Genomic DNA, 69,023 nt, shown 5'->3' on the forward strand with positions numbered 1-69,023 from the left:
CAGCTCCTCAAGTGCTTCCTGTCAGATGTGCTGGGGCTGCCCCCGGGCCAGCTCTGGCACTGGACACGGGAGGCTGCTCCTCTGGATCCTGCGTGGGGCCTGGTGACCACTGCGTTGCCGGGTGCTGGCATTGTGACATGGGGGTGACACAGCCGCATATGTGCTGCCCTTTGGAGGAAGCCTTTGGGGTGCTGGCTCCAAATCAGTCCCTGTACCTACAAAATAGGGGAGTAAGAAACCTAATAGAGTCCCTTTTTTGCAAAAAGACAGTGTGGATTTGTTGCCAGTGCAGCCTTCCTTCCAGTAGCAATACTGCCTGTAGTATCATGTATGGAGGCCTCAGGGCTCGCTCAGGGCTTGTCACGCAGAACTGCAGGCCTGACAGAGCAGAACTGCTCTCCTCTCCTCTCCTCTCCTCTCCTCTCCTCTCCTCTCCTCTCCTCTCCTCTTCTCTCCTGTCCGCCAGTCCAATATCTAAGAGATTATTTGCCTGAAAGGACAGAGGGTTTTCAGTTCCAAAATCAATTTCAAGAACACAGAACACAATGAATTTGATTTTATTTTGTTGTTAATTTATTAATTTTCTTGATTTTATGTTAATTCATGTTATTTCATGTCATTTTTTTTCCCTTTGTGACTCTGTTTCAGAACCCAGGCTCACAAGCATTAGCTCAAGCCCAAGTGTAGCCAGGAGTAGGCTGAGGCATTCTTCAGTTTAGCAGGAGAAAAAATCCCTTGCAGGCTGGCAAAGGCAAGTCCCAGAGCTGCAGAGAGCAGCAGCAGGAATAGAGGCCAAGCTGTCCGCGGTTCCTGCAGAGGGAGAACCCTGACAAGGAGTTGTGGGACTGACCATGCACAAAAGAGGAAGAAGAAGAAGAAGAAGAAGAAGAAGAAGTAGAAGAGGAAGAATAGGAAGAAGAGGTGAGTGGTACCGTGGCATCTCTTCCAAAGCGTGACATGTAGCGATGACGAGCAGACCTTTTGCCTTCCACAACTTGTTTGGCTGCTGTGCTTCTTGGGCAGGGATGCATGAGAAGCGCTCTGGTCCCTGCCAGGCGCTTGTGTTAGCTGCAGGGAGAGCTGAGAAGTGGCAGCTGCGGCTGCCAGCATGGTGGAGCATGAGCAGCCGGCTCCCAGGCCAAATGGCCCAAAGAAATGGTGGCAAGGGGCCGTGCTGAGAACTGCAGAGGAAGGCAAAAAACCGCCGGGGACCAGTGCCAATGTGCCCCAGGGGAAAAAGTTCCTTGCTGAGCCCAGTGCTGGCCATGGGCTGTTCCCTGAGCATGTGAGCCAGGCCTGGCTCCTTGTCCCACAGGCTGCTCATGCTTCCCAGGAGCTGCCCAAGCCCTATCCTCCCTTGAGCTGGAGCTATCTGGCGGACTTGCCAGAGTGCCCAAGTGCCTCTGAGCTGATAGACCTTGTGGGCAAGAATCCTTGCTGTCCCTGTGTAGGACACCAGTGGGTGTTCCAAAGCACTGCAAGCCCTTGCAAGCCCTTGCAAGCCCTCGACATCCTATCTCTTAGGGCTCCTGAGCGTTGCTCTGTAGGAGATGAGGATGGTGAGCTGTGCAGTGCTCCTCAAGAAGGAATTGCCTTGGTCTTGCCACTGCTATCCAGTTGAAAAGGATTTGCATCCATGAGCCGAGCTTGGAAGGTGGCCCTGCCAGCAGATTGTCTTGCAGCGGAGAACCTCCAGCAGCCTCATGCAAGGTTTTCTTCCCTCAGCCCCTGGCCTGTGATTCCAGCAGCTCCTCAAGTGCTTCCTGTCAGATGTGCTGGGGCTGCCCCCGGGCCAGCTCTGGCAGTGGACACGGGAGGCTGCTCCTCTGGATCCTGCGTGGGGCCTGGTGACCACTGCGTTGCCGGGTGCTGGCATTGTGACATGGGGGTGACACAGCCGCATATGTGCAGCCCTTTGGAGGAAGCCTTTGGGGTGCTGGCTCCAAATCAGTCCCTGTACCTACAAAATAGGGGAGTAAGCAACCTAATAGAGTCCCTTTTTTGCAAAAAGACAGTGTGGATTTGTTGCCAGTGCAGCCTTCCTTCCAGTAGCAATACTGCCTGTAGTATCATGCATGGAGGCCTCAGGGCTCGCTCAGGGCTTGTCACGCAGAACTGCAGGCCTGACAGAGCAGAACTGCTCTCCTCTCCTCTCCTCTCCTCTCCTCTCCTCTCCTCTCCTCTCCTCTCCTCTCCTCTCCTCTCCTCTCCTCTCCTCTCCTGTCCGCCAGTACAATATCTAAGAGACTGTTTGCCTGAAAGGACAGAGGGTTTTCAGTTCCAAAATCAATGTCAAGGACACATAACACAATGAATTTTATTTTATTTTGTTGTTAATTTATTAATTTTCTTGATTTTATGTTAATTCATGTTATGTTATTTCATGTCATTTTTTTTCCCTTTGTGACTCTGTTTCAGAACCCAGGCTCACAAGCACTAGCTCAAGCCCAAGTGTAGCCAGGAGTAGGCTGAGGCATTCTTCAGTTTAGCAGGAGAAAAGATCCCTTGCAGGCTGGCAAAGGCAAGTCCCAGAGCTGCAGAGAGCAGCAGCAGGAATAGAGGCCAAGCTGTCCGCGGTTCCTGCAGAGGGAGAACCCTGACAAGGAGTTGTGGGACTGACCATGCACAAAAGAGGAAGAAGAAGAAGAAGAAGAAGAAGAAGAAGTAGAAGAGGAAGAATAGGAAGAAGAGGTGAGTGGTACCGTGGCATCTCTTCCAAAGCGTGACATGTAGCGATGACGAGCAGACCTTTTGCCTTGCACAACTTGTTTGGCTGCTGTGCTTCTTGGGCAGGGATGCATGAGAAGCGCTCTGGTCCCTGCCAGGCGCTTGTGTTAGCTGCAGGGAGAGCTGAGAAGTGGCAGCTGCGGCTGCCAGCATGGTGGAGCATGAGCAGCCGGCTCCCAGGCCAAATGGCCCAAAGAAATGGTGGCAAGGGGCCGTGCTGAGAACTGCAGAGGAAGGCAAAAAACCGCCGGGGACCAGTGCCAATGTGCCCCAGGGGAAAAAGTTCCTTGCTGAGCCCAGTGCTGGCCATGGGCTGTTCCCTGAGCATGTGAGCCAGGCCTGGCTCCTTGTCCCACAGGCTGCTCATGCTTCCCAGGAGCTGCCCAAGCCCTATCCTCCCTTGAGCTGGAGCTATCTGGCGGACTTGCCAGAGTGCCCAAGTGCCTCTGAGCTGATAGACCTTGTGGGCAAGAATCCTTGCTGTCCCTGTGTAGGACACCAGTGGGTGTTCCAAAGCACTGCAAGCCCTTGCAAGCCCTTGCAAGCCCTCGACATCCTATCTCTTACGGCTCCTGAGCGTTGCTCTGTAGGAGATGAGGATGGTGAGCTGTGCAGTGCTCCTCAAGAAGGAATTGCCTTGGTCTTGCCACTGCTATCCAGTTGAAAAGGATTTGCATCCATGAGCCGAGCTTGGAAGGTGGCCCTGCCAGCAGATTGTCTTGCAGCGGAGAACCTCCAGCAGCCTCATGCAAGGATTTCTTCCCTCAGCCCCTGGCCTGTGATTCCAGCAGCTCCTCAAGTGCTTCCTGTCAGATGTGCTGGGGCTGCCCCCGGGCCAGCTCTGGCACTGGACACGGGAGGCTGCTCCTCTGGATCCTGCGTGGGGCCTGGTGACCACTGCGTTGCCGGGTGCTGGCATTGTGACATGGGGGTGACACAGCCGCATATGTGCTGCCCTTTGGAGGAAGCCTTTGGGGTGCTGGCTCCAAATCAGTCCCTGTACCTACAAAATAGGGGAGTAAGAAACCTAATAGAGTCCCTTTTTTGCAAAAAGACAGTGTGGATTTGTTGCCAGTGCAGCCTTCCTTCCAGTAGCAATACTGCCTGTAGTATCATGTATGGAGGCCTCAGGGCTCGCTCAGGGCTTGTCACGCAGAACTGCAGGCCTGACAGAGCAGAACTGCTCTCCTCTCCTCTCCTCTCCTCTCCTCTCCTCTCCTCTCCTCTCCTCTCCTCTTCTCTCCTGTCCGCCAGTCCAATATCTAAGAGATTATTTGCCTGAAAGGACAGAGGGTTTTCAGTTCCAAAATCAATTTCAAGAACACAGAACACAATGAATTTGATTTTATTTTGTTGTTAATTTATTAATTTTCTTGATTTTATGTTAATTCATGTTATTTCATGTCATTTTTTTTCCCTTTGTGACTCTGTTTCAGAACCCAGGCTCACAAGCATTAGCTCAAGCCCAAGTGTAGCCAGGAGTAGGCTGAGGCATTCTTCAGTTTAGCAGGAGAAAAAATCCCTTGCAGGCTGGCAAAGGCAAGTCCCAGAGCTGCAGAGAGCAGCAGCAGGAATAGAGGCCAAGCTGTCCGCGGTTCCTGCAGAGGGAGAACCCTGACAAGGAGTTGTGGGACTGACCATGCACAAAAGAGGAAGAAGAAGAAGAAGAAGAAGAAGAAGAAGTAGAAGAGGAAGAATAGGAAGAAGAGGTGAGTGGTACCGTGGCATCTCTTCCAAAGCGTGACATGTAGCGATGACGAGCAGACCTTTTGCCTTCCACAACTTGTTTGGCTGCTGTGCTTCTTGGGCAGGGATGCATGAGAAGCGCTCTGGTCCCTGCCAGGCGCTTGTGTTAGCTGCAGGGAGAGCTGAGAAGTGGCAGCTGCGGCTGCCAGCATGGTGGAGCATGAGCAGCCGGCTCCCAGGCCAAATGGCCCAAAGAAATGGTGGCAAGGGGCCGTGCTGAGAACTGCAGAGGAAGGCAAAAAACCGCCGGGGACCAGTGCCAATGTGCCCCAGGGGAAAAAGTTCCTTGCTGAGCCCAGTGCTGGCCATGGGCTGTTCCCTGAGCATGTGAGCCAGGCCTGGCTCCTTGTCCCACAGGCTGCTCATGCTTCCCAGGAGCTGCCCAAGCCCTATCCTCCCTTGAGCTGGAGCTATCTGGCGGACTTGCCAGAGTGCCCAAGTGCCTCTGAGCTGATAGACCTTGTGGGCAAGAATCCTTGCTGTCCCTGTGTAGGACACCAGTGGGTGTTCCAAAGCACTGCAAGCCCTTGCAAGCCCTTGCAAGCCCTCGACATCCTATCTCTTAGGGCTCCTGAGCGTTGCTCTGTAGGAGATGAGGATGGTGAGCTGTGCAGTGCTCCTCAAGAAGGAATTGCCTTGGTCTTGCCACTGCTATCCAGTTGAAAAGGATTTGCATCCATGAGCCGAGCTTGGAAGGTGGCCCTGCCAGCAGATTGTCTTGCAGCGGAGAACCTCCAGCAGCCTCATGCAAGGTTTTCTTCCCTCAGCCCCTGGCCTGTGATTCCAGCAGCTCCTCAAGTGCTTCCTGTCAGATGTGCTGGGGCTGCCCCCGGGCCAGCTCTGGCAGTGGACACGGGAGGCTGCTCCTCTGGATCCTGCGTGGGGCCTGGTGACCACTGCGTTGCCGGGTGCTGGCATTGTGACATGGGGGTGACACAGCCGCATATGTGCAGGCCTTTGGAGGAAGCCTTTGGGGTGCTGGCTCCAAATCAGTCCCTGTACCTACAAAATAGGGGAGTAAGCAACCTAATAGAGTCCCTTTTTTGCAAAAAGACAGTGTGGATTTGTTGCCAGTGCAGCCTTCCTTCCAGTAGCAATACTGCCTGTAGTATCATGCATGGAGGCCTCAGGGCTCGCTCAGGGCTTGTCACGCAGAACTGCAGGCCTGACAGAGCAGAACTGCTCTCCTCTCCTCTCCTCTCCTCTCCTCTCCTCTCCTCTCCTCTCCTCTCCTCTCCTCTCCTCTCCTCTCCTCTCCTCTCCTCTCCTCTCCTCTCCTTTCCACTTCTCTCCTGTCCGCCAGTCCAATATCTAAGAGACTGTTTGCCTGAAAGGACAGAGGGTTTTCAGTTCCAAAATCAATGTCAAGGACACATAACACAATGAATTTTATTTTATTTTGTTGTTAATTTATTAATTTTCTTGATTTTATGTTAATTCATGTTATGTTATTTCATGTCATTTTTTTTCCCTTTGTGACTCTGTTTCAGAACCCAGGCTCACAAGCATTAGCTCAAGCCCAAGTGTAGCCAGGAGTAGGCTGAGGCATTCTTCAGTTTAGCAGGAGAAAAGATCCCTTGCAGGCTGGCAAAGGCAAGTCCCAGAGCTGCAGAGAGCAGCAGCAGGAATAGAGGCCAAGCTGTCCGCGGTTCCTGCAGAGGGAGAACCCTGACAAGGAGTTGTGGGACTGACCATGCACAAAAGAGGAAGAAGAAGAAGAAGAAGAAGAAGAAGAAGTAGAAGAGGAAGAATAGGAAGAAGAGGTGAGTGGTACCGTGGCATCTCTTCCAAAGCGTGACATGTAGCGATGACGAGCAGACCTTTTGCCTTCCACAACTTGTTTGGCTGCTGTGCTTCTTGGGCAGGGATGCATGAGAAGCGCTCTGGTCCCTGCCAGGCGCTTGTGTTAGCTGCAGGGAGAGCTGAGAAGTGGCAGCTGCGGCTGCCAGCATGGTGGAGCATGAGCAGCCGGCTCCCAGGCCAAATGGCCCAAAGAAATGGTGGCAAGGGGCCGTGCTGAGAACTGCAGAGGAAGGCAAAAAACCGCCGGGGACCAGTGCCAATGTGCCCCAGGGGAAAAAGTTCCTTGCTGAAGCCCAGTGCTGGCCATGGGCTGTTCCCTGAGCATGTGAGCCAGACCTGGCTCCTTGTCCCACAGGCTGCTCATGCTTCCCAGGAGCTGCCCAAGCCCTATCCTCCCTTGAGCTGGAGCTATCTGGCGGACTTGCCAGAGTGCCCAGCTGCCTCTGAGCTGATAGACCTTGTGGGCAAGAATCCTTGCTGTCCCTGTGTAGGACACCAGTGGGTGTTCCAAAGCACTGCAAGCCCTTGCAAGACCTTGCAAGCCCTCGCAAGCCCTTGCAAGCCCTCGACATCCTATCTCTTACGGCTCCTGAGCGTTGCTCTGTAGGAGATGAGGATGGTGAGCTGTGCAGTGCTCCTCAAGAAGGAATTGCCTTGGTCTTGCCACTGTTACCCAGTTGAAAAGGATTTGCATCCATGAGCCGAGCTTGGAAGGTGGCCCCGCCAGCAGATTGTCTTGCAGCGGAGAACCTCCAGCAGCCTCATGCAAGGTTTTCTTCCCTCAGCCCCTGGCCTGTGATTCCAGCAGCTCCTCAAGTGCTTCCTGTCAGATGTGCTGGGGCTGCCCCCGGGCCAGCTCTGGCAGTGGACACGGGAGGCTGCTCCTCTGGATCCTGCGTGGGGCCTGGTGACCACTGCGTTGCCAGGTGCTGGCATTGTGACATGGGGGTGACACAGCCGCATATGTGCAGCCCTTTGGAGGAAGCCTTTGGGGTGCTGGCTCCAAATCTGTCCCTGTACCTACAAAATAGGGGAGTAAGCAACCTAATAGAGTCCCTTTTTTGCAAAAAGACAGTGTGGATTTGTTGCCAGTGCAGCCTTCCTTCCAGTAGCAATACTGCCTGTAGATTCATGTATGGAGGCCTCAGGGCTCGCTCAGGGCTTGTCACGCAGAACTACAGGCCTGACAGAGCAGAACTGCTCTCCTCTCCTCTCCTCTCCTCTCCTCTCCTCTCCTCTCCTCTCCTCTCCTCTCCTCTCCTCTCCTCTCCTCTCCTCTCCTCTCCTCTTCTCTCCTGTCCGCCAGTCCAATATCTAAGAGACTGTTTGCCTGAAAGGACAGAGGGTTTTCAGTTCCAAAATCAATGTCAAGGACACATAACACAATGAATTTTATTTTATTTTGTTGTTAATTTATTGATTTTCTTGATTTTATGTTAATTCATGTTATGTTATTTCATGTCATTTTTTTTCCCTTTGTGACTCTGTTTCAGAACCCAGGCTCACAAGCATTAGCTCAAGCCCAAGTGTAGCCAGGAGTAGGCTGAGGCATTCTTCAGTTTAGCAGGAGAAAAGATCCCTTACAGGCTGGCAAAGGCAAGTCCCAGAGCTGCAGAGAGCAGCAGCAGGAATAGAGGCCAAGCTGTCCGCGGTTCCTGCAGAGGGAGAACCTTGACAAGGAGTTGTGGGACTGACCATGCACAAAAGAGGAAGAAGAAGAGGAAGAAGAGGAAGAAGAGGAAGAAGAGGTGAGTGGTACCGTGGCATCTCTTCCAAAGCGTGACATGTAGCGATGACGAGCAGACTTTTTGCCTTCCACAACTTGTTTGGCTGCTGTGCTTCTTGGCCAGGGATGCATGAGAAGCGCTCTGGTCCCTGCCAGGCGCTTGTGTTAGCTGCAGGGAGAGCTGAGAAGTGGCAGCTGCGGCTGCCAGCATGGTGGAGCATGAGCAGCCGGCTCCCAGGCCAAATGGCCCAAAGAAATGGTGGCAAGGGGCCGTGCTGAGAACTGCAGAGGAAGGCAAAAAACCGCCGGGGACCAGTGCCAATGTGCCCCGGGGGAAAAAGTTCCTTGCTGAGCCCAGTGCTGGCCATGGGCTGTTCCCTGAGCATGTGAGCCAGACCTGGCTCCTTGTCCCACAGGCTGCTCATGCCTCCCAGAAGCTGCCCAAGCCCTATCCTCCCTTGAGCTGGAGCTATCTGGCGGACTTGCCAGAGTGCCCAGCTGCCTCTGAGCTGATAGACATTGTGGGCAAGAATCCTTGCTGTCCCTGTGTAGGACACCAGTGGGTGTTCCAAAGCACTGCAAGCCCTTGCAAGCCCTTGCAAGCCCTCGACATCCTATCTCTTAGGGCTCCTGAGCGTTGCTCTGTAGGAGATGAGGATGGTGAGCTGTGCAGTGCTCCTCAAGAAGGAATTGCCTTGGTCTTGCCACTGCTATCCAGTTGAAAAGCATTTGCATCCATGAGCTGAGCTTGGAAGGTGGCCCTGCCAGCAGATTGTCTTGCAGCGGAGAACCTCCAGCAGCCTCATGCAAGGTTTTCTTCCCTCAGCCCCTGGCCTGTGATTCCAGCAGCTCCTCAAGTGCTTCCTGTCAGATGTGCTGGGGCTGCCCCCGGGCCAGCTCTGGCAGTGGACACGGGAGGCTGCTCCTCTGGATCCTGCGTGGGGCCTGGTGACCACTGCGTTGCCGGGTGCTGGCATTGTGACATGGGGGTGACACAGCCGCATATGTGCAGCCCTTTGGAGGAAGCCTTTGGGGTGCTGGCTCCAAATCAGTCCCTGTACCTACAAAATAGGGGAGTAAGCAACCTAATAGAGTCCCTTTTTTGCAAAAAGACAGTGTGGATTTGTTGCCAGTGCAGCCTTCTTTCCAGTAGCAATACTGCCTGTAGTATCACGTATGGAGGCCTCAGGGCTCGCTCAGGGCTTGTCACGCAGAACTGCAGGCCTGACAGAGCAGAACTGCTCTCCTCTCCTCTCCTCTCCTCTCCTCTCCTCTCCTCTCCTCTCCTCTCCTCTCCTCTCCTCTCCTCTCCTCTCCTCTTCTCTTCTCTCCTGTCCGCCAGTCCAATATCTAAGAGACTGTTTGCCTGAAAGGACAGAGGGTTTTCAGTTCCAAAATCAATGTCAAGGACACATAACACAATGAATTTTATTTTATTTTGTTGTTAATTTATTGATTTTCTTGATTTTATGTTAATTCATGTTATGTTATTTCATGTCATTTTTTTTCCCTTTGTGACTCTGTTTCAGAACCCAGGCTCACAAGCATTAGCTCAAGCCCAAGTGTAGCCAGGAGTAGGCTGAGGCATTCTTCAGTTTAGCCTGAGAAAAGATCCCTTGCAGGCTGGCAAAGGCAAGTCCCAGAGCTGCAGAGAGCAGCAGCAGGAATAGAGGCCAAGCTGTCCGCGGTTCCTGCAGAGGGAGAACCTTGACAAGGAGTTGTGGGACTGACCATGCACAAAAGAGGAAGAAGAAGAAGAAGAAGAAGAAGAAGAAGAAGAAGAAGAAGAAGAAGAAGAAGAAGAGGAAGAAGAGGAAGAAGAGGTGAGTGGTACCGTGGCATCTCTTCCAAAGCGTGACATGTAGCGATGACGAGCAGACTTTTTGCCTTCCACAACTTGTTTGGCTGCTGTGCTTCTTGGCCAGGGATGCATGAGAAGCGCTCTGGTCCCTGCCAGGCGCTTGTGTTAGCTGCAGGGAGAGCTGAGAAGTGGCAGCTGCGGCTGCCAGCATGGTGGAGCATGAGCAGCCGGCTCCCAGGCCAAATGGCCCAAAGAAATGGTGGCAAGGGGCCGTGCTGAGAACTGCAGAGGAAGGCAAAAAACCGCCGGGGACCAGTGCCAATGTGCCCCGGGGGAAAAAGTTCCTTGCTGAGCCCAGTGCTGGCCATGGGCTGTTCCCTGAGCATGTGAGCCAGACCTGGCTCCTTGTCCCACAGGCTGCTCATGCCTCCCAGAAGCTGCCCAAGCCCTATCCTCCCTTGAGCTGGAGCTATCTGGCGGACTTGCCAGAGTGCCCAGCTGCCTCTGAGCTGATAGACCTTGTGGGCAAGAATCCTTGCTGTCCCTGTGTAGGACACCAGTGGGTGTTCCAAAGCACTGCAAGCCCTTGCAAGCCCTTGCAAGCCCTCGACATCCTATCTCTTACGGCTCCTGAGCGTTGCTCTGTAGGAGATGAGGATGGTGAGCTGTGCAGTGCTCCTCAAGAAGGAATTGCCTTGGTCTTGCCACTGCTATCCAGTTGAAAAGGATTTGCATCCATGAGCTGAGCTTGGAAGGTGGCCCTGCCAGCAGATTGTCTTGCAGCGGAGAACCTCCAGCAGCCTCATGCAAGGTTTTCTTCCCTCAGCCCCTGGCCTGTGATTCCAGCAGCTCCTCAAGTGCTTCCTGTCAGATGTGCTGGGGCTGCCCCCGGGCCAGCTCTGGCAGTGGACACGGGAGGCTGCTCCTCTGGATCCTGCGTGGGGCCTGGTGACCACTGCGTTGCCGGGTGCTGGCATTGTGACATGGGGGTGACACAGCCGCATATGTGCAGCCCTTTGGAGGAAGCCTTTGGGGTGCTGGCTCCAAATCAGTCCCTGTACCTACAAAATAGGGGAGTAAGCAACCTAATAGAGTCCCTTTTTTGCAAAAAGACAGTGTGGATTTGTTGCCAGTGCAGCCTTCTTTCCAGTAGCAATACTGCCTGTAGTATCACGTATGGAGGCCTCAGGGCTCGCTCAGGGCTTGTCACGCAGAACTGCAGGCCTGACAGAGCAGAACTGCTCTCCTCTCCTCTCCTCTCCTCTCCTCTCCTCTCCTCTCCTCTCCTCTCCTCTCCTCTCCTCTCCTCTCCTCTCCTCTCCTCTCCTCTCCTCTCCTCTCCTCTTCTCTTCTCTCCTGTCCGCCAGTCCAATATCTAAGAGACTGTTTGCCTGAAAGGACAGAGGGTTTTCAGTTCCAAAATCAATGTCAAGGACACATAACACAATGAATTTTATTTTATTTTGTTGTTAATTTATTGATTTTCTTGATTTTATGTTAATTCATGTTATGTTATTTCATGTCATTTTTTTTCCCTTTGTGACTCTGTTTCAGAACCCAGGCTCACAAGCATTAGCTCAAGCCCAAGTGTAGCCAGGAGTAGGCTGAGGCATTCTTCAGTTTAGCCTGAGAAAAGATCCCTTACAGGCTGGCAAAGGCAAGTCCCAGAGCTGCAGAGAGCAGCAGCAGGAATAGAGGCCAAGCTGTCCGCGGTTCCTGCAGAGGGAGAACCTTGACAAGGAGTTGTGGGACTGACCATGCACAAAAGAGGAAGAAGAAGAAGAAGAAGAAGAAGAAGAGGTAGAAGAGGAAGAAGAGGAAGAAGAGGTGAGTGGTACCGTGGCATCTCTTCCAAAGCGTGACATGTAGCGATGACGAGCAGACTTTTTGCCTTCCACAACTTGTTTGGCTGCTGTGCTTCTTGGCCAGGGATGCATGAGAAGCGCTCTGGTCCCTGCCAGGCGCTTGTGTTAGCTGCAGGGAGAGCTGAGAAGTGGCAGCTGCGGCTGCCAGCATGGTGGAGCATGAGCAGCCGGCTCCCAGGCCAAATGGCCCAAAGAAATGGTGGCAAGGGGCCGTGCTGAGAACTGCAGAGGAAGGCAAAAAACCGCCGGGGACCAGTGCCAATGTGCCCCGGGGGAAAAAGTTCCTTGCTGAGCCCAGTGCTGGCCATGGGCTGTTCCCTGAGCATGTGAGCCAGACCTGGCTCCTTGTCCCACAGGCTGCTCATGCTTCCCAGGAGCTGCCCAAGCCCTATACTCCCTTGAGCTGGAGCTATCTGGCGGACTTGCCAGAGTGCCCAGCTGCCTCTGAGCTGATAGACCTTGTGGGCAAGAATCCTTGCTGTCCCTGTGTAGGACACCAGTGGGTGTTCCAAAGCACTGCAAGCCCTTGCAAGCCCTTGCAAGCCCTCGACATCCTATCTCTTACGGCTCCTGAGCGTTGCTCTGTAGGAGATGAGGATGGTGAGCTGTGCAGTGCTCCTCAAGAAGGAATTGCCTTGGTCTTGCCACTGCTATCCAGTTGAAAAGGATTTGCATCCATGAGCCGAGCTTGGAAGGTGGCCCTGCCAGCAGATTGTCTTGCAGCGGAGAACCTCCAGCAGCCTCATGCAAGGTTTTCTTCCCTCAGCCCCTGGCCTGTGATTCCAGCAGCTCCTCAAGTGCTTCCTGTCAGATGTGCTGGGGCTGCCCCCGGGCCAGCTCTGGCAGTGGACACGGGAGGCTGCTCCTCTGGATCCTGCGTGGGGCCTGGTGACCACTGCGTTGCCGGGTGCTGGCATTGTGACATGGGGGTGACACAGCCGCATATGTGCAGCCCTTTGGAGGAAGCCTTTGGGGTGCTGGCTCCAAATCAGTCCCTGTACCTACAAAATAGGGGAGTAAGCAACCTAATAGAGTCCCTTTTTTGCAAAAAGACAGTGTGGATTTGTTGCCAGTGCAGCCTTCCTTCCAGTAGCAATACTGCCTGTAGTATCACGTATGGAGGCCTCAGGGCTCGCTCAGGGCTTGTCACGCAGAACTGCAGGCCTGACAGAGCAGAACTGCTCTCCTCTCCTCTCCTCTCCTCTCCTCTCCTCTCCTCTCCTCTCCTCTCCTCTCCTCTCCTCTCCTCTCCTCTCCTCTTCTCTTCTCTCCTGTCCGCCAGTCCAATATCTAAGAGACTGTTTGCCTGAAAGGACAGAGGGTTTTCAGTTCCAAAATCAATGTCAAGGACACATAACACAATGAATTTTATTTTATTTTGTTGTTAATTTATTGATTTTCTTGATTTTATGTTAATTCATGTTATGTTATTTCATGTCATTTTTTTTCCCTTTGTGACTCTGTTTCAGAACCCAGGCTCACAAGCATTAGCTCAAGCCCAAGTGTAGCCAGGAGTAGGCTGAGGCATTCTTCAGTTTAGCAGGAGAAAAGATCCCTTACAGGCTGGCAAAGGCAAGTCCCAGAGCTGCAGAGAGCAGCAGCAGGAATAGAGGCCAAGCTGTCCGCGGTTCCTGCAGAGGGAGAACCTTGACAAGGAGTTGTGGGACTGACCATGCACAAAAGAGGAAGAAGAAGAAGAAGAAGAAGAAGAAGAGGTAGAAGAGGTGAGTGGTACCGTGGCATCTCTTCCAAAGCGTGACATGTAGCGATGACGAGCAGACTTTTTGCCTTCCACAACTTGTTTGGCTGCTGTGCTTCTTGGCCAGGGATGCATGAGAAGCGCTCTGGTCCCTGCCAGGCGCTTGTGTTAGCTGCAGGGAGAGCTGAGAAGTGGCAGCTGCGGCTGCCAGCATGGTGGAGCATGAGCAGCCGGCTCCCAGGCCAAATGGCCCAAAGAAATGGTGGCAAGGGGCCGTGCTGAGAACTGCAGAGGAAGGCAAAAAACCGCCGGGGACCAGTGCCAATGTGCCCCGGGGGAAAAAGTTCCTTGCTGAGCCCAGTGCTGGCCATGGGCTGTTCCCTGAGCATGTGAGCCAGACCTGGCTCCTTGTCCCACAGGCTGCTCATGCCTCCCAGAAGCTGCCCAAGCCCTATCCTCCCTTGAGCTGGAGCTATCTGGCGGACTTGCCAGAGTGCCCAGGTGCCTCTGAGCTGATAGACCTTGTGGGCAAGAATCCTTGCTGTCCCTGTGTAGGACACCAGTGGGTGTTCCAAAGCACTGCAAGCCCTTGCAAGCCCTTGCAAGCCCTCGACATCCTATCTCTTACGGCTCCTGAGCGTTGCTCTGTAGGAGATGAGGATGGTGAGCTGTGCAGTGCTCCTCAAGAAGGAATTGCCTTGGTCTTGCCACTGCTATCCAGTTGAAAAGGATTTGCATCCATGAGCCGAGCTTGGAAGGTGGCCCTGCCAGCAGATTGTCTTGCAGCGGAGAACCTCCAGCAGCCTCATGCAAGGTTTTCTTCCCTCAGCCCCTGGCCTGTGATTCCAGCAGCTCCTCAAGTGCTTCCTGTCAGATGTGCTGGGGCTGCCCCCGGGCCAGCTCTGGCAGTGGACACGGGAGGCTGCTCCTCTGGATCCTGCGTGGGGCCTGGTGACTACTGCGTTGCCGGGTGCTGGCATTGTGACATGGGGGTGACACAGCCGCATATGTGCAGCCCTTTGGAGGAAGCCTTTGGGGTTCTGGCTCCAAATCAGTCCCTGTACCTACAAAATAGGGGAGTAAGCAACCTAATAGAGTCCCTTTTTTGCAAAAAGACAGTGTGGATTTGTTGCCAGTGCAGCCTTCTTTCCAGTAGCAATACTGCCTGTAGTATCACGTATGGAGGCCTCAGGGCTCGCTCAGGGCTTGTCACGCAGAACTGCAGGCCTGACAGAGCAGAACTGCTCTCCTCTCCTCTCCTCTCCTCTCCTCTCCTCTCCTCTCCTCTCCTCTCCTCTCCTCTCCTCTCCTCTCCTCTTCTCTTCTCTCCTGTCCGCCAGTCCAATATCTAAGAGACTGTTTGCCTGAAAGGACAGAGGGTTTTCAGTTCCAAAATCAATGTCAAGGACACATAACACAATGAATTTTATTTTATTTTGTTGTTAATTTATTAATTTTCTTGATTTTATGTTAATTCATGTTATGTTATTTCATGTCATTTTTTTTCCCTTTGTGACTCTGTTTCAGAACCCAGGCTCACAAGCATTAGCTCAAGCCCAAGTGTAGCCAGGAGTAGGCTGAGGCATTCTTCAGTTTAGCAGGAGAAAAGATCCCTTACAGGCTGGCAAAGGCAAGTCCCAGAGCTGCAGAGAGCAGCAGCAGGAATAGAGGCCAAGCTGTCCGCGGTTCCTGCAGAGGGAGAACCTTGACAAGGAGTTGTGGGACTGACCATGCACAAAAGAGGAAGAAGAAGAAGAAGAAGAAGAAGAAGAGGTAGAAGAGGAAGAAGAGGAAGAAGAGGTGAGTGGTACCGTGGCATCTCTTCCAAAGCGTGACATGTAGCGATGACGAGCAGACTTTTTGCCTTCCACAACTTGTTTGGCTGCTGTGCTTCTTGGCCAGGGATGCATGAGAAGCGCTCTGGTCCCTGCCAGGCGCTTGTGTTAGCTGCAGGGAGAGCTGAGAAGTGGCAGCTGCGGCTGCCAGCATGGTGGAGCATGAGCAGCCGGCTCCCAGGCCAAATGGCCCAAAGAAATGGTGGCAAGGGGCCGTGCTGAGAACTGCAGAGGAAGGCAAAAAACCGCCGGGGACCAGTGCCAATGTGCCCCGGGGGAAAAAGTTCCTTGCTGAGCCCAGTGCTGGCCATGGGCTGTTCCCTGAGCATGTGAGCCAGACCTGGCTCCTTGTCCCACAGGCTGCTCATGCTTCCCAGGAGCTGCCCAAGCCCTATACTCCCTTGAGCTGGAGCTATCTGGCGGACTTGCCAGAGTGCCCAGGTGCCTCTGAGCTGATAGACCTTGTGGGCAAGAATCCTTGCTGTCCCTGTGTAGGACACCAGTGGGTGTTCCAAAGCACTGCAAGCCCTTGCAAGCCCTTGCAAGCCCTCGACATCCTATCTCTTACGGCTCCTGAGCGTTGCTGTGTAGGAGATGAGGATGGTGAGCTGTGCAGTGCTCCTCAAGAAGGAATTGCCTTGGTCTTGCCACTGCTATCCAGTTGAAAAGGATTTGCATCCATGAGCCGAGCTTGGAAGGTGGCCCTGCCAGCAGATTGTCTTGCAGCGGAGAACCTCCAGCAGCCTCATGCAAGGTTTTCTTCCCTCAGCCCCTGGCCTGTGATTCCAGCAGCTCCTCAAGTGCTTCCTGTCAGATGTGCTGGGGCTGCCCCCGGGCCAGCTCTGGCAGTGGACACGGGAGGCTGCTCCTCTGGATCCTGCGTGGGGCCTGGTGACCACTGCGTTGCCGGGTGCTGGCATTGTGACATGGGGGTGACACAGCCGCATATGTGCAGCCCTTTGGAGGAAGCCTTTGGGGTGCTGGCTCCAAATCAGTCCCTGTACCTACAAAATAGGGGAGTAAGCAACCTAATAGAGTCCCTTTTTTGCAAAAAGACAGTGTGGATTTGTTGCCAGTGCAGCCTTCCTTCCAGTAGCAATACTGCCTGTAGTATCACGTATGGAGGCCTCAGGGCTCGCTCAGGGCTTGTCACGCAGAACTGCAGGCCTGACAGAGCAGAACTGCTCTCCTCTCCTCTCCTCTCCTCTCCTCTCCTCTCCTCTCCTCTCCTCTCCTCTCCTCTCCTCTCCTCTCCTCTCCTCTTCTCTTCTCTCCTGTCCGCCAGTCCAATATCTAAGAGACTGTTTGCCTGAAAGGACAGAGGGTTTTCAGTTCCAAAATCAATGTCAAGGACACATAACACAATGAATTTTATTTTATTTTGTTGTTAATTTATTGATTTTCTTGATTTTATGTTAATTCATGTTATGTTATTTCATGTCATTTTTTTTCCCTTTGTGACTCTGTTTCAGAACCCAGGCTCACAAGCATTAGCTCAAGCCCAAGTGTAGCCAGGAGTAGGCTGAGGCATTCTTCAGTTTAGCAGGAGAAAAGATCCCTTACAGGCTGGCAAAGGCAAGTCCCAGAGCTGCAGAGAGCAGCAGCAGGAATAGAGGCCAAGCTGTCCGCGGTTCCTGCAGAGGGAGAACCTTGACAAGGAGTTGTGGGACTGACCATGCACAAAAGAGGAAGAAGAAGAAGAAGAAGAAGAAGAAGAGGTAGAAGAGGTGAGTGGTACCGTGGCGTCTCTTCCAAAGCGTGACATGTAGCGATGACGAGCAGACTTTTTGCCTTCCACAACTTGTTTGGCTGCTGTGCTTCTTGGCCAGGGATGCATGAGAAGCGCTCTGGTCCCTGCCAGGCGCTTGTGTTAGCTGCAGGGAGAGCTGAGAAGTGGCAGCTGCGGCTGCCAGCATGGTGGAGCATGAGCAGCCGGCTCCCAGGCCAAATGGCCCAAAGAAATGGTGGCAAGGGGCCGTGCTGAGAACTGCAGAGGAAGGCAAAAAACCGCCGGGGACCAGTGCCAATGTGCCCCGGGGGAAAAAGTTCCTTGCTGAGCCCAGTGCTGGCCATGGGCTGTTCCCTGAGCATGTGAGCCAGAGCTGGCTCCTTGTCCCACAGGCTGCTCATGCTTCCCAGGAGCTGCCCAAGCCCTATCCTCCCTTGAGCTGGAGCTATCTGGCGGACTTGCCAGAGTGCCCAAGTGCCTCTGAGCTGATAGACCTTGTGGGCAAGAATCCTTGCTGTCCCTGTGTAGGACACCAGTGGGTGTTCCAAAGCACTGCAAGCCCTTGCAAGCCCTTGCAAGCCCTCGACATCCTATCTCTTACGGCTCCTGAGCGTTGCTCTGTAGGAGATGAGGATGGTGAGCTGTGCAGTGCTCCTCAAGAAGGAATTGCCTTGGTCTTGCCACTGCTATCCAGTTGAAAAGGATTTGCATCCATGAGCCGAGCTTGGAAGGTGGCCCTGCCAGCAGATTGTCTTGCAGCGGAGAACCTCCAGCAGCCTCATGCAAGGTTTTCTTCCCTCAGCCCCTGGCCTGTGATTCCAGCAGCTCCTCAAGTGCTTCCTGTCAGATGTGCTGGGGCTGCCCCCGGGCCAGCTCTGGCAGTGGACACGGGAGGCTGCTCCTCTGGATCCTGCGTGGGGCCTGGTGACCACTGCGTTGCCGGGTGCTGGCATTGTGACATGGGGGTGACACAGCCGCATATGTGCAGCCCTTTGGAGGAAGCCTTTGGGGTGCTGGCTCCAAATCAGTCCCTGTACCTACAAAATAGGGGAGTAAGCAACCTAATAGAGTCCCTTTTTTGCAAAAAGACAGTGTGGATTTGTTGCCAGTGCAGCCTTCCTTCCAGTAGCAATACTGCCTGTAGTATCACGTATGGAGGCCTCAGGGCTCGCTCAGGGCTTGTCACGCAGAACTGCAGGCCTGACAGAGCAGAACTGCTCTCCTCTCCTCTCCTCTCCTCTCCTCTCCTCTCCTGTCCTCTCCTCTCCTCTCCTCTCCTCTCCTCTCCTCTCCTCTCCTCTCCTCTTCTCTTCTCTCCTGTCCGCCAGTCCAATATCTAAGAGACTGTTTGCCTGAAAGGACAGAGGGTTTTCAGTTCCAAAATCAATGTCAAGGACACATAACACAATGAATTTTATTTTATTTTGTTGTTAATTTATTAATTTTCTTGATTTTATGTTAATTCATGTTATGTTATTTCATGTCATTTTTTTTCCCTTTGTGACTCTGTTTCAGAACCCAGGCTCACAAGCATTAGCTCAAGCCCAAGTGTAGCCAGGAGTAGGCTGAGGCATTCTTCAGTTTAGCAGGAGAAAAGATCCCTTACAGGCTGGCAAAGGCAAGTCCCAGAGCTGCAGAGAGCAGCAGCAGGAATAGAGGCCAAGCTGTCCGCGGTTCCTGCAGAGGGAGAACCTTGACAAGGAGTTGTGGGACTGACCATGCACAAAAGAGGAAGAAGAAGAAGAAGAAGAAGAAGAAGAGGTAGAAGAGGAAGAAGAGGAAGAAGAGGTGAGTGGTACCGTGGCATCTCTTCCAAAGCGTGACATGTAGCGATGACGAGCAGACTTTTTGCCTTCCACAACTTGTTTGGCTGCTGTGCTTCTTGGCCAGGGATGCATGAGAAGCGCTCTGGTCCCTGCCAGGCGCTTGTGTTAGCTGCAGGGAGAGCTGAGAAGTGGCAGCTGCGGCTGCCAGCATGGTGGAGCATGAGCAGCCGGCTCCCAGGCCAAATGGCCCAAAGAAATGGTGGCAAGGGGCCGTGCTGAGAACTGCAGAGGAAGGCAAAAAACCGCCGGGGACCAGTGCCAATGTGCCCCGGGGGAAAAAGTTCCTTGCTGAGCCCAGTGCTGGCCATGGGCTGTTCCCTGAGCATGTGAGCCAGACCTGGCTCCTTGTCCCACAGGCTGCTCATGCTTCCCAGGAGCTGCCCAAGCCCTATCCTCCCTTGAGCTGGAGCTATCTGGCGGACTTGCCAGAGTGCCCAGCTGCCTCTGAGCTGATAGACCTTGTGGGCAAGAATCCTTGCTGTCCCTGTGTAGGACACCAGTGGGTGTTCCAAAGCACTGCAAGCCCTTGCAAGCCCTTGCAAGCCCTCGACATCCTATCTCTTACGGCTCCTGAGCGTTGCTGTGTAGGAGATGAGGATGGTGAGCTGTGCAGTGCTCCTCAAGAAGGAATTGCCTTGGTCTTGCCACTGCTATCCAGTTGAAAAGGATTTGCATCCATGAGCCGAGCTTGGAAGGTGGCCCTGCCAGCAGATTGTCTTGCAGCGGAGAACCTCCAGCAGCCTCATGCAAGGTTTTCTTCCCTCAGCCCCTGGCCTGTGATTCCAGCAGCTCCTCAAGTGCTTCCTGTCAGATGTGCTGGGGCTGCCCCCGGGCCAGCTCTGGCAGTGGACACGGGAGGCTGCTCCTCTGGATTCTGCGTGGGGCCTGGTGACCACTGCGTTGCCGGGTGCTGGCATTGTGACATGGGGGTGACACAGCCGCATATGTGCAGCCCTTTGGAGGAAGCCTTTGGGGTGCTGGCTCCAAATCAGTCCCTGTACCTACAAAATAGGGGAGTAAGCAACCTAATAGAGTCCCTTTTTTGCAAAAAGACAGTGTGGATTTGTTGCCAGTGCAGCCTTCCTTCCAGTAGCAATACTGCCTGTAGTATCACGTATGGAGGCCTCAGGGCTCGCTCAGGGCTTGTCACGCAGAACTGCAGGCCTGACAGAGCAGAACTGCTCTCCTCTCCTCTCCTCTCCTCTCCTCTCCTCTCCTCTCCTCTCCTCTCCTCTCCTCTCCTCTCCTCTCCTCTTCTCTTCTCTCCTGTCCGCCAGTCCAATATCTAAGAGACTGTTTGCCTGAAAGGACAGAGGGTTTTCAGTTCCAAAATCAATGTCAAGGACACATAACACAATGAATTTTATTTTATTTTGTTGTTAATTTATTGATTTTCTTGATTTTATGTTAATTCATGTTATGTTATTTCATGTCATTTTTTTTCCCTTTGTGACTCTGTTTCAGAACCCAGGCTCACAAGCATTAGCTCAAGCCCAAGTGTAGCCAGGAGTAGGCTGAGGCATTCTTCAGTTTAGCAGGAGAAAAGATCCCTTACAGGCTGGCAAAGGCAAGTCCCAGAGCTGCAGAGAGCAGCAGCAGGAATAGAGGCCAAGCTGTCCGCGGTTCCTGCAGAGGGAGAACCTTGACAAGGAGTTGTGGGACTGACCATGCACAAAAGAGGAAGAAGAAGAGGAAGAAGAGGAAGAAGAGGAAGAAGAGGTGAGTGGTACCGTGGCATCTCTTCCAAAGCGTGACATGTAGCGATGACGAGCAGACTTTTTGCCTTCCACAACTTGTTTGGCTGCTGTGCTTCTTGGCCAGGGATGCATGAGAAGCGCTCTGGTCCCTGCCAGGCGCTTGTGTTAGCTGCAGGGAGAGCTGAGAAGTGGCAGCTGCGGCTGCCAGCATGGTGGAGCATGAGCAGCCGGCTCCCAGGCCAAATGGCCCAAAGAAATGGTGGCAAGGGGCCGTGCTGAGAACTGCAGAGGAAGGCAAAAAACCGCCGGGGACCAGTGCCAATGTGCCCCGGGGGAAAAAGTTCCTTGCTGAGCCCAGTGCTGGCCATGGGCTGTTCCCTGAGCATGTGAGCCAGACCTGGCTCCTTGTCCCACAGGCTGCTCATGCTTCCCAGGAGCTGCCCAAGCCCTATACTCCCTTGAGCTGGAGCTATCTGGCGGACTTGCCAGAGTGCCCAAGTGCCTCTGAGCTGATAGACCTTGTGGGCAAAAATCCTTGCTGTCCCTGTGTAGGACACCAGTGGGTGTTCCAAAGCACTGCAAGCCCTTGCAAGCCCTTGCAAGCCCTCGACATCCTATCTCTTACGGCTCCTGAGCGTTGCTCTGTAGGAGATGAGGATGGTGAGCTGTGCAGTGCTCCTCAAGAAGGAATTGCCTTGGTCTTGCCACTGCTATCCAGTTGAAAAGGATTTGCATCCATGAGCCGAGCTTGGAAGGTGGCCCTGCCAGCAGATTGTCTTGCAGCGGAGAACCTCCAGCAGCCTCATGCAAGGTTTTCTTCCCTCAGCCCCTGGCCTGTGATTCCAGCAGCTCCTCAAGTGCTTCCTGCCAGATGTGCTGGGGCTGCCCCCGGGCCAGCTCTGGCAGTGGACACGGGAGGCTGCTCCTCTGGATCCTGCGTGGGGCCTGGTGACCACTGCGTTGCCGGGTGCTGGCATTGTGACATGGGGGTGACACAGCCGCATATGTGCAGGCCTTTGGAGGAAGCCTTTGGGGTGCTGGCTCCAAATCAGTCCCTGTACCTACAAAATAGGGGAGTAAGCAACCTAATAGAGTCCCTTTTTTGCAAAAAGACAGTGTGGATTTGTTGCCAGTGCAGCCTTCCTTCCAGTAGCAATACTGCCTGTAGTATCACGTATGGAGGCCTCAGGGCTCGCTCAGGGCTTGTCACGCAGAACTGCAGGCCTGACAGAGCAGAACTGCTCTCCTCTCCTCTCCTCTCCTCTCCTCTCCTCTCCTGTCCTCTCCTCTCCTCTCCTCTCCTCTCCTCTCCTCTCCTCTCCTCTCCTCTCCTCTCCTCTTCTCTTCTCTCCTGTCCGCCAGTCCAATATCTAAGAGACTGTTTGCCTGAAAGGACAGAGGGTTTTCAGTTCCAAAATCAATGTCAAGGACACATAACACAATGAATTTTATTTTATTTTGTTGTTAATTTATTAATTTTCTTGATTTTATGTTAATTCATGTTATGTTATTTCATGTCATTTTTTTTCCCTTTGTGACTCTGTTTCAGAACCCAGGCTCACAAGCATTAGCTCAAGCCCAAGTGTAGCCAGGAGTAGGCTGAGGCATTCTTCAGTTTAGCAGGAGAAAAGATCCCTTACAGGCTGGCAAAGGCAAGTCCCAGAGCTGCAGAGAGCAGCAGCAGGAATAGAGGCCAAGCTGTCCGTGGTTCCTGCAGAGGGAGAACCTTGACAAGGAGTTGTGGGACTGACCATGCACAAAAGAGGAAGAAGAAGAAGAAGAAGAAGAAGAAGAGGTAGAAGAGGAAGAAGAGGAAGAAGAGGTGAGTGGTACCGTGGCATCTCTTCCAAAGCGTGACATGTAGCGATGACGAGCAGACTTTTTGCCTTCCACAACTTGTTTGGCTGCTGTGCTTCTTGGCCAGGGATGCATGAGAAGCGCTCTGGTCCCTGCCAGGCGCTTGTGTTAGCTGCAGGGAGAGCTGAGAAGTGGCAGCTGCGGCTGCCAGCATGGTGGAGCATGAGCAGCCGGCTCCCAGGCCAAATGGCCCAAAGAAATGGTGGCAAGGGGCCGTGCTGAGAACTGCAGAGGAAGGCAAAAAACCGCCGGGGACCAGTGCCAATGTGCCCCGGGGGAAAAAGTTCCTTGCTGAGCCCAGTGCTGGCCATGGGCTGTTCCCTGAGCATGTGAGCCAGACCTGGCTCCTTGTCCCACAGGCTGCTCATGCTTCCCAGGAGCTGCCCAAGCCCTATACTCCCTTGAGCTGGAGCTATCTGGCGGACTTGCCAGAGTGCCCAGGTGCCTCTGAGCTGATAGACCTTGTGGGCAAGAATCCTTGCTGTCCCTGTGTAGGACACCAGTGGGTGTTCCAAAGCACTGCAAGCCCTTGCAAGCCCTTGCAAGCCCTCGACATCCTATCTCTTACGGCTCCTGAGCGTTGCTGTGTAGGAGATGAGGATGGTGAGCTGTGCAGTGCTCCTCAAGAAGGAATTGCCTTGGTCTTGCCACTGCTATCCAGTTGAAAAGGATTTGCATCCATGAGCCGAGCTTGGAAGGTGGCCCTGCCAGCAGATTGTCTTGCAGCGGAGAACCTCCAGCAGCCTCATGCAAGGTTTTCTTCCCTCAGCCCCTGGCCTGTGATTCCAGCAGCTCCTCAAGTGCTTCCTGTCAGATGTGCTGGGGCTGCCCCCGGGCCAGCTCTGGCAGTGGACACGGGAGGCTGCTCCTCTGGATTCTGCGTGGGGCCTGGTGACCACTGCGTTGCCGGGTGCTGGCATTGTGACATGGGGGTGACACAGCCGCATATGTGCAGCCCTTTGGAGGAAGCCTTTGGGGTGCTGGCTCCAAATCAGTCCCTGTACCTACAAAATAGGGGAGTAAGCAACCTAATAGAGTCCCTTTTTTGCAAAAAGACAGTGTGGATTTGTTGCCAGTGCAGCCTTCCTTCCAGTAGCAATACTGCCTGTAGTATCACGTATGGAGGCCTCAGGGCTCGCTCAGGGCTTGTCACGCAGAACTGCAGGCCTGACAGAGCAGAACTGCTCTCCTCTCCTCTCCTCTCCTCTCCTCTCCTCTCCTCTCCTCTCCTCTCCTCTCCTCTCCTCTCCTCTCCTCTCCTCTTCTCTTCTCTCCTGTCCGCCAGTCCAATATCTAAGAGACTGTTTGCCTGAAAGGACAGAGGGTTTTCAGTTCCAAAATCAATGTCAAGGACACATAACACAATGAATTTTATTTTATTTTGTTGTTAATTTATTGATTTTCTTGATTTTATGTTAATTCATGTTATGTTATTTCATGTCATTTTTTTTCCCTTTGTGACTCTGTTTCAGAACCCAGGCTCACAAGCATTAGCTCAAGCCCAAGTGTAGCCAGGAGTAGGCTGAGGCATTCTTCAGTTTAGCAGGAGAAAAGATCCCTTACAGGCTGGCAAAGGCAAGTCCCAGAGCTGCAGAGAGCAGCAGCAGGAATAGAGGCCAAGCTGTCCGCGGTTCCTGCAGAGGGAGAACCTTGACAAGGAGTTGTGGGACTGACCATGCACAAAAGAGGAAGAAGAAGAGGAAGAAGAGGAAGAAGAGGAAGAAGAGGTGAGTGGTACCGTGGCATCTCTTCCAAAGCGTGACATGTAGCGATGACGAGCAGACTTTTTGCCTTCCACAACTTGTTTGGCTGCTGTGCTTCTTGGGCAGGGATGCATGAGAAGCGCTCTGGTCCCTGCCAGGCGCTTGTGTTAGCTGCAGGGAGAGCTGAGAAGTGGCAGCTGCGGCTGCCAGCATGGTGGAGCATGAGCAGCCGGCTCCCAGGCCAAATGGCCCAAAGAAATGGTGGCAAGGGGCCGTGCTGAGAACTGCAGAGGAAGGCAAAAAACCGCCGGGGACCAGTGCCAATGTGCCCCGGGGGAAAAAGTTCCTTGCTGAGCCCAGTGCTGGCCATGGGCTGTTCCCTGAGCATGTGAGCCAGACCTGGCTCCTTGTCCCACAGGCTGCTCATGCTTCCCAGGAGCTGCCCAAGCCCTATACTCCCTTGAGCTGGAGCTATCTGGCGGACTTGCCAGAGTGCCCAAGTGCCTCTGAGCTGATAGACCTTGTGGGCAAAAATCCTTGCTGTCCCTGTGTAGGACACCAGTGGGTGTTCCAAAGCACTGCAAGCCCTTGCAAGCCCTTGCAAGCCCTCGACATCCTATCTCTTACAGCTCCTGAGCGTTGCTCTGTAGGAGATGAGGATGGTGAGCTGTGCAGTGCTCCTCAAGAAGGAATTGCCTTGGTCTTGCCACTGCTATCCAGTTGAAAAGGATTTGCATCCATGAGCCGAGCTTGGAAGGTGGCCCTGCCAGCAGATTGTCTTGCAGCGGAGAACCTCCAGCAGCCTCATGCAAGGTTTTCTTCCCTCAGCCCCTGGCCTGTGATTCCAGCAGCTCCTCAAGTGCTTCCTGCCAGATGTGCTGGGGCTGCCCCCGGGCCAGCTCTGGCAGTGGACACGGGAGGCTGCTCCTCTGGATCCTGCGTGGGGCCTGGTGACCACTGCGTTGCCGGGTGCTGGCATTGTGACATGGGGGTGACACAGCCGCATATGTGCAGCCCTTTGGAGGAAGCCTTTGGGGTGCTGGCTCCAAATCAGTCCCTGTACCTACAAAATAGGGGAGTAAGCAACCTAATAGAGTCCCTTTTTTGCAAAAAGACAGTGTGGATTTGTTGCCAGTGCAGCCTTCCTTCCAGTAGCAATACTGCCTGTAGTATCACGTATGGAGGCCTCAGGGCTCGCTCAGGGCTTGTCACGCAGAACTGCAGGCCTGACAGAGCAGAACTGCTCTCCTCTCCTCTCCTCTCCTCTCCTCTCCTCTCCTCTCCTCTCCTCTCCTCTCCTCTCCTCTCCTCTTCTCTTCTCTCCTGTCCGCCAGTCCAATATCTAAGAGACTGTTTGCCTGAAAGGACAGAGGGTTTTCAGTTCCAAAATCAATGTCAAGGACACATAACACAATGAATTTTATTTTATTTTGTTGTTAATTTATTGATTTTCTTGATTTTATGTTAATTCATGTTATGTTATTTCATGTCATTTTTTTTCCCTTTGTGACTCTGTTTCAGAACCCAGGCTCACAAGCATTAGCTCAAGCCCAAGTGTAGCCAGGAGTAGGCTGAGGCATTCTTCAGTTTAGCAGGAGAAAAGATCCCTTGCAGGCTGGCAAAGGCAAGTCCCAGAGCTGCAGAGAGCAGCAGCAGGAATAGAGGCCAAGCTGTCCGCGGTTCCTGCAGAGGGAGAACCTTGACAAGGAGTTGTGGGACTGACCATGCACAAAAGAGGAAGAAGAAGAGGAAGAAGAGGAAGAAGAGGAAGAAGAGGTGAGTGGTACCGTGGCATCTCTTCCAAAGCGTGACATGTAGCGATGACGAGCAGACTTTTTGCCTTCCACAACTTGTTTGGCTGCTGTGCTTCTTGGCCAGGGATGCATGAGAAGCGCTCTGGTCCCTGCCAGGCGCTTGTGTTAGCTGCAGGGAGAGCTGAGAAGTGGCAGCTGTGGCTGCCAGCATGGTGGAGCATGAGCAGCCGGCTCCCAGGCCAAATGGCCCAAAGAAATGGTGGCAAGGGGCCGTGCTGAGAACTGCAGAGGAAGGCAAAAAACCGCCGGGGACCAGTGCCAATGTGCCCCGGGGGAAAAAGTTCCTTGCTGAGCCCAGTGCTGGCCATGGGCTGTTCCCTGAGCATGTGAGCCAGACCTGGCTCCTTGTCCCACAGGCTGCTCATGCCTCCCAGAAGCTGCCCAAGCCCTATCCTCCCTTGAGCTGCAGCTATCTGGCGGACTTGCCAGAGTGCCCAGCTGCCTCTGAGCTGATAGACCTTGTGGGCAAGAATCCTTGCTGTCCCTGTGTAGGACACCAGTGGGTGTTCCAAAGCACTGCAAGCCCTTGCAAGCCCTTGCAAGCCCTCGACATCCTATCTCTTACGGCTCCTGAGCGTTGCTCTATAGGAGATGAGGATGGTGAGCTGTGCAGTGCTCCTCAAGAAGGAATTGCCTTGGTCTTGCCACTGCTATCCAGTTGAAAAGGATTTGCATCCATGAGCCGAGCTTGGAAGGTGGCCCTGCCAGCAGATTGTCTTGCAGCGGAGAACCTCCAGCAGCCTCATGCAAGGTTTTCTTCCCTCAGCCCCTGGCCTGTGATTCCAGCAGCTCCTCAAGTGCTTCCTGTCAGATGTGCTGGGGCTGCCCCCGGGCCAGCTCTGGCAGTGGACACGGGAGGCTGCTCCTCTGGATCCTGCGTGGGGCCTGGTGACCACTGCGTTGCCGGGTGCTGGCATTGTGACATGGGGGTGACACAGCCGCATATGTGCAGCCCTTTGGAGGAAGCCTTTGGGGTGCTGGCTCCAAATCAGTCCCTGTACCTACAAAATAGGGGAGTAAGCAACCTAATAGAGTCCCTTTTTTGCAAAAAGACAGTGTGGATTTGTTGCCAGTGCAGCCTTCCTTCCAGTAGCAATACTGCCTGTAGTATCACGTATGGAGGCCTCAGGGCTCGCTCAGGGCTTGTCACGCAGAACTGCAGGCCTGACAGAGCAGAACTGCTCTCCTCTCCTCTCCTCTCCTCTCCTCTCCTCTCCTCTCCTCTCCTCTCCTCTCCTCTCCTCTCCTCTCCTCTCCTCTTCTCTTCTCTCCTCTCCTCTCCTCTCCTCTCCTCTTCTCTTCTGTCCGCCAGTCCAATATCTAAGAGACTGTTTGCCTGAAAGGACAGAGGGTTTTCAGTTCCAAAATCAATGTCAAGGACACATAACACAATGAATTTTATTTTATTTTGTTGTTAATTTATTAATTTTCTTGATTTTATGTTAATTCATGTTATGTTATTTCATGTCATTTTTTTTCCCTTTGTGACTCTGTTTCAGAACCCAGGCTCACAAGCATTAGCTCAAGCCCAAGTGTAGCCAGGAGTAGGCTAAGGCATTCTTCAGTTTAGCATGAGAAAAGATCCCTTACAGGCTGGCAAAGGCAAGTCCCAGAGCTGCAGAGAGCAGCAGCAGGAATAGAGGCCAAGCTGTCCGCGGTTCCTGCAGAGGGAGAACCTTGACAAGGAGTTGTGGGACTGACCATGCACAAAAGAGGAAGAAGAAGAGGAAGAAGAGGAAGAAGAGGAAGAAGAGGTGAGTGGTACCGTGGCATCTCTTCCAAAGCGTGACATGTAGCGATGACGAGCAGACTTTTTGCCTTCCACAACTTGTTTGGCTGCTGTGCTTCTTGGGCAGGGATACATGAGAAGCGCTCTGGTCCCTGCCAGGCGCTTGTGTTAGCTGCAGGGAGAGCTGAGAAGTGGCAGCTGTGGCTGCCAGCATGGTGGAGCATGAGCAGCTGGCTCCCAGGCCAAATGGCCCAAAGAAATGGTGGCAAGGGGCCGTGCTGAGAACTGCAGAGGAAGGCAAAAAACGGCCGGGGACCAGTGCCAATGTGCCGCAGGGGAAAAAGTTCCTTGCTGAGCCCAGTGCTGGCCATGGGCTGTTCCCTGAGCATGTGAGCCAGACCTGGCTCCTTGTCCCACACGCTGCTCATGCCTCCCAGAAGCTGCCCAAGCCCCATCCTCCCTTGAGCTGGAGCTATCTGGCGGACTTGCCAGAGTGCCCAAGTGCCTCTGAGCTGATAGACCTTGTGGGCAAGAATCCTTGCTGTCCCTGTGTAGGACACCAGTGGGTGTTCCAAAGCACTGCAAGCCCTTGCAAGCCCTTGCAAGCCCTCGACATCCTATCTCTTACGGCTCCTGAGCGTTGCTCTGTAGGAGATGAGGATGGTGAGCTGTGCAGTGCTCCTCAAGAAGGAATTGCCTTGGTCTTGCCACTGCTATCCAGTTGAAAAGGATTTGCATCCATGAGCCGAGCTTGGAAGGTGGCCCTGCCAGCAGGTTGTCTTGCAGCGGAGAACCTCCAGCAGCCTCATGCAAGGTTTTCTTCCCTCAGCCCCTGGCCTGTGATTCCAGCAGCTCCTCAAGTGCTTCCTGTCAGATGTGCTGGGGCTGCCCCCGGGCCAGCTCTGGCAGTGGACACAGGAGGCTGCTCCTCTGGATCCTGCGTGGGGCCTGGTGACCACTGCGTTGCCGGGTGCTGGCATTGTGACATGGGGGTGACACAGCCGCATATGTGCAGCCCTTTGGAGGAAGCCTTTGGGGTGCTGGCTCCAAATCAGTCCCTGTACCTACAAAATAGGGGAGTACGCAACCTAATAGAGTCCCTTTTTTGCAAAAAGACAGTGTGGATTTGTTGCCAGTGCAGCCTTCCTTCCAGTAGCAATACTGCCTGTAGTATCATGTATGGAGGCCTCAGGGCTCGCTCAGGGCTTGTCACGCAGAACTGCAGGCCTGACAGAGCAGAACTGCTCTCCTCTCCTCTCCTCTCCTCTCCTCTCCTCTCCTCTCCTCTCCTGTCCTCTCCTGTCCTCTCCTCTTCTCTTCTCTCCTGTCCGCCAGTCCAATATCTAAGAGACTGTTTGCCTGAAAGGACAGAGGGTTTTCAGTTCCAAAATCAATGTCAAGGACACATAACACAATGAATTTTATTTTATTTTGTTGTTAATGTATTAATTTTCTTGATTTTATGTTAATTCATGTTATGTTATTTCATGTCATTTTTTTTCCCTTTGTGACTCTGTTTCAGAACCCAGGCTCACAAGCATTAGCTCAAGCCCAAGTGTAGCCAGGAGTAGGCTGAGGCATTCTTCAGTTTAGCAGGAGAAAAGATCCCTTGCAGGCTGGCAAAGGCAAGTCCCAGAGCTGCAGAGAGCAGCAGCAGGAATAGAGGCCAAGCTGTCCGCGGTTCCTGCAGAGGGAGAACCTTGACAAGGAGTTGTGGGACTGACCATGCACAAAAGAGGAAGAAGAAGAAGAAGAAGAAGAAGAAGAGGAAGAAGAGGAAGAAGAGGTGAGTGGTACCGTGGCATCTCTTCCAAAGCGTGACATGTAGCGATGACGAGCAGACTTTTTGCCTTCCACAACTTGTTTGGCTGCTGTGCTTCTTGGCCAGGGATGCATGAGAAGCGCTCTGGTCCCTGCCAGGCGCTTGTGTTAGCTGCAGGGAGAGCTGAGAAGTGGCAGCTGCAGCTGCCAGCATGGTGGAGCATGAGCAGCCGGCTCCCAGGCCAAATGGCCCAAAGAAATGGTGGCAAGGGGCCGTGCTGAGAACTGCAGAGGAAGGCAAAAAACCGCCGGGGACCAGTGCCAATGTGCCCCAGGGGAAAAAGTTCCTTGCTGAGCCCAGTGCTGGCCATGGGCTGTTCCCTGAGCATGTGAGCCAGACCTGGCTCCTTGTCCCACAGGCTGCTCATGCTTCCCAGGAGCTGCCCAAGCCCTATCCTCCCTTGAGCTGGAGCTATCTGGCGGACTTGCCAGAGTGCCCAGCTGCCTCTGAGCTGATAGACCTTGTGGGCAAGAATCCTTGCTGTCCCTGTGTAGGACACCAGTGGGTGTTCCAAAGCACTGCAAGCCCTTGCAAGCCCTTGCAAGCCCTCGAAATCCTATCTCTTACGGCTCCTGAGCGTTGCTGTGTAGGAGATGAGGATGGTGAGCTGTGCAGTGCTCCTCAAGAAGGAATTGCCTTGGTCTTGCCACTGCTATCCAGTTGAAAAGGATTTGCATCCATGAGCCGAGCTTGGAAGGTGGCCCTGCCAGCAGGTTGTCTTGCAGCGGAGAACCTCCAGCAGCCTCATGCAAGGTTTTCTTCCCTCAGCCCCCGGCCTGTGATTCCAGCAGCTCCTCAAGTGCTTCCTGTCAGATGTGCTGGGGCTGCCCCCGGGCCAGCTCTGGCAGTGGACACGGGAGGCTGCTCCTCTGGATCCTGCGTGGGGCCTGGTGACCACTGCGTTGCCGGGTGCTGGCATTGTGACATGGGGGTGACGCAGCCGCATATGTGCAGCCCTTTGGAGGAAGCCTTTGGGGTGCTGGCTCCAAATCAGTCCCTGTACCTACAAAATAGGGGAGTAAGCAACCTAATAGAGTCCCTTTTTTGCAAAAAGACAGTGTGGATTTGTTGCCAGTGCAGCAATCCTTCCAGTAGCAATACTGCCTGTAGTATCATGTATGGAGGCCTCAGGGCTCGCTCAGGGCTTGTCACGCAGAACTGCAGGCCTGACAGAGCAGAACTGCTCTCCTCTCCTCTCCTCTCCTCTCCTCTCCTCTCCTCTCCTCTCCTCTCCTCTCCTCTCCTCTCCTCTCCTCTCCTGTCCGCCAGTCCAATATCTAAGAGACTGTTTGCCTGAAAGGACAGAGGGTTTTCAGTTCCAAAATCAATGTCAAGGACACAGAACACAATGAATTTTATTTTATTTTGTTGTTAATTTATTAATTTTCTTGATTTTATGTTAATTCATGTTATGTTATTTCATGTCATTTTTTTTCCCTTTGTGACTCTGTTTCAGAACCCAGGCTCACAAGCATTAGCTCAAGCCCAAGTGTAGCCAGGAGTAGGCTGAGGCATTCTTCAGTTTAACAGGAGAAAAGATCCCTTGCAGGCTGGCAAAGGCAAGTCCCAGAGCTGCAGAGAGCAGCAGCAGGAATAGAGGCCAAGCTGTCCGCGGTTCCTGCAGAGGGAGAACCTTGACAAGGAGTTGTGGGACTGACCATGCACAAAAGAGGAAGAAGAAGAAGAAGAAGAAGAAGAAGAAGAAGAAGAAGAAGAGGAAGAAGAGGAAGAAGAGGTGAGTGGTACCGTGGCATCTCTTCCAAAGCGTGACATGTAGCGATGACGAGCAGACTTTTTGCCTTCCACAACTTGTTTGGCTGCTGTGCTTCTTGGCCAGGGATGCATGAGAAGCGCTCTGGTCCCTGCCAGGCGCTTGTGTTAGCTGCAGGGAGAGCTGAGAAGTGGCAGCTGCGGCTGCCAGCATGGTGGAGCATGAGCAGCCGGCTCCCAGGCCAAATGGCCCAAAGAAATGGTGGCAAGGGGCCGTGCTGAGAACTGCAGAGGAAGGCAAAAACCGCCGGGGACCAGTGCCAATGTGCCCCAGGGGAAAAAGTTCCTTGCTGAGCCCAGTGCTGGCCATGGGCTGTTCCCTGAGCATGTGAGCCAGACCTGGCTCCTTGTCCCACAGGCTGCTCATGCTTCCCAGGAGCTGCCCAAGCCCTATCCTCCCTTGAGCTGGAGCTATCTGGCGGACTTGCCAGAGTGCCCAAGTGCCTCTGAGCTGATAGACCTTGTGGGCAAGAATCCTTGCTGTCCCTGTGTAGGACACCAGTGGGTGTTCCAAAGCACTGCAAGCCCTTGCAAGCCCTTGCAAGCCCTCGACATCCTATCTCTTACGGCTCCTGAGCGTTGCTCTGTAGGAGATGAGGATGGTGAGATGTGCAGTGCTCCTCAAGAAGGAATTGCCTTGGTCTTGCCACTGCTATCCAGTTGAAAAGGATTTGCATCCATGAGCCGAGCTTGGAAGGTGGCCCTGCCAGCAGATTGTCTTGCAGCGGAGAACCTCCAGCAGCCTCATGCAAGGTTTTCTTCCCTCAGCCCCTGGCCTGTGATTCCAGCAGCTCCTCAAGTGCTTCCTGTCAGATGTGCTGGGGCTGCCCCCGGGCCAGCTCTGACAGTGGACACGGGAGGCTGCTCCTCTGGATCCTGTGTGGGGCCTGGTGACCACTGCGTTGCCGGGTGCTGGCATTGTGACATGGGGGTGACACAGCCGCATATGTGCAGCCCTTTGGAGGAAGCCTTTGGGGTGCTGGCTCCAAATCAGTCCCTGTACCTACAAAATAGGGGAGTAAGCAACCTAATAGAGTCCCTTTTTTGCAAAAAGACAGTGTGGATTTGTTGCCAGTGCAGCCTTCCTTCCAGTAGCAATACTGCCTGTAGTATCATGTATGGAGGCCTCAGGGCTCGCTCAGGGCTTGTCACGCAGAACTGCAGGCCTGACAGAGCAGAACTGCTCTCCTCTCCTCTCCTCCCCTCTCCTGTCCTCTCCTCTCCTCTCCTCTCCTCTCCTTTCCTCTCCTCTTCTCTCCTGTCCGCCAGTCCAATATCTAAGAGACTGTTTGCCTGAAAGGACAGAGGGTTTTCAGTTCCAAAATCAATGTCAAGGACACATAACACAATGAATTTTATTTTATTTTGTTGTTAATTTATTAATTTTCTTGATTTTATGTTAATTCATGTTATGTTATTTCATGTCATTTTTTTTCCCTTTGTGACTCTGTTTCAGAACCCAGGCTCACAAGCATTAGCTCAAGCCCAAGTGTAGCCAGGAGTAGGCTGAGGCATTCTTCAGTTTAGCAGGAGAAAAGATCCCTTGCAGGCTGGCAAAGGCAAGTCCCAGAGCTGCAGAGAGCAGCAGCAGGAATAGAGGCCAAGCTGTCCGTGGTTCCTGCAGAGGGAGAACCTTGACAAGGAGTTGTGGGACTGACCATGCACAAAAGAGGAAGAAGAAGAAGAAGAAGAAGAAGAAGAAGAGGAAGAAGAGGAAGAAGAGGTGAGTGGTACCGTGGCATCTCTTCCAAAGCGTGACATGTAGCGATGACGAGCAGACTTTTTGCCTTCCACAACTTGTTTGGCTGCTGTGCTTCTTGGCCAGGGATGCATGAGAAGCGCTCTGGTCCCTGCCAGGCGCTTGTGTTAGCTGCAGGGAGAGCTGAGAAGTGGCAGCTGCGGCTGCCAGCATGGTGGAGCATGAGCAGCCGGCTCCCAGGCCAAATGGCCCAAAGAAATGGTGGCAAGGGGCCGTGCTGAGAACTGCAGAGGAAGGCAAAAAACCGCCGGGGACCAGTGCCAATGTGCCCCGGGGGAAAAAGTTCCTTGCTGAGCCCAGTGCTGGTCATGGGCTGTTCCCTGAGCATGTGAGCCAGACCTGGCTCCTTGTCCCACAGGCTGCTCATGCTTCCCAGGAGCTGCCCAAGCCCTATCCTCCCTTGAGCTGGAGCTATCTGGCGGACTTGCCAGAGTGCCCAAGTGCCTCTGAGCTGATAGACCTTGTGGGCAAAAATCCTTGCTGTCCCTGTGTAGGACACCAGTGGGTGTTCCAAAGCACTGCAAGCCCTTGCAAGCCCTTGCAAGCCCTCGACATCCTATCTCTTACAGCTCCTGAGCGTTGCTCTGTAGGAGATGAGGATGGTGAGCTGTGCAGTGCTCCTCAAGAAGGAATTGCCTTGGTCTTGCCACTGTTATCCAGTTGAAAAGGATTTGCATCCATGAGCCGAGCTTGGAAGGTGGCCCCGCCAGCAGATTGTCTTGCAGCGGAGAACCTCCAGCAGCCTCATGCAAGGTTTTCTTCCCTCAGCCCCTGGCCTGTGATTCCAGCAGCTCCTCAAGTGCTTCCTGTCAGATGTGCTGGGGCTGCCCCCGGGCCAGCTCTGGCAGTGGACACGGGAGGCTGCTCCTCTGGATCCTGCGTGGGGCCTGGTGACCACTGCGTTGCCGGGTGCTGGCATTGTGACATGGGGGTGACACAGCCGCATATGTGCAGCCCTTTGGAGGAAGCCTTTGGGGTGCTGGCTCCAAATCAGTCCCTGTACCTACAAAATAGGGGAGTAAGCAACCTAATAGAGTCCCTTTCTTGCAAAAAGACAGTGTGGATTTGTTGCCAGTGCAGCCTTGCTTCCAGTAGCAATACTGCCTGTAGTATCATGTATGGAGGCCTCAGGGCTCGCTCAGGGCTTGTCACGCAGAACTGCAGGCCTGACAGAGCAGAACTGCTCTCCTCCCCTCTCCTCTCCTCTCCTCTCCTCTCCTCTCCTCTCCTCTCCTCTCCTCTCCTCTCCTCTCCTCTCCTCTCCTCTCCTCTCCTCTCCTCTTCTCTTCTCTCCTGTCCGCCATTCCAATATCTAAGAGACTGTTTGCCTGAAAGGACAGAGGGTTTTCAGTTCCAAAATCAATGTCAAGGACACATAACACAATGAATTTTATTTTATTTTGTTGTTAATTTATTAATTTTCTTGATTTTATGTTAATTCATGTTATGTTATTTCATGTCATTTTTTTTCCCTTTGTGACTCTGTTTCAGAACCCAGGCTCACAAGCATTAGCTCAAGCCCAAGTGTAGCCAGGAGTAGGCTGAGGCATTCTTCAGTTTAGCCGGAGAAAAGATCCCTTGCAGGCTGGCAAAGGCAAGTCCCAGAGCTGCAGAGAGCAGCAGCAGGAATAGAGGCCAAGCTGTCCGCGGTTCCTGCAGAGGGAGAACCTTGACAAGGAGTTGTGGGACTGACCATGCACAAAAGAGGAAGAAGAAGAAGAAGAAGAAGAAGAAGAAGAAGAAGAAGAGGAAGAAGAGGAAGAAGAGGTGAGTGGTACCGTGGCATCTCTTCCAAAGCGTGACATGTAGCGATGACGAGCAGACTTTTTGCCTTCCACAACTTGTTTGGCTGCTGTGCTTCTTGGCCAGGGATGCATGAGAAGCGCTCTGGTCCCTGCCAGGCGCTTGTGTTAGCTGCAGGGAGAGCTGAGAAGTGGCAGCTGCGGCTGCCAGCATGGTGGAGCATGAGCAGCCGGCTCCCAGGCCAAATGGCCCAAAGAAATGGTGGCAAGGGGCCGTGCTGAGAACTGCAGAGGAAGGCAAAAAACCGCCGGGGACCAGTGCCAATGTGCCGCAAGGGAAAAAGTTCCTTGCTGAGCCCAGTGCTGGCCATGGGCTGTTCCCTGAGCATGTGAGCCAGACCTGGCTCCTTGTCCCACAGGCTGCTCATGCTTCCCAGGAGCTGCCCAAGCCCTATCCTCCCTTGAGCTGGAGCTATCTGGCGGACTTGCCAGAGTGCCCAAGTGCCTCTGAGCTGATAGACCTTGTGGGCAAGAATCCTTGCTGTCCCTGTGTAGGACACCAGTGGGTGTTCCAAAGCACTGCAAGCCCTTGCAAGCCCTTGCAAGCCCTCGACATCCTATCTCTTACGGCTCCTGAGCGTTGCTCTGTAGGAGATGAGGATGGTGAGCTGTGCAGTGCTCCTCAAGAAGGAATTGCCTTGGTCTTGCCACTGCTATCCAGTTGAAAAGGATTTGCATCCATGAGCCGAGCTTGGAAGGTGGCCCTGCCAGCAGATTGTCTTGCAGCGGAGAACCTCCAGCAGCCTCATGCAAGGTTTTCTTCCCTCAGCCCCTGGCCTGTGATTCCAGCAGCTCCTCAAGTGCTTCCTGTCAGATGTGCTGGGGCTGCCCCCGGGCCAGCTCTGGCAGTGGACACGGGAGGCTGCTCCTCTGGATCCTGCGTGGGGCCTGGTGACCACTGCGTTGCCGGGTGCTGGCATTGTGACATGGGGGTGACACAGCCGCATATGTGCAGCCCTTTGGAGGAAGCCTTTGGGGTGCTGGCTCCAAATCAGTCCCTGTACCTACAAAATAGGGGAGTAAGCAACCTGATAGAGTCCCTTTTTTGCAAAAAGACAGTGTGGATTTGTTGCCAGTGCAGCCTTCCTTCCAGTAGCAATACTGCCTGTAGTATCATGTATGGAGGCCTCAGGGCTCGCTCAGGGCTTGTCACGCAGAACTGCAGGCCTGACAGAGCAGAACTGCTCTCCTCCCCTCTCCTCTCCTCTCCTCTCCTCTCCTCTCCTCTCCTCTCCTCTCCTCTCCTCTCCTCTCCTCTCCTCTCCTCTCCTCTCCTCTCCTCTCCTCTCCTCTTCTCTTCTCTCCTGTCCGCCAGTCCAATATCTAAGAGACTGTTTGCCTGAAAGGACAGAGGGTTTTCAGTTCCAAAATCAATGTCAAGGACACATAACACAATGAATTTTATTTTATTTTGTTGTTAATTTATTAATTTTCTTGATTTTATGTTAATTCATGTTATGTTATTTCATGTCATTTTTTTTCCCTTTGTGACTCTGTTTCAGAACCCAGGCTCACAAGCATTAGCTCAAGCCCAAGTGTAGCCAGGAGTAGGCTGAGGCATTCTTCAGTTTAGCCGGAGAAAAGATCCCTTGCAGGCTGGCAAAGGCAAGTCCCAGAGCTGCAGAGAGCAGCAGCAGGAATAGAGGCCAAGCTGTCCGCGGTTCCTGCAGAGGGAGAACCTTGACAAGGAGTTGTGGGACTGACCATGCACAAAAGAGGAAGAAGAAGAAGAAGAAGAAGAAGAAGAAGAAGAAGAAGAGGAAGAAGAGGAAGAAGAGGTGAGTGGTACCGTGGCATCTCTTCCAAAGCGTGACATGTAGCGATGACGAGCAGACTTTTTGCCTTCCACAACTTGTTTGGCTGCTGTGCTTCTTGGCCAGGGATGCATGAGAAGCGCTCTGGTCCCTGCCAGGCGCTTGTGTTAGCTGCAGGGAGAGCTGAGAAGTGGCAGCTGCGGCTGCCAGCATGGTGGAGCATGAGCAGCCGGCTCCCAGGCCAAATGGCCCAAAGAAATGGTGGCAAGGGGCCGTGCTGAGAACTGCAGAGGAAGGCAAAAAACCGCCGGGGACCAGTGCCAATGTGCCCCAGGGGAAAAAGTTCCTTGCTGAGCCCAGTGCTGGCCATGGGCTGTTCCCTGAGCATGTGAGCCAGGCCTGGCTCCTTGTCCCACAGGCTGCTCATGCTTCCCAGGAGCTGCCCAAGCCCTATCCTCCCTTGAGCTGGAGCTATCTGGCGGACTTGCCAGAGTGCCCAAGTGCCTCTGAGCTGATAGACCTTGTGGGCAAGAATCCTTGCTGTCCCTGTGTAGGACACCAGTGGGTGTTCCAAAGCACTGCAAGCCCTTGCAAGCCCTTGCAAGCCCTCGACATCCTATCTCTTACGGCTCCTGAGCGTTGCTCTGTAGGAGATGAGGATGGTGAGCTGTGCAGTGCTCCTCAAGAAGGAATTGCCTTGGTCTTGCCACTGCTATCCAGTTGAAAAGGATTTGCATCCATGAGCCGAGCTTGGAAGGTGGCCCTGCCAGCAGATTGTCTTGCAGCGGAGAACCTCCAGCAGCCTCATGCAAGGTTTTCTTCCCTCAGCCCCTGGCCTGTGATTCCAGCAGCTCCTCAAGTGCTTCCTGTCAGATGTGCTGGGGCTGCCCCCGGGCCAGCTCTGGCAGTGGACACGGGAGGCTGCTCCTCTGGATCCTGCGTGGGGCCTGGTGACCACTGCGTTGCCGGGTGCTGGCATTGTGACATGGGGGTGACACAGCCGCATATGTGCAGCCCTTTGGAGGAAGCCTTTGGGGTGCTGGCTCCAAATCAGTCCCTGTACCTACAAAATAGGGGAGTAAGCAACCTGATAGAGTCCCTTTTTTGCAAAAAGACAGTGTGGATTTGTTGCCAGTGCAGCCTTCCTTCCAGTAGCAATACTGCCTGTAGTATCATGTATGGAGGCCTCAGGGCTCGCTCAGGGCTTGTCACGCAGAACTGCAGGCCTGACAGAGCAGAACTGCTCTCCTCCCCTCTCCTCTCCTCTCCTCTCCTCTCCTCTCCTCTCCTCTCCTCTCCTCTCCTCTCCTCTCCTCTCCTCTCCTCTCCTCTCCTCTCCTCTCCTCTTCTCTTCTCTCCTGTCCGCCAGTCCAATATCTAAGAGACTGTTTGCCTGAAAGGACAGAGGGTTTTCAGTTCCAAAATCAATGTCAAGGACACATAACACAATGAATTTTATTTTATTTTGTTGTTAATTTATTAATTTTCTTGATTTTATGTTAATTCATGTTATGTTATTTCATGTCATTTTTTATCCCTTTGTGACTCTGTTTCAGAACCCAGGCTCACAAGCATTAGCTCAAGCCCAAGTGTAGCCAGGAGTAGGCTGAGGCATTCTTCAGTTTAGCAGGAGAAAAGATCCCTTGCAGGCTGGCAAAGGCAAGTCCCAGAGCTGCAGAGAGCAGCAGCAGGAATAGAGGCCAAGCTGTCCGCGGTTCCTGCAGAGGGAGAACCTTGACAAGGAGTTGTGGGACTGACCATGCACAAAAGAGGAAGAAGAAGAAGAAGAAGAAGAAGAAGAAGAAGAAGAAGAAGAAGAAGAGGAAGAAGAGGAAGAAGAGGTGAGTGGTACCGTGGCATCTCTTCCAAAGCGTGACATGTAGCGATGACGAGCAGACTTTTTGCCTTCCACAACTTGTTTGGCTGCTGTGCTTCTTGGCCAGGGATGCATGAGAAGCGCTCTGGTCCCTGCCAGGCGCTTGTGTTAGCTGCAGGGAGAGCTGAGAAGTGGCAGCTGCGGCTGCCAGCATGGTGGAGCATGAGCAGCTGGCTCCCAGGCCAAATGGCCCAAAGAAATGGTGGCAAGGGGCCGTGCTGAGAACTGCAGAGGAAGGCAAAAATCTGCCGGGGACCAGTGCCAATGTGCCCCAGGGGAAAAAGTTCCTTGCTGAGCTCAGTGCTGGCCATGGGCTGTTCCCTGAGCATGTGAGCCAGACCTGGCTCCTTGTCCCACAGGCTGCTCATGCTTCCCAGGAGCTGCCCAAGCCCTATCCTCCCTTGAGCTGGAGCTATCTGGCGGACTTGCCAGAGTGCCCAAGTGCCTCTGAGCTGATAGACCTTGTGGGCAAAAATCTTTGCTGTCCCTGTGTAGGACACCAGTGGGAGTTCCAAAGCACTGCAAGCCCTTGCAAGCCCTTGCAAGCCCTCGACATCCTATCTCTTACGGCTCCTGAGCGTTGCTCTGTAGGAGATGAGGATGGTGAGCTGTGCAGTGCTCCTCAAGAAGGAATTGCCTTGGTCTTACCACTGTTATCCAGTTGAAAAGGATTTGCATCCATGAGCCGAGCTTGGAAAGTGGCCCTGCCAGCAGATTGTCTTGCAGCGGAGAACCTCCAGCAGCCTCATGCAAGGTTTTCTTCCCTCAGCCCCTGGCCTGTGATTCCAGCAGCTCCTCAAGTGCTTCCTGTCAGATGTGCTGGGGCTGCCCCCGGGCCAGCTCTGGCAGTGGACACGGGAGGCTGCTCCTCTGGATCCTGCGTGGGGCCTGGTGACCACTGCGTTGCCGGGTGCTGGCATTGTGACATGGGGGTGACACAGTTGCATATGTGCAGCCCTTTGGAGGAAGCCTTTGGGGTGCTGGCTCCAAATCAGTCCCTGTACCTACAAAATAGGGGAGTAAGCAACCTGATAGAGTCCCTTTTTTGCAAAAAGACAGTGTGGATTTGTTGCCACTGCAGCCTTCCTTCCAGTAGCAATACTGCCTGTAGTATCATGCATGGAGGCCTCAGGGCTCGCTCAGGGCTTGTCACGCAGAACTGCAGGCCTGACAGAGCAGAACTGCTCTCCTCTCCTCTCCTCTCCTCTCCTCTTCTCTCCTCTCCTCTTCTCTTCTCTCCTGTCCGCCAGTCCAATATCTAAGAGACTGTTTGCCTGAAAGGACAGAGGGTTTTCAGTTCCAAAATCAATGTCAAGGACACATAACACAATGAATTTTATTTTATTTTGTTGTTAATGTATTAATTTTCTTGATTTTATGTTAATTCATGTTATGTTATTTCATGTCATATTTTTCCCTTTGTGACTCTGTTTCAGAACCCAGGCTCACAAGCATTAGCTCAAGCCCAAGTGTAGCCAGGAGTAGGCTGAGGCATTCTTCAGTTTAGCCTGAGAAAAGATCCCTTGCAGGCTGGCAAAGGCAAGTCCCAGAGCTGCAGAGAGCAGCAGCAGGAATAGAGGCCAAGCTGTCCGCGGTTCCTGCAGAGGGAGAACCTTAACAAGGAGTTGTGGGACTGACCATGCACAAAAGAGGAAGAAGAAGAAGAAGAAGAAGAAGAAGAGGAAGAAGAAGAAGAAGAGGAAGAATAGGAAGAAGAGGTGAGTGGTACCGTGGCATCTCTTCCAAAGCGTGACATGTAGCGATGACGAGCAGACTTTTTGCCTTCCACAACTTGTTTGGCTGCTGTGCTTCTTGGCCAGGGATGCATGAGAAGCGCTCTGGTCCCTGCCAGGCGCTTGTGTTAGCTGCAGGGAGAGCTGAGAAGTGGCAGCTGCGGCTGCCAGCATGGTGGAGCATGAGCAGCCGGCTCCCAGGCCAAATGGCCCAAAGAAATGGTGGCAAGGGGCCGTGCTGAGAACTGCAGAGGAAGGCAAAAAACCGCCGGGGACCAGTGCCAATGTGCCCCGGGGGAAAAAGTTCCTTGCTGAGCCCAGTGCTGGCCATGGGCTGTTCCCTGAGCATGTGAGCCAGACCTGGCTCCTTGTCCCACAGGCTGCTCATGCTTCCCAGGAGCTGCCCAAGCCCTATCCTCCCTTGAGCTGGAGCTATCTGGCGGACTTGCCAGAGTGCCCAAGTGCCTCTGAGCTGATAGACCTTGTGGGCAAAAATCTTTGCTGTCCCTGTGTAGGACACCAGTGGGTGTTCCAAAGCACTGCAAGCCCTTGCAAGCCCTTGCAAGCCCTCGACATCCTATCTCTTACGGCTCCTGAGCGTTGCTGTGTAGGAGATAAGGATGGTGAGCTGTGCAGTGCTCCTCAAGAAGGAATTGCCTTGGTCTTGCCACTGCTATCCAGTTGAAAAGGATTTGCATCCATGAGCCGAGCTTGGAAGGTGGCCCCGCCAGCAGATTGTCTTGCAGCGGAGAACCTCCAGCAGCCTCATGCAAGGTTTTCTTCCCTCAGCCCCTGGCCTGTGATTCCAGCAGCTCCTCAAGTGCTTCCTGTCAGATGTGCTGGGGCTGCCCCCGGGCCAGCTCTGGCAGTGGACACGGGAGGCTGCTCCTCTGGATCCTGCGTGGGGCCTGGTGACCACTGCGTTGCCGGGTGCTGGCATTGTGACATGGGGGTGACACAGTTGCATATGTGCAGCCCTTTGGAGGAAGCCTTTGGGGTGCTGGCTCCAAATCAGTCCCTGTACCTACAAAATAGGGGAGTAAGCAACCTGATAGAGTCCCTTTTTTGCAAAAAGACAGTGTGGATTTGTTGCCAGTGCAGCCTTCCTTCCAGTAGCAATACTGCCTGTAGTATCATGCATGGAGGCCTCAGGGCTCGCTCAGGGCTTGTCACGCAGAACTGCAGGCCTGACAGAGCAGAACTGCTCTCCTCTCCTGTCCTCTCCTCTCCTCTCCTCTTCTCTTCTCTCCTGTCCGCCAGTCCAATATCTAAGAGACTGTTTGCCTGAAAGGACAGAGGGTTTTCAGTTCCAAAATCAATGTCAAGGACACATAACACAATGAATTTTTTTTTATTTTGCTGTTAATTTATTAATTTTCTTGATTTTATGTTAATTCATGTTATGTTATTTCATGTCATTTTTTTTCCCTTTGTGACTCTGTTTCAGAACCCATGCTCACAAGCACTAGCTCAAGCCCAAGTGTAGCCAGGAGTACGCTGAGGCATTCTTCAGTTTAGCATGAGAAAAGATCCCTTGCAGGCTGGCAAAGGCAAGTCCCAGAGCTGCAGAGAGCAGCAGCAGGAATAGAGGCCAAGCTGTCCGCGGTTCCTGCAGAGGGAGAACCTTGACAAGGAGTTGCGGGACTGACCATGCACAAAAGAGGAAGAAGAAGAAGAAGAAGAAGAAGAAGAGGAAGAAGAGGTGAGTGGTACCGTGGCATCTCTTCCAAAGCGTGACATGTAGCGATGACGAGCAGACTTTTTGCCTTCCACAACTTGTTTGGCTGCTGTGCTTCTTGGCCAGGGATGCATGAGAAGCGCTCTGGTCCCTGCCAGGCGCTTGTGTTAGCTGCAGGGAGAGCTGAGAAGTGGCAGCTGCGGCTGCCAGCATGGTGGAGCATGCGCAGCCGGCTCCCGGGCCAAATGGCCCAAAGAAATGGTGGCAAGGGGCCGTGCTGAGAACTGCAGAGGAAGGCAAAAAACCGCCGGGGACCAGTGCCAATGTGCCCCGGGGGAAAAAGTTCCTTGCTGAGCCCAGTGCTGGGCATGGGCTGTTCCCTGAGCATGTGAGCCAGACCTGGCTCCTTGTCCCACAGGCTGCTCATGCTTCCCAGGAGCTGCCCAAGCCCTATCCTCCCTTGAGCTGGAGCTATCTGGCGGACTTGCCAGAGTGCCCAAGTGCCTCTGAGCTGATAGACCTTGTGGGCAAGAATCCTTGCTGTCCCTGTGTAGGACACCAGTGGGTGTTCCAAAGCACTGCAAGCCCTTGCAAGCCCTTGCAAGCCCTCGACATCCTATCTCTTACGGCTCCTGAGCATTGCTGTGTAGGAGATGAGGATGGTGAGCTGTGCAGTGCTCCTCAAGAAGGAATTGCCTTGGTCTTGCCACTGCTATCCAGTTGAAAAGGATTTGCATCCATGAGCCGAGCTTGGAAGGTGGCCCTGCCAGCAGATTGTCTTGCAGCGGAGAACCTCCAGCAGCCTCATGCAAGGTTTTCTTGCCTCAGCCCCTGGCCTGTGATTCCAGCAGCTCCTCAAGTGCTTCCTGTCAGATGTGCTGGGGCTGCCCCCGGGCCAGCTCTGGCAGTGGACACGGGAGGCTGCTCCTCTGGATCCTGCGTGGGGCCTGGTGACCACTGCGTTGCCGGGTGCTGGCATTGTGACATGGGGGTGACACAGCCGCATATGTGCAGCCCTTTGGAGGAAGCCTTTGGGGTGCTGGCTCCAAATCAGTCCCTGTACCTACAAAATAGGGGAGTAAGCAACCTAATAGAGTCCCTTTTTTGCAAAAAGACAGTGTGGATTTGTTGCCAGTGCAGCCTTACTTCCAGTAGCAATACTGCCTGTAGTATCATGTATGGAGGCCTCAGGGCTCGCTCAGGGCTTGTCACGCAGAACTGCAGGCCTGACAGAGCAGAACTGCTCTCCTCTCCTCTCCTCTCCTCTCCTCTCCTCTCCTCTCCTCTCCTCTCCTCTCCTCTCCTCTCCTCTCCTGTCCTCTCCTCTCCTCTCCTCTCCTCTCCTCTCCTGTCCTTTCCTCTCCTCTCTTTTCCTCTCCTCTCCTCTCCTCTCCTCTCCTCTCCTCTCCTCTCCTCTCCTCTCCTCTCCTCTCCTCTCCTCTCCTCTCTTTTCCTCTCCTCTCCTCTCCTCTCCTCTCCTCTCCTCTCCTCTCCTCTCCTCTCCTCTCCTTTCCTCTCCTCTCCTCTCCTCTCCTCTCCTCTCCTCTCCTCTCCTCTCCTCTTCTCTCCTGTCCGCCAGTCCAATATCTAAGAGATTATTTGCCTGAAAGGACAGAGGGTTTTCAGTTCCAAAATCAATTTCAAGAACACAGAACACAATGAATTTGATTTTATTTTGTTGTTAATTTATTAATTTTCTTGATTTTATGTTAATTCATGTTATTTCATGTCATTTTTTTTCCCTTTGTGACTCTGTTTCAGAACCCAGGCTCACAAGCATTAGCTCAAGCCCAAGTGTAGCCAGGAGTAGGCTGAGGCATTCTTCAGTTTAGCAGGAGAAAAAATCCCTTGCAGGCTGGCAAAGGCAAGTCCCAGAGCTGCAGAGAGCAGCAGCAGGAATAGAGGCCAAGCTGTCCGCGGTTCCTGCAGAGGGAGAACCCTGACAAGGAGTTGTGGGACTGACCATGCACAAAAGAGGAAGAAGAAGAAGAAGAAGAAGAAGAAGAAGTAGAAGAGGAAGAATAGGAAGAAGAGGTGAGTGGTACCGTGGCATCTCTTCCAAAGCGTGACATGTAGCGATGACGAGCAGACCTTTTGCCTTCCACAACTTGTTTGGCTGCTGTGCTTCTTGGGCAGGGATGCATGAGAAGCGCTCTGGTCCCTGCCAGGCGCTTGTGTTAGCTGCAGGGAGAGCTGAGAAGTGGCAGCTGCGGCTGCCAGCATGGTGGAGCATGAGCAGCCGGCTCCCAGGCCAAATGGCCCAAAGAAATGGTGGCAAGGGGCCGTGCTGAGAACTGCAGAGGAAGGCAAAAAACCGCCGGGGACCAGTGCCAATGTGCCCCAGGGGAAAAAGTTCCTTGCTGAGCCCAGTGCTGGCCATGGGCTGTTCCCTGAGCATGTGAGCCAGGCCTGGCTCCTTGTCCCACAGGCTGCTCATGCTTCCCAGGAGCTGCCCAAGCCCTATCCTCCCTTGAGCTGGAGCTATCTGGCGGACTTGCCAGAGTGCCCAAGTGCCTCTGAGCTGATAGACCTTGTGGGCAAGAATCCTTGCTGTCCCTGTGTAGGACACCAGTGGGTGTTCCAAAGCACTGCAAGCCCTTGCAAGCCCTTGCAAGCCCTCGACATCCTATCTCTTATGGCTCCTGAGCGTTGCTGTGTAGGAGATGAGGATGGTGAGCTGTGCAGTGCTCCTCAAGAAGGAATTGCCTTGGTCTTGCCACTGCTATCCAGTTGAAAAGGATTTGCATCCATGAGCCGAGCTTGGAAGGTGGCCCTGCCAGCAGATTGTCTTGCAGCGGAGAACCTCCAGCAGCCTCATGCAAGGTTTTCTTCCCTCAGCCCCTGGCCTGTGATTCCAGCAGCTCCTCAAGTGCTTCCTGTCAGATGTGCTGGGGCTGCCCCCGGGCCAGCTCTGGCAGTGGACACGGGAGGCTGCTCCTCTGGATCCTGCGTGGGGCCTGGTGACCACTGCGTTGCCGGGTGCTGGCATTGTGACATGGGGGTGACACAGCCGCATATGTGCAGGCCTTTGGAGGAAGCCTTTGGGGTGCTGGCTCCAAATCAGTCCCTGTACCTACAAAATAGGGGAGTAAGCAACCTAATAGAGTCCCTTTTTTGCAAAAAGACAGTGTGGATTTGTTGCCAGTGCAGCCTTCCTTCCAGTAGCAATACTGCCTGTAGTATCATGCATGGAGGCCTCAGGGCTCGCTCAGGGCTTGTCACGCAGAACTGCAGGCCTGACAGAGCAGAACTGCTCTCCTCTCCTCTCCTCTCCTCTCCTCTCCTCTCCTCTCCTCTCCTCTCCTCTCCTCTCCTTTCCACTTCTCTCCTCTCCTCTCCTCTTCTCTTCTCTCCTGTCCGCCAGTCCAATATCTAAGAGACTGTTTGCCTGAAAGGACAGAGGGTTTTCAGTTCCAAAATCAATGTCAAGGACACATAACACAATGAATTTTATTTTATTTTGTTGTTAATTTATTAATTTTCTTGATTTTATGTTAATTCATGTTATGTTATTTCATGTCATTTTTTATCCCTTTGTGACTCTGTTTCAGAACCCAGGCTCACAAGCATTAGCTCAAGCCCAAGTGTAGCCAGGAGTAGGCTGAGGCATTCTTCAGTTTAGCAGGAGAAAAGATCCCTTGCAGGCTGGCAAAGGCAAGTCCCAGAGCTGCAGAGAGCAGCAGCAGGAATAGAGGCCAAGCTGTCCGCGGTTCCTGCAGAGGGAGAACCTTGACAAGGAGTTGTGGGACTGACCATGCACAAAAGAGGAAGAAGAAGAAGAAGAAGAAGAAGAAGAAGAAGAAGAAGAAGAAGAAGAGGAAGAAGAGGAAGAAGAGGTGAGTGGTACCGTGGCATCTCTTCCAAAGCGTGACATGTAGCGATGACGAGCAGACTTTTTGCCTTCCACAACTTGTTTGGCTGCTGTGCTTCTTGGCCAGGGATGCATGAGAAGCGCTCTGGTCCCTGCCAGGCGCTTGTGTTAGCTGCAGGGAGAGCTGAGAAGTGGCAGCTGCGGCTGCCAGCATGGTGGAGCATGAGCAGCTGGCTCCCAGGCCAAATGGCCCAAAGAAATGGTGGCAAGGGGCCGTGCTGAGAACTGCAGAGGAAGGCAAAAATCTGCCGGGGACCAGTGCCAATGTGCCCCAGGGGAAAAAGTTCCTTGCTGAGCTCAGTGCTGGCCATGGGCTGTTCCCTGAGCATGTGAGCCAGACCTGGCTCCTTGTCCCACAGGCTGCTCATGCTTCCCAGGAGCTGCCCAAGCCCTATCCTCCCTTGAGCTGGAGCTATCTGGCGGACTTGCCAGAGTGCCCAAGTGCCTCTGAGCTGATAGACCTTGTGGGCAAAAATCTTTGCTGTCCCTGTGTAGGACACCAGTGGGAGTTCCAAAGCACTGCAAGCCCTTGCAAGCCCTTGCAAGCCCTCGACATCCTATCTCTTACGGCTCCTGAGCGTTGCTCTGTAGGAGATGAGGATGGTGAGCTGTGCAGTGCTCCTCAAGAAGGAATTGCCTTGGTCTTACCACTGTTATCCAGTTGAAAAGGATTTGCATCCATGAGCCGAGCTTGGAAAGTGGCCCTGCCAGCAGATTGTCTTGCAGCGGAGAACCTCCAGCAGCCTCATGCAAGGTTTTCTTCCCTCAGCCCCTGGCCTGTGATTCCAGCAGCTCCTCAAGTGCTTCCTGTCAGATGTGCTGGGGCTGCCCCCGGGCCAGCTCTGGCAGTGGACACGGGAGGCTGCTCCTCTGGATCCTGCGTGGGGCCTGGTGACCACTGCGTTGCCGGGTGCTGGCATTGTGACATGGGGGTGACACAGTTGCATATGTGCAGCCCTTTGGAGGAAGCCTTTGGGGTGCTGGCTCCAAATCAGTCCCTGTACCTACAAAATAGGGGAGTAAGCAACCTGATAGAGTCCCTTTTTTGCAAAAAGACAGTGTGGATTTGTTGCCACTGCAGCCTTCCTTCCAGTAGCAATACTGCCTGTAGTATCATGCATGGAGGCCTCAGGGCTCGCTCAGGGCTTGTCACGCAGAACTGCAGGCCTGACAGAGCAGAACTGCTCTCCTCTCCTCTCCTCTCCTCTCCTCTTCTCTCCTCTCCTCTTCTCTTCTCTCCTGTCCGCCAGTCCAATATCTAAGAGACTGTTTGCCTGAAAGGACAGAGGGTTTTCAGTTCCAAAATCAATGTCAAGGACACATAACACAATGAATTTTATTTTATTTTGTTGTTAATGTATTAATTTTCTTGATTTTATGTTAATTCATGTTATGTTATTTCATGTCATATTTTTCCCTTTGTGACTCTGTTTCAGAACCCAGGCTCACAAGCATTAGCTCAAGCCCAAGTGTAGCCAGGAGTAGGCTGAGGCATTCTTCAGTTTAGCCTGAGAAAAGATCCCTTGCAGGCTGGCAAAGGCAAGTCCCAGAGCTGCAGAGAGCAGCAGCAGGAATAGAGGCCAAGCTGTCCGCGGTTCCTGCAGAGGGAGAACCTTAACAAGGAGTTGTGGGACTGACCATGCACAAAAGAGGAAGAAGAAGAAGAAGAAGAAGAAGAAGAAGAAGAAGAAGAAGAAGAGGAAGAATAGGAAGAAGAGGTGAGTGGTACCGTGGCATCTCTTCCAAAGCGTGACATGTAGCGATGACGAGCAGACTTTTTGCCTTCCACAACTTGTTTGGCTGCTGTGCTTCTTGGCCAGGGATGCATGAGAAGCGCTCTGGTCCCTGCCAGGCGCTTGTGTTAGCTGCAGGGAGAGCTGAGAAGTGGCAGCTGCGGCTGCCAGCATGGTGGAGCATGAGCAGCCGGCTCCCAGGCCAAATGGCCCAAAGAAATGGTGGCAAGGGGCCGTGCTGAGAACTGCAGAGGAAGGCAAAAAACCGCCGGGGACCAGTGCCAATGTGCCCCGGGGGAAAAAGTTCCTTGCTGAGCCCAGTGCTGGCCATGGGCTGTTCCCTGAGCATGTGAGCCAGACCTGGCTCCTTGTCCCACAGGCTGCTCATGCTTCCCAGGAGCTGCCCAAGCCCTATCCTCCCTTGAGCTGGAGCTATCTGGCGGACTTGCCAGAGTGCCCAAGTGCCTCTGAGCTGATAGACCTTGTGGGCAAAAATCTTTGCTGTCCCTGTGTAGGACACCAGTGGGTGTTCCAAAGCACTGCAAGCCCTTGCAAGCCCTTGCAAGCCCTCGACATCCTATCTCTTACGGCTCCTGAGCGTTGCTGTGTAGGAGATAAGGATGGTGAGCTGTGCAGTGCTCCTCAAGAAGGAATTGCCTTGGTCTTGCCACTGCTATCCAGTTGAAAAGGATTTGCATCCATGAGCCGAGCTTGGAAGGTGGCCCCGCCAGCAGATTGTCTTGCAGCGGAGAACCTCCAGCAGCCTCATGCAAGGTTTTCTTCCCTCAGCCCCTGGCCTGTGATTCCAGCAGCTCCTCAAGTGCTTCCTGTCAGATGTGCTGGGGCTGCCCCCGGGCCAGCTCTGGCAGTGGACACGGGAGGCTGCTCCTCTGGATCCTGCGTGGGGCCTGGTGACCACTGCGTTGCCGGGTGCTGGCATTGTGACATGGGGGTGACACAGTTGCATATGTGCAGCCCTTTGGAGGAAGCCTTTGGGGTGCTGGCTCCAAATCAGTCCCTGTACCTACAAAATAGGGGAGTAAGCAACCTGATAGAGTCCCTTTTTTGCAAAAAGACAGTGTGGATTTGTTGCCAGTGCAGCCTTCCTTCCAGTAGCAATACTGCCTGTAGTATCATGCATGGAGGCCTCAGGGCTCGCTCAGGGCTTGTCACGCAGAACTGCAGGCCTGACAGAGCAGAACTGCTCTCCTCTCCTGTCCTCTCCTCTCCTCTCCTCTTCTCTTCTCTCCTGTCCGCCAGTCCAATATCTAAGAGACTGTTTGCCTGAAAGGACAGAGGGTTTTCAGTTCCAAAATCAATGTCAAGGACACATAACACAATGAATTTTTTTTTATTTTGCTGTTAATTTATTAATTTTCTTGATTTTATGTTAATTCATGTTATGTTATTTCATGTCATTTTTTTTCCCTTTGTGACTCTGTTTCAGAACCCATGCTCACAAGCACTAGCTCAAGCCCAAGTGTAGCCAGGAGTACGCTGAGGCATTCTTCAGTTTAGCATGAGAAAAGATCCCTTGCAGGCTGGCAAAGGCAAGTCCCAGAGCTGCAGAGAGCAGCAGCAGGAATAGAGGCCAAGCTGTCCGCGGTTCCTGCAGAGGGAGAACCTTGACAAGGAGTTGCGGGACTGACCATGCACAAAAGAGGAAGAAGAAGAAGAAGAAGAAGAAGAAGAGGAAGAAGAGGTGAGTGGTACCGTGGCATCTCTTCCAAAGCGTGACATGTAGCGATGACGAGCAGACTTTTTGCCTTCCACAACTTGTTTGGCTGCTGTGCTTCTTGGCCAGGGATGCATGAGAAGCGCTCTGGTCCCTGCCAGGCGCTTGTGTTAGCTGCAGGGAGAGCTGAGAAGTGGCAGCTGCGGCTGCCAGCATGGTGGAGCATGCGCAGCCGGCTCCCGGGCCAAATGGCCCAAAGAAATGGTGGCAAGGGGCCGTGCTGAGAACTGCAGAGGAAGGCAAAAAACCGCCGGGGACCAGTGCCAATGTGCCCCGGGGGAAAAAGTTCCTTGCTGAGCCCAGTGCTGGGCATGGGCTGTTCCCTGAGCATGTGAGCCAGACCTGGCTCCTTGTCCCACAGGCTGCTCATGCTTCCCAGGAGCTGCCCAAGCCCTATCCTCCCTTGAGCTGGAGCTATCTGGCGGACTTGCCAGAGTGCCCAAGTGCCTCTGAGCTGATAGACCTTGTGGGCAAGAATCCTTGCTGTCCCTGTGTAGGACACCAGTGGGTGTTCCAAAGCACTGCAAGCCCTTGCAAGCCCTTGCAAGCCCTCGACATCCTATCTCTTACGGCTCCTGAGCATTGCTGTGTAGGAGATGAGGATGGTGAGCTGTGCAGTGCTCCTCAAGAAGGAATTGCCTTGGTCTTGCCACTGCTATCCAGTTGAAAAGGATTTGCATCCATGAGCCGAGCTTGGAAGGTGGCCCTGCCAGCAGATTGTCTTGCAGCGGAGAACCTCCAGCAGCCTCATGCAAGGTTTTCTTGCCTCAGCCCCTGGCCTGTGATTCCAGCAGCTCCTCAAGTGCTTCCTGTCAGATGTGCTGGGGCTGCCCCCGGGCCAGCTCTGGCAGTGGACACGGGAGGCTGCTCCTCTGGATCCTGCGTGGGGCCTGGTGACCACTGCGTTGCCGGGTGCTGGCATTGTGACATGGGGGTGACACAGCCGCATATGTGCAGCCCTTTGGAGGAAGCCTTTGGGGTGCTGGCTCCAAATCAGTCCCTGTACCTACAAAATAGGGGAGTAAGCAACCTAATAGAGTCCCTTTTTTGCAAAAAGACAGTGTGGATTTGTTGCCAGTGCAGCCTTACTTCCAGTAGCAATACTGCCTGTAGTATCATGTATGGAGGCCTCAGGGCTCGCTCAGGGCTTGTCACGCAGAACTGCAGGCCTGACAGAGCAGAACTGCTCTCCTCTCCTCTCCTCTCCTCTCCTCTCCTCTCCTCTCCTCTCCTCTCCTCTCCTCTCCTCTCCTCTCCTGTCCTGTCCTGTCCTCTCCTCTCCTCTCCTCTCCTCTCCTGTCCTTTCCTCTCCTCTCTTTTCCTCTCCTCTCCTCTCCTCTCCTCTCCTCTCCTCTCCTCTCCTCTCCTCTCCTCTCCTCTCCTCTCCTCTCCTCTCCTCTCCTCTCCTCTCTTTTCCTCTCCTCTCCTCTCCTCTCCTCTCCTCTCCTCTCCTCTCCTCTCCTCTCCTCTCCTTTCCTCTCCTCTCCTCTCCTCTCCTCTCCTCTCCTCTCCTCTCCTCTCCTCTCCTCTTCTCTCCTGTCCGCCAGTCCAATATCTAAGAGATTATTTGCCTGAAAGGACAGAGGGTTTTCAGTTCCAAAATCAATTTCAAGAACACAGAACACAATGAATTTGATTTTATTTTGTTGTTAATTTATTAATTTTCTTGATTTTATGTTAATTCATGTTATTTCATGTCATTTTTTTTCCCTTTGTGACTCTGTTTCAGAACCCAGGCTCACAAGCATTAGCTCAAGCCCAAGTGTAGCCAGGAGTAGGCTGAGGCATTCTTCAGTTTAGCAGGAGAAAAAATCCCTTGCAGGCTGGCAAAGGCAAGTCCCAGAGCTGCAGAGAGCAGCAGCAGGAATAGAGGCCAAGCTGTCCGCGGTTCCTGCAGAGGGAGAACCCTGACAAGGAGTTGTGGGACTGACCATGCACAAAAGAGGAAGAAGAAGAAGAAGAAGAAGAAGAAGAAGTAGAAGAGGAAGAATAGGAAGAAGAGGTGAGTGGTACCGTGGCATCTCTTCCAAAGCGTGACATGTAGCGATGACGAGCAGACCTTTTGCCTTCCACAACTTGTTTGGCTGCTGTGCTTCTTGGGCAGGGATGCATGAGAAGCGCTCTGGTCCCTGCCAGGCGCTTGTGTTAGCTGCAGGGAGAGCTGAGAAGTGGCAGCTGCGGCTGCCAGCATGGTGGAGCATGAGCAGCCGGCTCCCAGGCCAAATGGCCCAAAGAAATGGTGGCAAGGGGCCGTGCTGAGAACTGCAGAGGAAGGCAAAAAACCGCCGGGGACCAGTGCCAATGTGCCCCAGGGGAAAAAGTTCCTTGCTGAGCCCAGTGCTGGCCATGGGCTGTTCCCTGAGCATGTGAGCCAGGCCTGGCTCCTTGTCCCACAGGCTGCTCATGCTTCCCAGGAGCTGCCCAAGCCCTATCCTCCCTTGAGCTGGAGCTATCTGGCGGACTTGCCAGAGTGCCCAAGTGCCTCTGAGCTGATAGACCTTGTGGGCAAGAATCCTTGCTGTCCCTGTGTAGGACACCAGTGGGTGTTCCAAAGCACTGCAAGCCCTTGCAAGCCCTTGCAAGCCCTCGACATCCTATCTCTTATGGCTCCTGAGCGTTGCTGTGTAGGAGATGAGGATGGTGAGCTGTGCAGTGCTCCTCAAGAAGGAATTGCCTTGGTCTTGCCACTGCTATCCAGTTGAAAAGGATTTGCATCCATGAGCCGAGCTTGGAAGGTGGCCCTGCCAGCAGATTGTCTTGCAGCGGAGAACCTCCAGCAGCCTCATGCAAGGTTTTCTTCCCTCAGCCCCTGGCCTGTGATTCCAGCAGCTCCTCAAGTGCTTCCTGTCAGATGTGCTGGGGCTGCCCCCGGGCCAGCTCTGGCAGTGGACACGGGAGGCTGCTCCTCTGGATCCTGCGTGGGGCCTGGTGACCACTGCGTTGCCGGGTGCTGGCATTGTGACATGGGGGTGACACAGCCGCATATGTGCAGGCCTTTGGAGGAAGCCTTTGGGGTGCTGGCTCCAAATCAGTCCCTGTACCTACAAAATAGGGGAGTAAGCAACCTAATAGAGTCCCTTTTTTGCAAAAAGACAGTGTGGATTTGTTGCCAGTGCAGCCTTCCTTCCAGTAGCAATACTGCCTGTAGTATCATGCATGGAGGCCTCAGGGCTCGCTCAGGGCTTGTCACGCAGAACTGCAGGCCTGACAGAGCAGAACTGCTCTCCTCTCCTCTCCTCTCCTCTCCTCTCCTCTCCTCTCCTCTCCTCTCCTCTCCTCTCCTTTCCACTTCTCTCCTGTCCGCCAGTCCAATATCTAAGAGACTGTTTGCCTGAAAGGACAGAGGGTTTTCAGTTCCAAAATCAATGTCAAGGACACATAACACAATGAATTTTATTTTATTTTGTTGTTAATTTATTAATTTTCTTGATTTTATGTTAATTCATGTTATGTTATTTCATGTCATTTTTTTTCCCTTTGTGACTCTGTTTCAGAACCCAGGCTCACAAGCATTAGCTCAAGAACAAGTGTAGCCAGGAGTAGGCTGAGGCATTCTTCAGTTTAGCAGGAGAAAAGATCCCTTGCAGGCTGGCAAAGGCAAGTCCCAGAGCTGCAGAGAGCAGCAGCAGGAATAGAGGCCAAGCTGTCCGCGGTTCCTGCAGAGGGAGAACCCTGACAAGGAGTTGTGGGACTGACCATGCACAAAAGAGGAAGAAGAAGAAGAAGAAGAAGAAGAAGAAGTAGAAGAGGAAGAATAGGAAGAAGAGGTGAGTGGTACCGTGGCATCTCTTCCAAAGCGTGACATGTAGCGATGACGAGCAGACCTTTTGCCTTCCACAACTTGTTTGGCTGCTGTGCTTCTTGGGCAGGGATGCATGAGAAGCGCTCTGGTCCCTGCCAGGCGCTTGTGTTAGCTGCAGGGAGAGCTGAGAAGTGGCAGCTGCGGCTGCCAGCATGGTGGAGCATGAGCAGCCGGCTCCCAGGCCAAATGGCCCAAAGAAATGGTGGCAAGGGGCCGTGCTGAGAACTGCAGAGGAAGGCAAAAAACCGCCGGGGACCAGTGCCAATGTGCCCCAGGGGAAAAAGTTCCTTGCTGAGCCCAGTGCTGGCCATGGGCTGTTCCCTGAGCATGTGAGCCAGACCTGGCTCCTTGTCCCACAGGCTGCTCATGCTTCCCAGGAGCTGCCCAAGCCCTATCCTCCCTTGAGCTGGAGCTATCTGGCGGACTTGCCAGAGTGCCCAGCTGCCTCTGAGCTGATAGACCTTGTGGGCAAGAATCCTTGCTGTCCCTGTGTAGGACACCAGTGGGTGTTCCAAAGCACTGCAAGCCCTTGCAAGACCTTGCAAGCCCTCGCAAGCCCTTGCAAGCCCTCGACATCCTATCTCTTACGGCTCCTGAGCGTTGCTCTGTAGGAGATGAGGATGGTGAGCTGTGCAGTGCTCCTCAAGAAGGAATTGCCTTGGTCTTGCCACTGTTACCCAGTTGAAAAGGATTTGCATCCATGAGCCGAGCTTGGAAGGTGGCCCCGCCAGCAGATTGTCTTGCAGCGGAGAACCTCCAGCAGCCTCATGCAAGGTTTTCTTCCCTCAGCCCCTGGCCTGTGATTCCAGCAGCTCCTCAAGTGCTTCCTGTCAGATGTGCTGGGGCTGCCCCCGGGCCAGCTCTGGCAGTGGACACGGGAGGCTGCTCCTCTGGATCCTGCGTGGGGCCTGGTGACCACTGCGTTGCCAGGTGCTGGCATTGTGACATGGGGGTGACACAGCCGCATATGTGCAGCCCTTTGGAGGAAGCCTTTGGGGTGCTGGCTCCAAATCAGTCCCTGTACCTACAAAATAGGGGAGTAAGCAACCTAATAGAGTCCCTTTTTTGCAAAAAGACAGTGTGGATTTGTTGCCAGTGCAGCCTTCCTTCCAGTAGCAATACTGCCTGTAGATTCATGTATGGAGGCCTCAGGGCTCGCTCAGGGCTTGTCACGCAGAACTACAGGCCTGACAGAGCAGAACTGCTCTCCTCTCCTCTCCTCTCCTCTCCTCTCCTCTCCTCTCCTCTCCTCTCCTCTCCTCTCCTCTCCTCTCCTCTTCTCTCCTGTCCGCCAGTCCAATATCTAAGAGACTGTTTGCCTGAAAGGACAGAGGGTTTTCAGTTCCAAAATCAATGTCAAGGACACATAACACAATGAATTTTATTTTATTTTGTTGTTAATTTATTGATTTTCTTGATTTTATGTTAATTCATGTTATGTTATTTCATGTCATTTTTTTTCCCTTTGTGACTCTGTTTCAGAACCCAGGCTCACAAGCATTAGCTCAAGCCCAAGTGTAGCCAGGAGTAGGCTGAGGCATTCTTCAGTTTAGCAGGAGAAAAGATCCCTTACAGGCTGGCAAAGGCAAGTCCCAGAGCTGCAGAGAGCAGCAGCAGGAATAGAGGCCAAGCTGTCCGCGGTTCCTGCAGAGGGAGAACCTTGACAAGGAGTTGTGGGACTGACCATGCACAAAAGAGGAAGAAGAAGAGGAAGAAGAGGAAGAAGAGGAAGAAGAGGTGAGTGGTACCGTGGCATCTCTTCCAAAGCGTGACATGTAGCGATGACGAGCAGACTTTTTGCCTTCCACAACTTGTTTGGCTGCTGTGCTTCTTGGCCAGGGATGCATGAGAAGCGCTCTGGTCCCTGCCAGGCGCTTGTGTTAGCTGCAGGGAGAGCTGAGAAGTGGCAGCTGCGGCTGCCAGCATGGTGGAGCATGAGCAGCCGGCTCCCAGGCCAAATGGCCCAAAGAAATGGTGGCAAGGGGCCGTGCTGAGAACTGCAGAGGAAGGCAAAAAACCGCCGGGGACCAGTGCCAATGTGCCCCGGGGGAAAAAGTTCCTTGCTGAGCCCAGTGCTGGCCATGGGCTGTTCCCTGAGCATGTGAGCCAGACCTGGCTCCTTGTCCCACAGGCTGCTCATGCCTCCCAGAAGCTGCCCAAGCCCTATCCTCCCTTGAGCTGGAGCTATCTGGCGGACTTGCCAGAGTGCCCAGCTGCCTCTGAGCTGATAGACCTTGTGGGCAAGAATCCTTGCTGTCCCTGTGTAGGACACCAGTGGGTGTTCCAAAGCACTGCAAGCCCTTGCAAGCCCTTGCAAGCCCTCGACATCCTATCTCTTACGGCTCCTGAGCGTTGCTCTGTAGGAGATGAGGATGGTGAGCTGTGCAGTGCTCCTCAAGAAGGAATTGCCTTGGTCTTGCCACTGCTATCCAGTTGAAAAGGATTTGCATCCATGAGCTGAGCTTGGAAGGTGGCCCTGCCAGCAGATTGTCTTGCAGCGGAGAACCTCCAGCAGCCTCATGCAAGGTTTTCTTCCCTCAGCCCCTGGCCTGTGATTCCAGCAGCTCCTCAAGTGCTTCCTGTCAGATGTGCTGGGGCTGCCCCCGGGCCAGCTCTGGCAGTGGACACGGGAGGCTGCTCCTCTGGATCCTGCGTGGGGCCTGGTGACCACTGTGTTGCCGGGTGCTGGCATTGTGACATGGGGGTGACACAGCCGCATATGTGCAGCCCTTTGGAGGAAGCCTTTGGGGTGCTGGCTCCAAATCAGTCCCTGTACCTACAAAATAGGGGAGTAAGCAACCTAATAGAGTCCCTTTTTTGCAAAAAGACAGTGTGGATTTGTTGCCAGTGCAGCCTTCTTTCCAGTAGCAATACTGCCTGTAGTATCACGTATGGAGGCCTCAGGGCTCGCTCAGGGCTTGTCACGCAGAACTGCAGGCCTGACAGAGCAGAACTGCTCTCCTCTCCTCTCCTCTCCTCTCCTCTCCTCTCCTCTCCTCTCCTCTCCTCTCCTCTCCTCTCCTCTCCTCTTCTCTTCTCTCCTGTCCGCCAGTCCAATATCTAAGAGACTGTTTGCCTGAAAGGACAGAGGGTTTTCAGTTCCAAAATCAATGTCAAGGACACATAACACAATGAATTTTATTTTATTTTGTTGTTAATTTATTGATTTTCTTGATTTTATGTTAATTCATGTTATGTTATTTCATGTCATTTTTTTTCCCTTTGTGACTCTGTTTCAGAACCCAGGCTCACAAGCATTAGCTCAAGCCCAAGTGTAGCCAGGAGTAGGCTGAGGCATTCTTCAGTTTAGCCTGAGAAAAGATCCCTTGCAGGCTGGCAAAGGCAAGTCCCAGAGCTGCAGAGAGCAGCAGCAGGAATAGAGGCCAAGCTGTCCGCGGTTCCTGCAGAGGGAGAACCTTGACAAGGAGTTGTGGGACTGACCATGCACAAAAGAGGAAGAAGAAGAAGAAGAAGAAGAAGAAGAAGAAGAAGAAGAAGAAGAAGAAGAAGAAGAGGAAGAAGAGGAAGAAGAGGTGAGTGGTACCGTGGCATCTCTTCCAAAGCGTGACATGTAGCGATGACGAGCAGACTTTTTGCCTTCCACAACTTGTTTGGCTGCTGTGCTTCTTGGCCAGGGATGCATGAGAAGCGCTCTGGTCCCTGCCAGGCGCTTGTGTTAGCTGCAGGGAGAGCTGAGAAGTGGCAGCTGCGGCTGCCAGCATGGTGGAGCATGCGCAGCCGGCTCCCGGGCCAAATGGCCCAAAGAAATGGTGGCAAGGGGCCGTGCTGAGAACTGCAGAGGAAGGCAAAAAACCGCCGGGGACCAGTGCCAATGTGCCCCGGGGGAAAAAGTTCCTTGCTGAGCCCAGTGCTGGGCATGGGCTGTTCCCTGAGCATGTGAGCCAGACCTGGCTCCTTGTCCCACAGGCTGCTCATGCCTCCCAGAAGCTGCCCAAGCCCTATCCTCCCTTGAGCTGGAGCTATCTGGCGGACTTGCCAGAGTGCCCAGCTGCCTCTGAGCTGATAGACCTTGTGGGCAAGAATCCTTGCTGTCCCTGTGTAGGACACCAGTGGGTGTTCCAAAGCACTGCAAGCCCTTGCAAGCCCTTGCAAGCCCTCGACATCCTATCTCTTACGGCTCCTGAGCGTTGCTCTGTAGGAGATGAGGATGGTGAGCTGTGCAGTGCTCCTCAAGAAGGAATTGCCTTGGTCTTGCCACTGCTATCCAGTTGAAAAGGATTTGCATCCATGAGCTGAGCTTGGAAGGTGGCCCTGCCAGCAGATTGTCTTGCAGCGGAGAACCTCCAGCAGCCTCATGCAAGGTTTTCTTCCCTCAGCCCCTGGCCTGTGATTCCAGCAGCTCCTCAAGTGCTTCCTGTCAGATGTGCTGGGGCTGCCCCCGGGCCAGCTCTGGCAGTGGACACGGGAGGCTGCTCCTCTGGATCCTGCGTGGGGCCTGGTGACCACTGCGTTGCCGGGTGCTGGCATTGTGACATGGGGGTGACACAGCCGCATATGTGCAGGCCTTTGGAGGAAGCCTTTGGGGTGCTGGCTCCAAATCAGTCCCTGTACCTACAAAATAGGGGAGTAAGCAACCTAATAGAGTCCCTTTTTTGCAAAAAGACAGTGTGGATTTGTTGCCAGTGCAGCCTTCTTTCCAGTAGCAATACTGCCTGTAGTATCACGTATGGAGGCCTCAGGGCTCGCTCAGGGCTTGTCACGCAGAACTGCAGGCCTGACAGAGCAGAACTGCTCTCCTCTCCTCTCCTCTCCTCTCCTCTCCTCTCCTCTCCTCTCCTCTCCTCTCCTCTCCTCTCCTCTCCTCTCCTCTCCTCTCCTCTCCTCTCCTTTCCTCTCCTCTCCTCTCCTCTCCTCTCCTCTCCTCTCCTCTCCTCTCCTCTCCTCTTCTCTCCTGTCCGCCAGTCCAATATCTAAGAGATTATTTGCCTGAAAGGACAGAGGGTTTTCAGTTCCAAAATCAATTTCAAGAACACAGAACACAATGAATTTGATTTTATTTTGTTGTTAATTTATTAATTTTCTTGATTTTATGTTAATTCATGTTATTTCATGTCATTTTTTTTCCCTTTGTGACTCTGTTTCAGAACCCAGGCTCACAAGCATTAGCTCAAGCCCAAGTGTAGCCAGGAGTAGGCTGAGGCATTCTTCAGTTTAGCAGGAGAAAAAATCCCTTGCAGGCTGGCAAAGGCAAGTCCCAGAGCTGCAGAGAGCAGCAGCAGGAATAGAGGCCAAGCTGTCCGCGGTTCCTGCAGAGGGAGAACCCTGACAAGGAGTTGTGGGACTGACCATGCACAAAAGAGGAAGAAGAAGAAGAAGAAGAAGAAGAAGAAGTAGAAGAGGAAGAATAGGAAGAAGAGGTGAGTGGTACCGTGGCATCTCTTCCAAAGCGTGACATGTAGCGATGACGAGCAGACCTTTTGCCTTCCACAACTTGTTTGGCTGCTGTGCTTCTTGGGCAGGGATGCATGAGAAGCGCTCTGGTCCCTGCCAGGCGCTTGTGTTAGCTGCAGGGAGAGCTGAGAAGTGGCAGCTGCGGCTGCCAGCATGGTGGAGCATGAGCAGCCGGCTCCCAGGCCAAATGGCCCAAAGAAATGGTGGCAAGGGGCCGTGCTGAGAACTGCAGAGGAAGGCAAAAAACCGCCGGGGACCAGTGCCAATGTGCCCCAGGGGAAAAAGTTCCTTGCTGAGCCCAGTGCTGGCCATGGGCTGTTCCCTGAGCATGTGAGCCAGGCCTGGCTCCTTGTCCCACAGGCTGCTCATGCTTCCCAGGAGCTGCCCAAGCCCTATCCTCCCTTGAGCTGGAGCTATCTGGCGGACTTGCCAGAGTGCCCAAGTGCCTCTGAGCTGATAGACCTTGTGGGCAAGAATCCTTGCTGTCCCTGTGTAGGACACCAGTGGGTGTTCCAAAGCACTGCAAGCCCTTGCAAGCCCTTGCAAGCCCTCGACATCCTATCTCTTATGGCTCCTGAGCGTTGCTGTGTAGGAGATGAGGATGGTGAGCTGTGCAGTGCTCCTCAAGAAGGAATTGCCTTGGTCTTGCCACTGCTATCCAGTTGAAAAGGATTTGCATCCATGAGCCGAGCTTGGAAGGTGGCCCTGCCAGCAGATTGTCTTGCAGCGGAGAACCTCCAGCAGCCTCATGCAAGGTTTTCTTCCCTCAGCCCCTGGCCTGTGATTCCAGCAGCTCCTCAAGTGCTTCCTGTCAGATGTGCTGGGGCTGCCCCCGGGCCAGCTCTGGCAGTGGACACGGGAGGCTGCTCCTCTGGATCCTGCGTGGGGCCTGGTGACCACTGCGTTGCCGGGTGCTGGCATTGTGACATGGGGGTGACACAGCCGCATATGTGCAGGCCTTTGGAGGAAGCCTTTGGGGTGCTGGCTCCAAATCAGTCCCTGTACCTACAAAATAGGGGAGTAAGCAACCTAATAGAGTCCCTTTTTTGCAAAAAGACAGTGTGGATTTGTTGCCAGTGCAGCCTTCCTTCCAGTAGCAATACTGCCTGTAGTATCATGCATGGAGGCCTCAGGGCTCGCTCAGGGCTTGTCACGCAGAACTGCAGGCCTGACAGAGCAGAACTGCTCTCCTCTCCTCTCCTCTCCTCTCCTCTCCTCTCCTCTCCTCTCCTCTCCTCTCCTCTCCTTTCCACTTCTCTCCTGTCCGCCAGTCCAATATCTAAGAGACTGTTTGCCTGAAAGGACAGAGGGTTTTCAGTTCCAAAATCAATGTCAAGGACACATAACACAATGAATTTTATTTTATTTTGTTGTTAATTTATTAATTTTCTTGATTTTATGTTAATTCATGTTATGTTATTTCATGTCATTTTTTTTCCCTTTGTGACTCTGTTTCAGAACCCAGGCTCACAAGCATTAGCTCAAGAACAAGTGTAGCCAGGAGTAGGCTGAGGCATTCTTCAGTTTAGCAGGAGAAAAGATCCCTTGCAGGCTGGCAAAGGCAAGTCCCAGAGCTGCAGAGAGCAGCAGCAGGAATAGAGGCCAAGCTGTCCGCGGTTCCTGCAGAGGGAGAACCCTGACAAGGAGTTGTGGGACTGACCATGCACAAAAGAGGAAGAAGAAGAAGAAGAAGAAGAAGAAGAAGTAGAAGAGGAAGAATAGGAAGAAGAGGTGAGTGGTACCGTGGCATCTCTTCCAAAGCGTGACATGTAGCGATGACGAGCAGACCTTTTGCCTTCCACAACTTGTTTGGCTGCTGTGCTTCTTGGGCAGGGATGCATGAGAAGCGCTCTGGTCCCTGCCAGGCGCTTGTGTTAGCTGCAGGGAGAGCTGAGAAGTGGCAGCTGCGGCTGCCAGCATGGTGGAGCATGAGCAGCCGGCTCCCAGGCCAAATGGCCCAAAGAAATGGTGGCAAGGGGCCGTGCTGAGAACTGCAGAGGAAGGCAAAAAACCGCCGGGGACCAGTGCCAATGTGCCCCAGGGGAAAAAGTTCCTTGCTGAGCCCAGTGCTGGCCATGGGCTGTTCCCTGAGCATGTGAGCCAGACCTGGCTCCTTGTCCCACAGGCTGCTCATGCTTCCCAGGAGCTGCCCAAGCCCTATCCTCCCTTGAGCTGGAGCTATCTGGCGGACTTGCCAGAGTGCCCAGCTGCCTCTGAGCTGATAGACCTTGTGGGCAAGAATCCTTGCTGTCCCTGTGTAGGACACCAGTGGGTGTTCCAAAGCACTGCAAGCCCTTGCAAGACCTTGCAAGCCCTCGCAAGCCCTTGCAAGCCCTCGACATCCTATCTCTTACGGCTCCTGAGCGTTGCTCTGTAGGAGATGAGGATGGTGAGCTGTGCAGTGCTCCTCAAGAAGGAATTGCCTTGGTCTTGCCACTGTTACCCAGTTGAAAAGGATTTGCATCCATGAGCCGAGCTTGGAAGGTGGCCCCGCCAGCAGATTGTCTTGCAGCGGAGAACCTCCAGCAGCCTCATGCAAGGTTTTCTTCCCTCAGCCCCTGGCCTGTGATTCCAGCAGCTCCTCAAGTGCTTCCTGTCAGATGTGCTGGGGCTGCCCCCGGGCCAGCTCTGGCAGTGGACACGGGAGGCTGCTCCTCTGGATCCTGCGTGGGGCCTGGTGACCACTGCGTTGCCAGGTGCTGGCATTGTGACATGGGGGTGACACAGCCGCATATGTGCAGCCCTTTGGAGGAAGCCTTTGGGGTGCTGGCTCCAAATCAGTCCCTGTACCTACAAAATAGGGGAGTAAGCAACCTAATAGAGTCCCTTTTTTGCAAAAAGACAGTGTGGATTTGTTGCCAGTGCAGCCTTCCTTCCAGTAGCAATACTGCCTGTAGATTCATGTATGGAGGCCTCAGGGCTCGCTCAGGGCTTGTCACGCAGAACTACAGGCCTGACAGAGCAGAACTGCTCTCCTCTCCTCTCCTCTCCTCTCCTCTCCTCTCCTCTCCTCTCCTCTCCTCTCCTCTCCTCTCCTCTTCTCTCCTGTCCGCCAGTCCAATATCTAAGAGACTGTTTGCCTGAAAGGACAGAGGGTTTTCAGTTCCAAAATCAATGTCAAGGACACATAACACAATGAATTTTATTTTATTTTGTTGTTAATTTATTGATTTTCTTGATTTTATGTTAATTCATGTTATGTTATTTCATGTCATTTTTTTTCCCTTTGTGACTCTGTTTCAGAACCCAGGCTCACAAGCATTAGCTCAAGCCCAAGTGTAGCCAGGAGTAGGCTGAGGCATTCTTCAGTTTAGCAGGAGAAAAGATCCCTTACAGGCTGGCAAAGGCAAGTCCCAGAGCTGCAGAGAGCAGCAGCAGGAATAGAGGCCAAGCTGTCCGCGGTTCCTGCAGAGGGAGAACCTTGACAAGGAGTTGTGGGACTGACCATGCACAAAAGAGGAAGAAGAAGAGGAAGAAGAGGAAGAAGAGGAAGAAGAGGTGAGTGGTACCGTGGCATCTCTTCCAAAGCGTGACATGTAGCGATGACGAGCAGACTTTTTGCCTTCCACAACTTGTTTGGCTGCTGTGCTTCTTGGCCAGGGATGCATGAGAAGCGCTCTGGTCCCTGCCAGGCGCTTGTGTTAGCTGCAGGGAGAGCTGAGAAGTGGCAGCTGCGGCTGCCAGCATGGTGGAGCATGAGCAGCCGGCTCCCAGGCCAAATGGCCCAAAGAAATGGTGGCAAGGGGCCGTGCTGAGAACTGCAGAGGAAGGCAAAAAACCGCCGGGGACCAGTGCCAATGTGCCCCGGGGGAAAAAGTTCCTTGCTGAGCCCAGTGCTGGCCATGGGCTGTTCCCTGAGCATGTGAGCCAGACCTGGCTCCTTGTCCCACAGGCTGCTCATGCCTCCCAGAAGCTGCCCAAGCCCTATCCTCCCTTGAGCTGGAGCTATCTGGCGGACTTGCCAGAGTGCCCAGCTGCCTCTGAGCTGATAGACCTTGTGGGCAAGAATCCTTGCTGTCCCTGTGTAGGACACCAGTGGGTGTTCCAAAGCACTGCAAGCCCTTGCAAGCCCTTGCAAGCCCTCGACATCCTATCTCTTACGGCTCCTGAGCGTTGCTCTGTAGGAGATGAGGATGGTGAGCTGTGCAGTGCTCCTCAAGAAGGAATTGCCTTGGTCTTGCCACTGCTATCCAGTTGAAAAGGATTTGCATCCATGAGCTGAGCTTGGAAGGTGGCCCTGCCAGCAGATTGTCTTGCAGCGGAGAACCTCCAGCAGCCTCATGCAAGGTTTTCTTCCCTCAGCCCCTGGCCTGTGATTCCAGCAGCTCCTCAAGTGCTTCCTGTCAGATGTGCTGGGGCTGCCCCCGGGCCAGCTCTGGCAGTGGACACGGGAGGCTGCTCCTCTGGATCCTGCGTGGGGCCTGGTGACCACTGTGTTGCCGGGTGCTGGCATTGTGACATGGGGGTGACACAGCCGCATATGTGCAGCCCTTTGGAGGAAGCCTTTGGGGTGCTGGCTCCAAATCAGTCCCTGTACCTACAAAATAGGGGAGTAAGCAACCTAATAGAGTCCCTTTTTTGCAAAAAGACAGTGTGGATTTGTTGCCAGTGCAGCCTTCTTTCCAGTAGCAATACTGCCTGTAGTATCACGTATGGAGGCCTCAGGGCTCGCTCAGGGCTTGTCACGCAGAACTGCAGGCCTGACAGAGCAGAACTGCTCTCCTCTCCTCTCCTCTCCTCTCCTCTCCTCTCCTCTCCTCTCCTCTCCTCTCCTCTCCTCTCCTCTCCTCTTCTCTTCTCTCCTGTCCGCCAGTCCAATATCTAAGAGACTGTTTGCCTGAAAGGACAGAGGGTTTTCAGTTCCAAAATCAATGTCAAGGACACATAACACAATGAATTTTATTTTATTTTGTTGTTAATTTATTGATTTTCTTGATTTTATGTTAATTCATGTTATGTTATTTCATGTCATTTTTTTTCCCTTTGTGACTCTGTTTCAGAACCCAGGCTCACAAGCATTAGCTCAAGCCCAAGTGTAGCCAGGAGTAGGCTGAGGCATTCTTCAGTTTAGCCTGAGAAAAGATCCCTTGCAGGCTGGCAAAGGCAAGTCCCAGAGCTGCAGAGAGCAGCAGCAGGAATAGAGGCCAAGCTGTCCGCGGTTCCTGCAGAGGGAGAACCTTGACAAGGAGTTGTGGGACTGACCATGCACAAAAGAGGAAGAAGAAGAAGAAGAAGAAGAAGAAGAAGAAGAAGAAGAAGAAGAAGAAGAAGAAGAGGAAGAAGAGGAAGAAGAGGTGAGTGGTACCGTGGCATCTCTTCCAAAGCGTGACATGTAGCGATGACGAGCAGACTTTTTGCCTTCCACAACTTGTTTGGCTGCTGTGCTTCTTGGCCAGGGATGCATGAGAAGCGCTCTGGTCCCTGCCAGGCGCTTGTGTTAGCTGCAGGGAGAGCTGAGAAGTGGCAGCTGCGGCTGCCAGCATGGTGGAGCATGAGCAGCCGGCTCCCAGGCCAAATGGCCCAAAGAAATGGTGGCAAGGGGCCGTGCTGAGAACTGCAGAGGAAGGCAAAAAACCGCCGGGGACCAGTGCCAATGTGCCCCGGGGGAAAAAGTTCCTTGCTGAGCCCAGTGCTGGCCATGGGCTGTTCCCTGAGCATGTGAGCCAGACCTGGCTCCTTGTCCCACAGGCTGCTCATGCCTCCCAGAAGCTGCCCAAGCCCTATCCTCCCTTGAGCTGGAGCTATCTGGCGGACTTGCCAGAGTGCCCAGCTGCCTCTGAGCTGATAGACCTTGTGGGCAAGAATCCTTGCTGTCCCTGTGTAGGACACCAGTGGGTGTTCCAAAGCACTGCAAGCCCTTGCAAGCCCTTGCAAGCCCTCGACATCCTATCTCTTACGGCTCCTGAGCGTTGCTCTGTAGGAGATGAGGATGGTGAGCTGTGCAGTGCTCCTCAAGAAGGAATTGCCTTGGTCTTGCCACTGCTATCCAGTTGAAAAGGATTTGCATCCATGAGCTGAGCTTGGAAGGTGGCCCTGCCAGCAGATTGTCTTGCAGCGGAGAACCTCCAGCAGCCTCATGCAAGGTTTTCTTCCCTCAGCCCCTGGCCTGTGATTCCAGCAGCTCCTCAAGTGCTTCCTGTCAGATGTGCTGGGGCTGCCCCCGGGCCAGCTCTGGCAGTGGACACGGGAGGCTGCTCCTCTGGATCCTGCGTGGGGCCTGGTGACCACTGCGTTGCCGGGTGCTGGCATTGTGACATGGGGGTGACACAGCCGCATATGTGCAGCCCTTTGGAGGAAGCCTTTGGGGTGCTGGCTCCAAATCAGTCCCTGTACCTACAAAATAGGGGAGTAAGCAACCTAATAGAGTCCCTTTTTTGCAAAAAGACAGTGTGGATTTGTTGCCAGTGCAGCCTTCTTTCCAGTAGCAATACTGCCTGTAGTATCACGTATGGAGGCCTCAGGGCTCGCTCAGGGCTTGTCACGCAGAACTGCAGGCCTGACAGAGCAGAACTGCTCTCCTCTCCTCTCCTCTCCTCTCCTCTCCTCTCCTCTCCTCTCCTCTCCTCTCCTCTCCTCTCCTCTCCTCTCCTCTCCTCTCCTCTTCTCTTCTCTCCTGTCCGCCAGTCCAATATCTAAGAGACTGTTTGCCTGAAAGGACAGAGGGTTTTCAGTTCCAAAATCAATGTCAAGGACACATAACACAATGAATTTTATTTTATTTTGTTGTTAATTTATTAATTTTCTTGATTTTATGTTAATTCATGTTATGTTATTTCATGTCATTTTTTTTCCCTTTGTGACTCTGTTTCAGAACCCAGGCTCACAAGCATTAGCTCAAGCCCAAGTGTAGCCAGGAGTAGGCTGAGGCATTCTTCAGTTTAGCCTGAGAAAAGATCCCTTACAGGCTGGCAAAGGCAAGTCCCAGAGCTGCAGAGAGCAGCAGCAGGAATAGAGGCCAAGCTGTCCGCGGTTCCTGCAGAGGGAGAACCTTGACAAGGAGTTGTGGGACTGACCATGCACAAAAGAGGAAGAAGAAGAAGAAGAAGAAGAAGAAGAGGTAGAAGAGGAAGAAGAGGAAGAAGAGGTGAGTGGTACCGTGGCATCTCTTCCAAAGCGTGACATGTAGCGATGACGAGCAGACTTTTTGCCTTCCACAACTTGTTTGGCTGCTGTGCTTCTTGGCCAGGGATGCATGAGAAGCGCTCTGGTCCCTGCCAGGCGCTTGTGTTAGCTGCAGGGAGAGCTGAGAAGTGGCAGCTGCGGCTGCCAGCATGGTGGAGCATGAGCAGCCGGCTCCCAGGCCAAATGGCCCAAAGAAATGGTGGCAAGGGGCCGTGCTGAGAACTGCAGAGGAAGGCAAAAAACCGCCGGGGACCAGTGCCAATGTGCCCCGGGGGAAAAAGTTCCTTGCTGAGCCCAGTGCTGGCCATGGGCTGTTCCCTGAGCATGTGAGCCAGACCTGGCTCCTTGTCCCACAGGCTGCTCATGCTTCCCAGGAGCTGCCCAAGCCCTATCCTCCCTTGAGCTGGAGCTATCTGGCGGACTTGCCAGAGTGCCCAAGTGCCTCTGAGCTGATAGACCTTGTGGGCAAGAATCCTTGCTGTCCCTGTGTAGGACACCAGTGGGTGTTCCAAAGCACTGCAAGCCCTTGCAAGCCCTTGCAAGCCCTCGACATCCTATCTCTTACGGCTCCTGAGCGTTGCTGTGTAGGAGATGAGGATGGTGAGCTGTGCAGTGCTCCTCAAGAAGGAATTGCCTTGGTCTTGCCACTGCTATCCAGTTGAAAAGGATTTGCATCCATGAGCCGAGCTTGGAAGGTGGCCCTGCCAGCAGATTGTCTTGCAGCGGAGAACCTCCAGCAGCCTCATGCAAGGTTTTCTTCCCTCAGCCCCTGGCCTGTGATTCCAGCAGCTCCTCAAGTGCTTCCTGTCAGATGTGCTGGGGCTGCCCCCGGGCCAGCTCTGGCAGTGGACACGGGAGGCTGCTCCTCTGGATCCTGCGTGGGGCCTGGTGACCACTGCGTTGCCGGGTGCTGGCATTGTGACATGGGGGTGACACAGCCGCATATGTGCAGCCCTTTGGAGGAAGCCTTTGGGGTGCTGGCTCCAAATCAGTCCCTGTACCTACAAAATAGGGGAGTAAGCAACCTAATAGAGTCCCTTTTTTGCAAAAAGATAGTGTGGATTTGTTGCCAGTGCAGCCTTCCTTCCAGTAGCAATACTGCCTGTAGTATCATGCATGGAGGCCTCAGGGCTCGCTCAGGGCTTGTCACGCAGAACTGCAGGCCTGACAGAGCAGAACTGCTCTCCTCTCCTCTCCTCTCCTCTCCTCTCCTCTCCTCTCCTCTCCTCTCCTCTTCTCTCCTGTCCGCCAGTCCAATATCTAAGGGACTGTTTGCCTGAAAGGACAGAGGGTTTTCAGTTCCAAAATCAATGTCAAGGACACATAACACAATGAATGTTATTTTATTTTGTTGTTAATTTATTAATTTTCTTGATTTCATGTTAATTCATGTTCTGTTATTTCATGTCATTTTTTTTCCCTTTGTGACTCTGTTTCAGAACCCAGGCTCATAAGCATTAGCTCAAGCCCAAGTGTAGCCAGGAGTAGGCTGAGGCATTCTTCAGTTTAGCCTGAGAAAAGATCCCTTGCAGGCTGGCAAAGGCAAGTCCCAGAGCTGCAGAGAGCAGCAGCAGGAATAGAGGCCAAGCTGTCCGCGGTTCCTGCAGAGGGAGAACCCTGACAAGGAGTTGTGGGACTGACCATGCACAAAAGAGGAAGAAGAAGAAGAAGAAGAAGAAGAAGAAGAAGAAGAAGAAGAAGAAGAAGAAGAAGAAGAGGAAGAATAGGAAGAAGAGGTGAGTGGTACCGTGGCATCTCTTCCAAAGCGTGACATGTAGCGATGACGAGCAGACTTTTTGCCTTCCACAACTTGTTTGGCTGCTGTGCTTCTTGGCCAGGGATGCATGAGAAGCGCTCTGGTCCCTGCCAGGCGCTTGTGTTAGCTGCAGGGAGAGCTGAGAAGTAACAGCTGCGGCTGCCAGCATGGTGGAGCATGAGCAGCCGGCTCCCAGGCCAAATGGCCCAAAGAAATGGTGGCAAGGGGCCGTGCTGAGAACTGCAGAGGAAGGCAAAAAACCGCCGGGGACCAGTGCCAATGTGCCCCGGGGGAAAAATTCCCTTGCTGAGCCCAGTGCTGGCCATGGGCTGTTCCCTGAGCATGTGAGCCAGACCTGGCTCCTTGTCCCACAGGCTGCTCATGCTTCCCAGGAGCTGCCCAAGCCCTATCCTCCCTTGAGCTGGAGCTATCTGGCGGACTTGCCAGAGTGCCCAAGTGCCTCTGAGCTGATAGACCTTGTGGGCAAGAATCCTTGCTGTCCCTGTGTAGGACACCAGTGGGTGTTCCAAAGCACTGCAAGCCCTTGCAAGCCCTTGCAAGCCCTCGACATCCTATCTCTTACGGCTCCTGAGCGTTGCTGTGTAGGAGATGAGGATGGTGAGCTGTGCAGTGCTCCTCAAGAAGGAATTGCCTTGGTCTTGCCACTGCTATCCAGTTGAAAAGGATTTGCATCCATGAGCCGAGCTTGGAAGGTGGCCCTGCCAGCAGATTGTCTTGCAGCGGAGAACCTCCAGCAGCCTCATGCAAGGTTTTCTTCCCTCAGCCCCTGGCCTGTGATTCCAGCAGCTCCTCAAGTGCTTCCTGTCAGATGTGCTGGGGCTGCCCCCGGGCCAGCTCTGGCAGTGGACACGGGAGGCTGCTCCTCTGGATCCTGCGTGGGGCCTGGTGACCACTGCGTTGCCGGGTGCTGGCATTGTGACATGGGGGTGACACAGCCGCATATGTGCAGCCCTTTGGAGGAAGCCTTTGGGGTGCTGGCTCCAAATCAGTCCCTGTACCTACAAAATAGGGGAGTAAGCAACCTAATAGAGTCCCTTTTGTGCAAAAAGACAGTGTGGATTTGTTGCCAGTGCAGCCTTACTTCCAGCAGCAATACTGCCTTTAGTATCATGTATGGAGGCGTTAGGGCTCGCTCAGGGCTTGTCACGCAGAACTGCAGGCCTGACAGAGCAGAACTGCTCTCCTCTCCTCTCCTCTCCTCTCCTCTCCTCTCCTCTCCTCTCCTCTCCTCTCCTCTCCTCTCCTCTCCTCTCCTCTCCTCTCCTCTCCTCTCCTCTCCTCTCCTCTCCTCTCCTCTCCTCTCCTCTTCTCTCCTGTCTGCCAGTCCAATATCTAAGAGACTGTTTGCCTGAAAGGACAGAGGGTTTTCAGTTCCAAAATCAATGTCAAGGACACATAACACAATGAATTTTATTTTATTTTGTTGTTAATTTATTAATTTTCTTGATTTTATGTTAATTCATGTTATGTTATTTCATGTCATTTTTTTTACCTTTGTGACTCTGTTTCAGAACCCAGGCTCACAAGCATTAGCTCAAGCCCAAGTGTAGCCAGGAGTAGGCTGAGGCATTCTTCAGTTTAGCAGGAGAAAAAATCCCTTGCAGGCTGGCAAAGGCAAGTCCCAGAGCTGCAGAGAGCAGCAGCAGGAATAGAGGCCAAGCTGTCCGCGGTTCCTGCAGAGGGAGAACCCTGACAAGGAGTTGTGGGACTGACCATGCACAAAAGAGGAAGAAGAAGAAGAAGAAGAAGAAGAAGAAGTAGAAGAGGAAGAATAGGAAGAAGAGGTGAGTGGTACCGTGGCATCTCTTCCAAAGCGTGAC

Source organism: Caloenas nicobarica, unplaced genomic scaffold, assembly GCF_036013445.1.
Source record: "Caloenas nicobarica isolate bCalNic1 unplaced genomic scaffold, bCalNic1.hap1 Scaffold_92, whole genome shotgun sequence".
Classification (NCBI taxonomy): Eukaryota; Metazoa; Chordata; class Aves; order Columbiformes; family Columbidae; genus Caloenas; species Caloenas nicobarica.